Source organism: Hevea brasiliensis, chromosome 2, assembly GCF_030052815.1.
Source record: "Hevea brasiliensis isolate MT/VB/25A 57/8 chromosome 2, ASM3005281v1, whole genome shotgun sequence".
Taxonomy (NCBI): domain Eukaryota; kingdom Viridiplantae; phylum Streptophyta; class Magnoliopsida; order Malpighiales; family Euphorbiaceae; genus Hevea; species Hevea brasiliensis.
The window spans coordinates 115,432,910-115,493,857 of record NC_079494.1 but is presented as its reverse complement, the minus strand read 5'-3'; the positions used below and the strand labels follow the sequence as shown (position 1 = coordinate 115,493,857).

The window sequence follows — 60,948 nt, the reverse complement described above, 5'->3', positions numbered from 1 at the left end:
TTGGGCTTGGGAATCAGAATCCTGGTGGGGTGGTTTTAGCTTGAACGTCAGCCCTTCTCAGGACTTGCATGCATCTTATTATTTCCATAAATTTCTGAAAAGAATAATTCTAGTTTTATCCAAACCCTGAACTTGGATTGCGACAATGCATGTGACTTTACAAGGGGACCAATATGGGTTATCATGCCTTGATCTATCACTATATGATTTGATCTCCATCGGCATTTATATTGTCCTGGGATAAAATACCAAATCTTAAAATTATCAGAGCCAAAGCATTCTGTGTGACCTGACCTGGCCTAATTTGGTAATGAAGTCAACCAACCATCAAGAAAAGGTCCCATGAGCATTCAATCAAGAGGATCCCAGTCCCACATGAAACATTCCATGAGGGTGAAAAGTGTATCCATCTAATTAGTGGCAAAGAGCCACTGCCTAGGGAACCCCTTCACTTCCTTCTTTTCTTCTGATTTATTACCAGAAAGGACGAAACAGTCTTGGTAATTATGATTATCACCAAAGTTGAATGAGGTTAGACCCACAGCCTTGGAGCAAAAGGAATTTGGACCTTGACTAGATGCCTTAAAATGATGATACATTAGAAAGAAAAATGATCTAGGGATGTGATTAAATAAATTTTCCATCTAAATTTATATTTGTTTTATATAAAAATAAAAAAGAAAAAAAATTAAAAATTTAAATACTAAAAATACTAGACTGTTTGAAAAGATAATGTAGAAATCAAAGTTATTATTATTATTATTTTTGAATTATTAGAGTTACCCTTTTAGAAAAGGCACCCAAATTCTTAAAATTTTCACATCCATGGTTGAGGATCATAAAAAATAACTAAATAAATAAATAAGAATATTAAAAAAAAATACAACACAGGAGAAAAGGTGGATGATGATTGATGGAGTAAAAAATAAATATAGAGTTCAATATCCTCCGTTTGTTTTGAAAAATATATTTTTTTATTTTTTAATATTTAAAACACTCAAAAAATATTAACAGAAATTTTTTTAATTAAAAAAAAGTTATTTTTAAGGAAATCATTTTTAAATTTTGACAATCTTATTAAAATGTAAGAATATTTATAAATATATGCATATATGTAGTTAAATAATAGAAAATATTTTTATAAAAAAAAATATTTTTTTTAAAAAAATTTATAAAAATTATTTTTTATATATAAATTATTTTTCATAAAATAAATACAATATTAGTATCATTGTCAGATTATTGTAAGAAAAATAATTTTTTTTAAATATATCAATTAAAAATATGACGATGTAGTTAAATAATAGAAAATATTTTTATAAAAAAAATATTTTTTTAAAAAAAGTTTATAAAAATTATTTTTTATATATAAATTATTTTTCATAAAACAAATAAAATATTAACATCATTGTCAGATTATTGTAAGAAAAATATTTTTTTAAAATATATCAATTAAAAAATATGACGATGATGATGCTTTGTGAAAATTGAATATTGTATTTTAATCAGAAAATTTTAAAAATAACTACATAAAATCTTTCAATTTTTTAGATTCTTGTTTGTTTTCCAACTCTTACGATGGCAATATAATTAAGTTTCACTTGAAATAAATCAAATATTAAAAAAATAAATTGAATTAAACTCTCACACAATCTTATAACTTTTGTTTTTTTTTTAATTATTTTTTAAATTAAAAAAATGAAAGACTCATTTATTATGTTTTCAAATATAAGAATTAGTTAAAAAAATTAATTAAATTAAATTCTTATAAATTTTTAGTTTGCAGAGAAGTTATAAATTTTTATGGCCGCCGCATAGATTGTTGGCTGAAGAGTAATATTTGGGGAAATTCTCAATATTCTTAATTTATTTTTAACGAGAATCAAATTTCTAATGCTTTCTTCATAATAATAATAATAATAATAATAATAATAATAATAATAATTTATTATTATTATTATTCAGTGATACTAAAATTATTTTAAGATTGTTAAGTCTTCATTCAAATTACAGTTAAAATAAATTGTCTAAAAAAACTTTTTTTAAAGGGAGATAAGTAAAATGCCGAAATATTTTTTAAAAAAAAGGATAGCGTGATACAATTCACCCACGTAGCTCACTAATTTAATGGATTTTTAACCAAAATTAACTTTTATTATAATGCGCCTTCTCTTGATTATTTATCAGACTTTTTGCCTCTATCACCAAATCTCTTCTCGATTGCCAATAAGAATTAGTTTGATTGTTTTATTTATTTATTTATTTATTCACTTTTAAGAGTAACAAATGAAGAAATATTGAATTCGAATCTCTTCGTCTACTCAATTTAAAATGATTCACCTTGAGGCTAAAAAATTGACAGAGCTACCTCCTATTATATAATTCCATTAAATTCAAAAAAACTCCTCTTGACACTTATCCTTAATAACTCCCTTGAGCATCCTTTCTAGTTTGTATCCTGGTGATCTTTGCAACTTCTAGTTTGTATCCTAGTGACCTTAGGACCTGTTATGTTGAGTTGATTTTGTAGATCGTAATCTCATATGAAGCTCTTTTGATAAAATTTCAAATTTCTCTACCTTTCCACAAAAAGAAAAAAAAAACAAAACTTTGGGAATCAACGGATTCCAGAAAAGGACCTTAGAAACATTGGAATATCTTGAATTCCTCCGAAGCTTTAAAGCTGAAGTTTATGTATGATGCTAAAATATATTGACAGGTGCTTGAGTGCAGTAACTAACTGCCATCCAAAGCAGGTTGAATTTTATACGAATTTGGGAGCCTGAAATTTAAATCATTCTTAAGAGCAAGATTTTTACTGAATTTAAAGAAATTATTTCACATATATTCCTGCAAATGTAGACCTTGACAAACTGGGCTGACCCTATGCTTTATATTAAATCATGATCCACCTGAGCCTTTTGCACTAGATAATGGACATTTGCAGATCAAATATAATCTTCCTGGGACCTTCACACCAGATAGCAAACCGGAAAAATGGCTAATTTTCAAGGGGGGAAAACCCAGAGGCTAAAATGACTTGAATGTTTCTTCGATTCCATAAAAAAAGTGTCTTCAGAAGCAAGCAGAGAAGATGCAAAAGGTTGCCCAGACTGATGAATTATAAATACCTCTCATAGAAAAGGTAAACGGATCATTTTCTTTCTCAAAATAGAAATCCAGACAATATTTCTAATTCGTTAACCCAAAGGAAAATTCAAATAGAAACTAGTTAGCTTTCCAGCTTTTTCGTTCAAAATGAGGTAACGCTTTTACAAACCAAAGCAGTAAAGCAAAAGCCAATTTAAGTACTAAGATAATAGAGCACTCCCATGCGGCCAGCAGTTCAAGGCATACACAAAATCTTCACTTAAGAGGAATAAACCTGGAAGAGTGGGTCGCACCAATACCAGGTCTTCCGTGCTTCACAGGCTTGTAAGAGATTGAGAACTCAGCTAAATAATGGCCTATCATTTCAGGCTTGATTTCAACCTGATTAAAAGTCTTGCCATTGTAAACACCAATAATGCTACCAATCATTTCAGGTACTATGATCATGTTGCGGAGGTGAGTCCTAACAGGCTCGGGTTTCTCACCAGGTGGAGCCTCCCTTTTCTGCAACAAATTTTAAGAGCCTTTTACTTTGTCTTGGACACCAACATGAACTCAAGCCATCATAAAGAACAATATGGATATCCACTAATAAAAACATTTAAAGATCACATTAAGGACCACAAAGTATCAGTATTTTGCATATTGACTACAAAAATGAAGAGAAATTTTGTTTTGCTCGAAACAACCCTTTCAAGCTTCAATGAAATATAAGCAGAATTAATTAACAATAACAACTATTTTCAAATATGTATTGAAGAATTAACAAATTGACAACATAATCAGTGATGCAAAATAATTTTATTACCCGAGAGCTCTGGAAAACTTATGCAAAAAGTGCAAAGGCAACTCATGCCTACTCAACAAATCATAGTAAAGGGCAGCCTTGGCTGCACAACACCACCTTCCAGATGAGGTTACAAAGAAAACTACAGGGGCCATAATTCTGTAATGGGCTTACTCAGCTTTCAAGGAAAGACTTAAGAAAGACAGGCCATAATTCTACAACAGGCTCACTCAGCTTTCAAGGAAAGACTTTTAGAAAGACACCCATGGACACAATGCAGAACCACCTTCCAAATAATCCTATTATTCTAAACAGTCTGCTGCACCATTAAATTCCAAATAAAACTAAAAGAAGATATCCATCAAAATGAAAAAATTTAACACTTGAAAGTACATTTTTGAAATTGTAAGGGCGAATGGAAGCACTTATTGACAACTTGATAACAACATCAGAGAATTTTTTTATGGAAAATTTTTTAATGCAGGAAAAGAGAACTATGAAGATGCACTCTGTCATAGCAGTTTGAATCTTAAACCTATCTAACATCACATTTAGTTTACTACTTGAACCCGCCATTCTTGTTATCCTCCACTAAATTAAGATTATTCACCTCATTTTCCTCATCCCATCCATTGTGGGGGTGTTACTTTTTACCTGTAACCTTATGCACTAGCTGCCGGTCCAGTAAGAAATCATCTATCAAACCCGATAATGGAACACCAATTAGATGAAAGAAGCAACAACATCCTCACTGCATTATGCAAATATGCAATTGTTTTGGCCATGACCTAGGACCCACCATCAGAAGTCAATTGTTAGGTGCAAATTTGATATTGTTGTGAGCCAATAGTTGTCCATTTGAATATTTCAGCATGGAAAAGAGATGATGGGAATTTATCTTTTCTTTCATTTGGTTACAAATAAGCATATTATTTAACAGCTCCCCAGAGAGAACATGATGTAAAATGAGATGTGGCCAAAGTAAAATAATAATAATAATAATAATAATAATAATAATAATAATAATAATAATAATAATAATAATAATAATAATGTATGGGTTTTCTTTATGCTCCTAATGTTTAAAAGAAAATAAATAGTAAGTTTATCATAAAAATTTTAAGGGGACAAAAAAAATTTCAACTCAGAGTAATTTTACCAAACAAAAGGATGAAAGGGGTAATGCAGCATAGAGATAATACAAGAAGGAAATGAAAGGTACATACGAAAAGATCAATATTAGTATAAACCATAATCACTTGATAAATGCAATTCAATCACCAAAATCAATCACAAACAGAGAATGCGATGCAACCCATTCACAACCATCTAAACTCAGCCATCACAAGTCATAAACAAATTAACAAGAAGAAAGACAAGAAACAAAAACCCATAAGGCACATCCAACTATAACAAGTAAAATAAACGTTTATGATATTATTAATAATATTAAAACAAAATCATACCGCCTTGCGAAGTTTTTTTATTAGTGCCATTGGCTTCCTCTTCAAACCTCGCTGAAACCTATAATGAAATTAGCACACATCGGATGCATCACTATTTAACCAAAAATAAAAAATCAATTGAGCATTAGAACCCATAGAGATGCGCTTGGTTACTGCACGTCACCTTCTGCGAGCTCGAGCGTGAAACAGCTTGACTAGCTCATCAGTGGACATGTCCAAGAGAGCATCCAAATCTACTCCTCTGAAACTGAACTTCTTGAACGTTCTCTTCTTTGGCACGCCTGAAGCCGCAACATCGGTGTCCACATCCGCCTGATTATCAACAATACAACAGATGAGTAACCAAAAACAAATACGAAGCCTCAGTTTGATCCTTGAGAATATGATAAGGAAATGCTCACCATGGCTAAAGATCGAGAAGTAAAAGCTCTGGGTCGCGTCTTCTGTGAAGTCTAGGGTTTCGACGACGGTAATTGTGATATTTATATGGTATGCCCGGTTAGCCGATGGATTGAGGGGTTTTATTATTGGAAATAGAAGTCCAAATAAGCCCATCATCTTTTCATGAAGTTCCAATACATCCGATTTCAATTTTTGGGCTACATAAACCAAGAGCTTTGTTTAGTTTGAAGTTCAAATAAGCTTTCTTTTTTTAAAAAAATAAATAAAAATATTTTAAATTTTTATTAAAAGATATTAATTTTATATTTTAAATATTAAAATATATTTTTTAAAAAAATTAAAATTATTTATTATTTTTAATTAAAAACATAACAAAAACCAATCTAAATCCCAACTCTTCGATTCCATTCATTCTCAAACTTCAAAGTGATTCAAATTTGCATATTTCAATTTCTCTCATATTTATTGAAGCTTCAATTTAATTTATTTTTAATTTTTAATTTAATTTAATTAAAAAAATTATAGTTATATCTAATTTCTCTTATTTATGTTACATGGCCATTTATTAAATATATAATTATATTTATTTTTAAAATTAAAATGTTATTTTTATATTTTATAATTGATTATATTAAAATATAAAAATATTATTTTTATTATTAAATGTTATTAATTAAAGTGAAATATGAAAAATATTATTTTTATATTTTTATATAATTAATTAAAAATAAAAATTATAATGATTATACTTAATTAATTTGAAAAAAATCAAAAAATATATATCTTTTTTTATATAATTAATTAAAATTAAAAATATAAAATATTATTTTAATATTTTCATATTATTATTAAAAAAGTAAAATATAATAAAATTAACTAATTATAATTATTGAATTAACATTAAAAAATAATTAACTATGTTAAAAAATAAAAAATAATTAACTAAATAATTAACATTAAAATATTAAAAAATAATTAAAAAAAAATATCTCACACATCAAATGGTGAATAAGTTGCACAATCTTCAATTTTAGATTAAATTAAATATCAATTAAAACTTCAAAATTAATTAAATCAAAAGTTAAAATTGATTAAATTGGACTTCTCTAACAAATATAAGGGTAAATTGAGCTTTTTTTTCTATCCACAATGAATCCCACAATCAATTCCACTCGTCGGTTCTTCAATCCCATTCATCCTGTTCCGCTCAATGACCACCTTTGGTTTAGTTGCCCAACCACACTCTCCCTCCCGTTCATCCTTATGTTAACACTCATCAACAATTATGGAGAACCCGTTAGACCAAACGGCCGACCACTTTCAGTTTAGATACCCCTCTAGACCAGACAACAGCTAGTGAGCATGAAGAACTCCCATTGATGACGAGTAAAAGCAAATCCGGCAAGAATCAATGTTTTGGAAGGCGCGATGTTGGTCAGCAACTTCAATATGGCTTTTTGTTGATGGGTTTTCTTGCTGTTGGGTGGTGATGAGGGAACTGGGTGTTGGAACCGAGTGTGAAGAATGTGTTTTATTGTTGAATGTTCTTGATATTTTTCATTTTTTTCAAGATATAGATTGATGATTTGGGTTTGTTAATGTTCTTCGAATTTGGGTTTGTTGTATTGATATTTTTTGTATTTTCTGAATTTTATTTATGGGTTTCATTGTTTTGATTTGTTGTATTTTTAGATTTTTGTTATAAGTTGAATTTTCTGATTGGATTTGAGGAAATTTTGGATTGTCGTTCTTCATCTACAGATTTTCTTTTGAATTTGAAAAAAAAAATTATTTTTTTAATTTTAATTTTAATTTTAATTTTAACTTACATAAGTGTGATTTGATAAATTACACTTTTTTAATTAATTTTTATAAATTTATGAATTTATTATTTAATTTATTCAAGTTTATAAGTTAAAATTCTCATACCTCCTACTTTACTCTTGCAAAACTTAAGGTAAAATCCCTTCCATTATTTCTGATTCACCATTCTCACCATTCACACAGATCATGGCCTACGCTTCTTGGACCAACTCTAATTTTTTTTTTTTTTTTAATTTAATCTCCAACTTTCTTCACTTTGCCACTTTCCCGGGTCCACTAATTCAAGTATTGTGCAAAGACTTGTCCACGACAGGGGCTGCATTGAGAAAGCCATACGAGGCACGATACATGCTTAGTTAGTTCTCCCTTCTAATGCGGAGCGATCCATGATGCTCCGTTCTTGCCACTTATCAGCTTCCATCTGATGATGTTTAGGATTTTATTAGTTTAACATTAATTCTAAATACTAATTATGAATAGTATTATCTGTATTTTTATTGCTAAAAGTAAATAATTCTACTTATTACTATTAACTTAAAATAATGTTTTATTATATTACTTTATAAAAAGTATTATAATTACATAGTTTATTTTTAAAATTTTTTTAATCTAATATGTATTTTGGGAAATAATTACTTTGCAAAAAAAAAAAAAAAAATTATCCCGTATCAAGTTAGGGAATTATTATATGTTAATTATTATGTAAATTGAGAGTTTAGACAACATAAAATATGCTCTATTGAATTATCAAATTTTTTTCCAATATTTAGGGTTGAGGAGAATTCGGTTTAAACATAAAAATTGAATCGAACCGAGTTAATTGGGTTCAATCGATTTGATTTTAAAATTCAATCGGTTCCGTTTTGATTTTACATTATAAAAATTTCAATTATTTCGGTTCGGTTTTGAAGCTATAAAAATCGATTAAACCAAACCGAATAGTAATTTATATATTCAAATCGAACTAAATCAAACCGAATCAATTTTTGAATTGATTTATTTTTATGGGAAATTTATGAATTATATTTAATTATATATATTAATTATTTAATTTCAATAATTAATGGTTATTAGGTTCAAACTAAAATCAAAATTAGATCAAATAACTTGAAAATCAAGTATAAATTAAAAAATCAATCAAAAATCAAAACTGATCGATTTAAATCGAACCGAACTAAAATGAGCGGTTCAGTTCGATTCAATTTTTTACCCATTTCAATTCAGTTAGATTTCTAAAATTTAAAATTCGATTTTTATAATTTAATTCAATTCGATTTTAACCGAATGCTCGTCACTGTCAATATTATACCTATAAATAGAATAAGTATATTTATATCATTTTTATTATATTTTTTATTAACTTGCCAATCAAATATATTCAAACCTTATTTATTGGGAAATAACATTCCTGAAAATATACTTCCTGCTGAGTAAACATCTCAAAAAATAGGCCATTTTGAACCAGACAATGTCTAATTAGTCTTTATCTTTTTAAACTTAATTAAAATATCTTTCACTTTCATAAAACTCAACTGTTTGATCCTTTTGTTAGCCTTGGTTGACAAACGCGTTAGTCAACGTGCTATAGCCTTATTTAGAAGAAAAGGAGAATTTTTTTCTCTTCCAAAATTACCCTTACTTGAGTATATTTTGCTCTCTCTGACAGTCATTATCCATAGACGTAGCAATAACCTATCTCATGACCACCATGTAGCTCTTTCATTCCCTCTGCGATTTCGTTTTCTACTCCGCCCCCATTAGCCAGGACCCACTCCAAACCCTTACATCCACCCATATCGATATCACTGCCCTCTGCTCCACGAGTAACTCGGCAGCAATGCTATTTGTAGGTGGCTATAACTCGGAGACAATGATAGTAGTTGCATGGAGATGGGCGTGCTATGTAGATGGAGCTGTGGTGGGCATACGTGTTGGGTAACTGTAAAAAGGGAATGGCGAGGGAGGGAGGGAGGGATGATGGTGTCGACGATTGTGGGTCAATGTGGTGCTGGGAGCCTGAAAAAAATGAGAGTTAGCTTGTTGGGTATGTCATCTAGGCTTGGGCCTTAGGGCAGGTGTGCAATGGAGTGGATGGTTAAGAGCCTAAAGAAAACACTTATGGAAACAGCCCAAACCCAGTATATAGCTTAAATCAGTTGATTCGATTATTTCAATGTTTTTATTGAATTAACCAAACCAAAAAGTCGAAATTCTTTTTAAATGATAATTGAATCAAAACTGAAAACCAAATCAAAAAAACTTAATTAATTCAATTTAATTCTAGTTTTTAATTACAATGGAAAATTGCTCATTCCTATCAAAGCCACCTGATGAAGCAACAAATATTTTTTATTCAAATAACATAAAACCTCATTTCAACCTCACAATCATCTCATTTATGTCATTGTGACTTTGACAAAATAGACTATTATTAAAATAATAATAATTTTAATAGAGTTCGTTTTCTCGTATAAGCTACTCTCACATTCAATCCACAATCTATATGAGATCCCAAATGATTAGCCCATGATCCCAAATAATAATTTTAATATTTTTTTTTTTGTTATGTAGACTCCCTTGCTTTTTAATAGGACTTTGATGTTGTTATCACGTCGCCATTGAATAAATTCTAACTATAAAATTATAAACTGTGGTTATATTATATTAATTAATCTTATTGTTCAACCATAAATATAATGACTATTTACATTTCATCTCATTATATTTCTTATTCCATTTTAACCTAAGACCCTATTTGGTTTAATAATTAGATCTAACTGATAACTATTATTGTTAGTCGATACTTAATAGTAGCTGATTTATGTTAAGTATGTAATAAATATATATTTAATTAATACTGTTATATGTAAAATGATTAATAAAGTATATATCATGTAATTTATTTTATATTAAAATAAAATATAATTATTAATTTATTATATTACTAAAATAGATAAATAGAAATTAAATAATCTAAATTAATACAATAATTTTATATATATACACGATTGTAACAGTGTAATATCATCCAAAATAAAAATAGATGCAATTGGTGAATTTGGTACTCTCAAATTTCTCTATTCTCCGCTTGATTTGAATAATTATATAAATAATACATGAAATCATGATTCCCTCTTTCTGCACTAAAGATATTGAAAAGTTTGGTTTTATATTGAGATCACATATCTAGTACCTAAAACAGCGTAAAAACCAATAGATAAAGTAGGGTTATTATTATCAAAAGTTCAAAAAAAATATTCAACACTTATGAAACAACTCATATTTAAGAGCCGGTAAATTGCAGCTGATAGATATCTTATCAATTACCTATCAGCTATTAACTAAGTTTTTGAAGATTTACCAAACACTTTAGTTCAACCGTTTGGATGTCTATCAACTATTAATTGCCTCAAATAGCAGAACCAAACACCTCCCTAAATTTTCTAGATGATCATAGTGGTGTACCACATGATGACATGACATACGAGAGCCCATTGACTAGGTTCAAAAGCAAACTCATTACTTTGCTTACTTGTATTCAGAATTAAAGAAGTTGAGCTGTACTTGGCAAGTCCATGGGGCATGTGAGATGGGTGCATACTAAAATGTTTGGACTTAGTTTAAAATAAAGATAATGGGCTGATTATAAAGAAAACTAGCCTATATGTGTGTAAAAGGCCCCTATTTGTAATTTGGAATTGACCAAGTCAAAGAAATCAGAAGGAGATTGAAATATCTTTCAATTAAGGAAGGAAATAAGATTGAAAAGTCACAAAATCTCCTCAAATTTGTGCATCATTCTATGGGCAGATTTTCTGAAGTATTTTTTCTCAAAAATTCAATATTATTTCCTATTTAGAAGACTATTAAAACTTCCTATTTAGTAACCTTGTTATTTTCCTTTATAGTGCTTGTAAAGGCTAACTCTTGTAAGCTCAAAACATTTTGAATTTTAATCAATAGCAAGTGCTGCTTCTTTTTTCTTATCAAACATTATTTGTTTGTGGTGAAGTCTTGACTTATCGCAAAAGTTTCTTGTGTGGCATCTTCATTGGGATTGTAATCTTTATGGCGAGATTACTCTCATCAAAGTTTACGTTTCATAGTTATCTTTTTATTTTTGTCTTTTATTACTGTTGCATATTAAATCATAAAATACCAAAAAGAAATCATTTCTTTTTTTTTTTTTTAAGTAGATTTTGGTGTTATATTGCTTAATTTTTGCTTATTCTTGTTCCTCGATTCATTCCAGAAGAAATTCTTATCTTGCATAACTAATCAATTTTTATTTTCTCCTTTACAAGGCACATCAGTTTGATATCAGAGCCTTGGTTAGGCAGCACTTTAAAGCCTTTGAAGTGTAAACACGTGAGGGAGTGAACCAACCTATCCTTTAATTGAGTGAAACACTTAGTGAGATTGATTGTGGTAGCAACATGTCTGATAAAGGAGAGGTGCCTCCACCAGTTTCAAGAGGTCTCACATTGGATCAAGCACATATGCTGAGACTTGAAAGACAGTAAAATGCAATGCAAGAGCAAATTGCTCAAATCACACAAGCTTTGGCAAGACTAGTTGCACTCCAGTCACAAAGAGAGTGCAATGGTCCTAGGCAACAAGGCATGGTGATGATGATGATGATGAACCTGGAGTTGAAGAAGGTGCTTATGATCAACACCTGCCTAGGCATCCACATGGCCAAAGAGACAACATCAAGATGAAGATTCCAACTTTTTGAGGTACCAGCTCACCTGAAGAGTGCCTAGAATGGGTACAAAGAGTTAACAAAATATTTGAGTATCAGGAGTACAGTGAAGCAAATAAGTGCAAAATTGCTGCCATTGAGTTTGTTGATTATGCAAACTTATGGTGGGAGAACGTAAAGGCTCAAAGACGTAGGGATGGGCTTGATGATGTACAAACTTGGCATGAGATAAAAAGAATCACGGAGAAGCGATTTGTACCTGAATATTACAAATAGGAGATGTATATCAAACTCCAAAGTTTGTGTCAAGGTGGAATGTGTGTGGAAGACTATGTTAAAGAATTTGAGATGCTGATGTTGAGATTTGATGTGAGGAAACCACAAGAACAAACCATTACCCATTTTCTTGGTGGTTTGAATTATGAAATTGCTAATACTGTTGAATTGCAACCATATGTGTTTTTGTAGGATGTGATCAAACTTGCCATTAAGGTTGAAAGGCAAAGAATGAAAGGTGGATACAAGGGCACTACTACCAAAACATTCACAAAACCTTCTAACACTAGCACCCCACTTACTAGTGATAAAGGTGGCATAAAGAAGCATGACAAAGAGGAAAGCTCTACTAAAGCACCAGTTAGCGTGAGCAAGGGCAAGGAGAAGGAAGTAGATCCAGCCCCTCTTAAAAGAAGTAGAGACATAAAATGCTTCAAGTGCCTTGGCCATGGACACATTGCTTTAGAATGTCCCAACAAGAGAGTAATGGTGTTGAGGGAAGCCCAATGGGAGCTAGAAAGTGAAGATGAGGCTTGTGAAGAGGAAGAAGATCATGAAGCATATGGTGATGAAGAAGTAGAGTATGCTGATGTTGGGGAGATGTTAGTGGTCAGAAGAACCTTAAGTGCACATGCAACAAAAGAGGAAGAGCAAAGAGAGAACATCTTCCATACTAGATGCACTATTCTCAACAAGGTATGTAATGTCATTATTGATGGTGGTAGTTGTACTAATGTTACTTCTACTACTTTAGTTGAGAAACTTAATCTCCCCACCTTAGTGCATCCTCATACTTATAAATTGCAATGGCTGAATGATGATTGTGATGTTAAGGTGACTAAGCAAGTAGTTGTTCCTTTCTCTATAGGCAACTATAAAGATGAAGTTGTGTGTGACATTGTGCCTATGAATGCTAGTCATTTGTTGTTAGGAAGGCCATGGCAATTTGATAGAAGGGATGTGCATGACAATTTTAAAAATACTTATTCTTTTATGAAGGATGGGAAAAGAATTGTATTAGCCCCTTTTAGTCCCCAACAAATACATCAAGAGCAGCTAATTAGTAATAAAGAAAAGAATAAGAATCTATTCCTCAACAAGGGGGATGTTTGAAGGCTATCACTAACCACAATTTTGTTTTTGTGCTTATTGGTAAAGAATTACTGGAATCTAACCACATTACAGTTCCTCCCATGGTGGCCGAACTATTGGAATAATTTGGATATGTTTTTCCTGAAGAGATGCCAGAGGGACTACCTCCCTTTCATGGCATTGAGCATCAAATTAATTTAATTCCTGGAGCAGCATTACCAAATAGACTAGCCTATATAAGTAATCTAGAAGAGGCTAAGGAGTTGCATAAGTAAGTCATAGAGCTATTGAAAAAGGGCTATGTTCGTGAATCCATGAGCCCATGTTCTATTTCAGCTTTGTTGGTTCCCAAAAAAGGATGGTTCCATGCGCATGTGTGTTGATAGTAGGGCCATCAACAAAATCACTGTAAAGTATCGCTATCCCATTCGTAGACTTAATGATATGCTTAATGAATTACATGGTGCTGTTGCTTTTCAAAAGTTAATTTGAAAAGTAGTTACCATCAGATTCGAATGAAGGAGAGGGATGAATAGAAAACAGCCTTTAAAACAAAGTTTGGGTTATATGAGTGGATGGTCTTGCCTTTTGGCCTTTCTAATGCTCCTAGCACTTTTATGAGACTCATGAACTATGTACTTTTCCACTTCATTGGCAAATTTGTGGTTGTTTATTTTGATGATATTCTGATTTATAGCAGGAGTTTTGAATATCATCTCAAGCATCCATTTGAAATTCTATGCCAAGAAAAGTTGTATGCGAACATCAAGAAGTGCACTTTCTGGTACGATCAAGTCACATTCCTTGGCTTTGTGGTATCCAAACATGGCGTGGAGGTGAATAAAGAGAAGGTGCAAGCAATACAAGAATGGCCAATACCAACTACAATCTCGGAGGTGAGAAGCTTTCATAGCCTAGCCTCTTTCTACGGGAGGTTTGTAAAGAATTTCAGCACCATCATAGCTCCCTTAACAGAATGCTTAAAGAAGGAAGAGAAATTTAATTGGAGTGAAGCTGACCAAAACAACTTTAAACTCATCAAAGCAAAATTGACCTCTACTCCAATACTTGCATTATCAGATTTTTTGAAGATTTTTGAGGTAGAATGCGATGCTTCTGGAGTGGGAATCGGGGCTGTTCTAATGCAAGAACGACGTCCCATTGCTTATTTCAGTGAAAAGTTAAATGGAGCTAGTTTGAACTACTCAACCTATGATAAAGAGTTTTATGCTCTTGTTCATGCCTTAGAGACTTGACAACACTATCTCTTGCCATGAGAGTTTGTTATCCACACAGATCATGAGTCCTTGAAGCACCTAAAAGAATAAAGTAAGCTGAACAAGTGACATGCCAAATGGGTGAAGTTTCTTAAATCATTTCCATATGTGATCAAGTATAAGAAGGGACACTCCAATGTTGTGGCTGATGCATTATCTAGGAGGTATGCCTTAATCTCTTTGCTAAATACTAAGCTGTTGGGATTTGAATTGATGATTGAGCAATATAAGTCAAATAGGGACTTTTCTTCTATATATGATTCTTGCAAAGAGAAAGTCTTTCAAGGATTCTACCAACATAATGGCACCTCTTTAAAATGGGAAAGTTGTGTATTCCCAATAATTCTGTCAGAGAATTATTGGTAAGGGAGGCACATGGAGGTGGTCTTACTAGCCATTTTGGTGAAAAGAAGACTTTGGAAGCCTTAAAGGAGTATTTCTATTGGCCAAGTATGATGAAAGATGTGCACAAAGTAGTGGAGAAATGTGTGATGTGCAAAAAGGCTAAAAGCAAGGAGATGGCGCAAGGGCTGTACATGTCTCTTCCAGTTCCTAATCACCCATGGGAACATGTGAGCATGGATTTTGTGCTTGGCTTGCCTAGTTGTTGTAAGCTCAAAGATTCCATATTAGTTGTTGTTGACCGGTTTTCTAAAATGGCTCATTTTATTCTTTGCTATAAAATTGATGATGCTTCTCTTATTGCTAACCTTTTCTTTAAGGAATTCATCAGGTTGCATGACATTCTAAGGAGCACTGTTTCAGATTGTGATGCTAAATTCCTAAGTTATTTTTGGAAGACTTTGTAGAAGAAGTTTGGACCTCGCCTCCTGTTTAGCATAGCCTATCATCCTCAAACAAATAGGCAAACAGAGGTGGTGAATAGAACTCTCTCAACCTTGCTAAGAACTATCTTCAAGAAGAATTTGAAGAGTTGGGATGAATGCTCGGCCTATGTTGAATTTGCCTACAACCGAAGTGTGCACAGTTCAACTAAGCACTCTCCTTTCAAAGTAGTCTATGGCTTCAATCCAATCACACCAATGGATTTGATGCCAATTCCTATCCAAGAAAGAGCCAATGTTGATGGGGAGAAGAAGGTAAAGATGGTGAAGTCTATGCATGAGCAAGTTAAAAAGTTCATTGAGGCCAAAAATGAACAATAAAACCAAGCCGCTAATAAGAACCAGTGTGGCTTCACTTAAGGAAAGAGAGATTTCCAAATCAGAGGAAGTCCAAACTATTGCCAAGAGCTGATGGTCCATTCCGTGTGGTAGTGAGGATCAATGACAATGCTTACAAGGTAGATTTGCCCGGTGAGTACAATATTTCTACTACTTTCAATGTGAGAGATCTTTCTCCTTACTTGGAAGATGATTTTGAGGATGGGGAAGAATTAGATTTAAGGGCAAATTCTAATCAACAAGGGAGAGATGATGTGCCACTTGATGAAATGACATACGAGGGCCCATTGACTATGTCCAAAAGCAAGCTCATTACTTTGCTTGCTTGTATTTAGAATTAAAGAAGTTGGGTTGAACTTAGCAAGTTCATAGGGCATGTGAGATGAGTGCATAGTAAAATATTTGGGCTTAAGTTAAAATAAAGATAATGGGCTGATTATGAAGAAAATAAGCCCATATGTGTGTAAAAGGCCCCTATTTACAGTTTGGAATTGACTAAGTCAAAGAAATCAGAGGGAGATTGAAATATCTTTCAATTAAGGAAGGAAATAAGGTTGAAAAGTCACAAAATCTCCTCAAATTCGTACATCATTCTATGGGTAGATTTATGAAGTGTTTTTTCTCAAAAATTCAATATTATTTCCTATTTAGAAGACTATTCAAATTTTTTTATTTAGTAACCTTGCTATTTTCCTTTATAGTGCTTGTAATTAGCCTATTGTAACACCCCTAATTTTTTTTTAAATTATTATTTTTGGGTAATTATTGATATTTTATTTTATTGAATTTTAGGAAATTATTTGAAATTTTTCGGATTTTAGAAATCGGGTTCGATTTTCCAAAAATAAAAACTTTGATAATTTTTAAAATTTAATTTAAAGACCACGTGGCAAAACTAAAAATATATTTGGAGTCTACGAATTTTTCTGAGTTTTCTAAAATTTTTTTCAGAATTTTTTGGCCTCATTTTCGGTCCCAAGGTAGAGTAAAAATTCAAAATTTTGTATTCTGAATCGAACCTGCTGAATCAAACCAGATGGGATCTGACCGACCGAATCGGGTTAGCTCCTTTTTCTTCTTCTTCTTCTCCTCTTCCCGCGCGCGTTCTCCTCTCTCTCTCTCTCTCTCTCTCTCTCTCTCTCTCTCCCCCGTTTTCTCTCTTCTCTCACCTCCCCTCGCCGGCCAGCCTCCTCGCCACCTCGCCGGCGCGCCTCCCGACCACCCATTTCGCGCCCACCACTGAACGCCGAGAGCGTCGCGACGGCGACGCGACGATCTTGCGCCGTCTTCCCTACCGAAATCTTGCCGATCCGGCCACCATTTGGGCCGGGTCTTGTGTCAAACACCATCTACACCTCGAGAGCTTTCCACAGACACCAAGAACACCAAAATCCATCAAGCGGTTTGTCCAATTTTTGTCTGGGAAGTTTTAGCCCATTTTGACTTTTGGGCTAGATTTCTCGCAAACCGTAAATCCCACTAGAAAACCAAGAGTACTAGAGCGCTCCACTCGTCGAGAGTTTCGCGATAATATAAATTTCAAAATTTTTCGACACCGTTTTTCGTGGGTCCCATGGAACTCGTAGTGTTTTTCTAAGCATTAAATGAGCTTAGAAAATTTCGTAAAATTTATGTACTAACCCCCGTGTTGTGGGCTTTGTGTAGGTATATTCAATTCGCAGAAATTCGACAGTTGTCCGGGTTAGTGAATTTTCGGCCAGACAGACCGACTACCGAAAAAGTCTTCGAATTGGATCGAGATTTTGGCTACTCTATCATTTTCAAACGTCCCGAGCACGTCCCGAAGTCAGAATCGGCATAGGTAAACCCGAACCTTATTTTTTCGTAATTTTCTAGTACTTAAATAGGATTAAAAATCCATAAAATATTCGTGGTAGCTCAGAAAATTATAATTTTTTTTGCAATAGGCTAGTAATATTGCTAAGGACAGCGGGACAAAGTTTTAGAATTTTTAGAGCTTAATTGGGCAGTTTTTGTAAAAATGATCAATTATAAGGACTAAACTGTAAATTTACATATTGTGACTGAGGACTGTTTGGATGGACCCAGGAGGGGCTGTGTGATGTGATTGAGTTGTGAGTGTATGAATTGCGAATATAGAAATGCGTTTTGAGCCCTTTTGCAGGTTAGGTAGGTTCTAGATATGGGGGAGACTCTGCCGGATTTTCGGCACGACTTAGGATGTATTTGATCTTTTCTTAGTTTGTATTGAGTCAAATTTACTAAATAATTGTAATAAAATTGTCAGATGAGCCGGGACAACCTTCTTCCTCCGCCCAGCCTCCTCAGTGACCGCTGTCAAAGTCTGTAAGTAAAATATTAATTTTAATTGTAATTTCGATATTATTATATGTTCAAGCATGCCCATGCATCACTTATACGTATATATCTATGTAGTTAAACTCTAGGCACGTTTTATGTTGCATTCACAACTGTTAAAGTGCCATGTATGTTGTTGTGGTAATTTGGAGCAGTGTGCGTGCATTGGCGTGCGTGTGATGTGGTGTTGGCTATGGATAGGACTGATAGACACAGCTTGAGATCTTCGCTGGGACCCGGTCCTTCGGGAGTAGTCACGGCTTGAGTTCTTCGCTGAGACCCCGATTTAGTTTATTAAGTGAAAGTCCGGCTTGAGTTCTTCGCTGGCACAGGTTGGATTGAAGAGAGCTGTATAGAGGATCAGCTCCCATATATTATGATTGATATTACTGGGTGTGTGAGTGCTCCAAATTTACCTTTTTACTGTTATGATGTGAAAATGTTGCTGATGTTGCATTTCACTCTACAGGGTGCATTAGCTTTAGATAATTATAGAGATTATGGTTAAAATTGATATTTTACTCTCTGAGTCGAACGCTCACTCCTGTTCAATATTTTTTCAGGCCACAGGAGGATATTTTTTAGGTTAACCTACTTTTCTCTCTCGCAGGTCGTTTATTAATGTTTGTATAAACCTGTTAACTCTTAGAATTTCCATATATATTAGAAATATTTATTTGAATTGGGTCTATAATATAAAATGTCAATTTGGACCTGTAAACTTATTATTTTATGCATGTGTGTTGGGCTGGATGAGGGAACTGAGCTCCCATTTATTTTATGTTGTTATGAGTATGTGGAGGGTGAGTTGAGCTCCCCAATTGATATTATATATTGTGTTTACAGGTCGGTTGAGTCAAAAACTCCCCGTTGAAAGGTCCATTTTATGGCTGGACTTTGTCTGGTTGAATTCTTGAAATTGGGCCCAAATGGGCCTTAGAGTTGGGTTAAGGAATAGTTAAGTTTACTACGGGCCTCGGGGATTTTAGGCTGGCTCAGGTGCTAGTGCTGGTCCAGCCCATAGGTTGGGTCGTGACACCTATATAAAGGCCAACTCTTGTAAGCTCAAAGTATTCTGAATTTTAATCAATAGCAAGTATTGCTTCTTTTTTCTTATCAAACATTATTTGTTTGTAGCGAAGTCTTGACTTATCACAAGAGTTCCTTGTGTGGCGTCTTCATTGGGATTGTAATCTTTATGGTGAAATTACTCTTATCAAAGTTTACGTTCCATAGTTATCTTCTTATTTTTGTCTTTTATTATTGTTGCATCTTAAATCATAAAATACCAAAAAGAAATCATTTTTTTTCTGTTGAAGTTAATTTTGTTTTTATATTACTTAATTTTTACTTATTCTTGTTCCTCGATTCATTCCAGAAGAATTTCTTATCTTTTATAACTAATCAATTTTCATTCTTTCATTCACAAGTCACATCACATAGGTATACTCCATTTTAGATATGTGCCTCTTTTCATTTAAAAACAAAAGTGTTATTCATTGCCAAGTTGAAACGAATTAGCAATGGATACTTGTCTATTTCTAATTTTGAAATAGATTGACTTCATTTTTTATTCGTTTTTAATTTCGAAATGGAGCTCAATTTTTATTTTTGAGATGAATTTATAACGCGGGTGTAGAAAACAAATATCATTTGTTTTTACGTCAAATTAGAAAACAGATTAACTTTGATTAGAAATGGACTGATAAAATCTAATAGTGTGATTTATATGACTTCATAATTGCATTTTATTTGTTTCATAAATATATAAATTTAACTCATGCAAATATGAATACAAAATTTTGATTACAGGCTTTGTGCAATTCTTGGATATATGACTAAGTATATTCATCATGAACAAAGTAATGAGATGAGTTTCCAATATATTCAAATCACATAAACATTTATATGTCACCAAAATAAAATATTTATTATGTATATGTATATATGAACTATGGATTCAATTGCTAATGTATTGAGTGAAACAAAGCTAAAGATATTAGAACTTAAAGATAACCATTTGAGGACCATGCTAGATATTTGAGTAAAATAAACTCAATTGCTTATGGTTTCTCAACAATCATATATCAAATATTTACTATTCATTGTTTACATTTGTGTGTGATTGTAATTCATGATTTAGTAGACTTGTTTACACACTTTTTATGATGGATTTGGTAAAGCTACCACAACGTTGTAAATGCATGTTTATCATAAGCTGAAGTAATTTTTACTGCCTTTGCCTTTGCCCTCTCTCTCTCTATGTATATACATATGACAATGAGTTATGTAAAAAAGTAAGAAGGTATCATTATGTAATGCATCTGAACATAACAATTTTGCATAGGGCATTAGCTGTTCTTAAGGATCATGTTATATGCAAATTATAAGTTTATCATACAAGAAAAAAATTTTATTAGGCAGTCAAGTAGATTTATATTTATATTACCTGTTTGGAAACTAAATTTTTTAAGAATTCAATTTCATTAAGTTTTTAGATTAATTTTCATATTTGATATTAAAAAATTCAATTATTTTTAATTTAAAAAAAAGTTATTTTAATAAAAATAGAAATAAACATTCTTGTAAGAATTTAATTAAATTATTTTGTTAAAAATGATTTATTTTAAAAGAAGCCATTACATATAAGTGAGCATTGTTGGTGTACTTGTACTATGTGTTCAACTTCAATGATATTTAAATTCCTCAACCAACAATTAAATCTTATTGGATTTTAATGATTCTCGGATCAATAGCTTCCTTTACTAAGCTACTATCATACAAGATAAAAAAATCCAGAAGTGAATCAACACATTATTCTAAAATCTCCCAAAACCACATTAACATCAAAGTAAACCCTAGTTTTGAGCATTGTGGCTTCAAACTCCAATTTCTCCTAAATTACTAACGTCCACAGTACGTGAGAGTACTCATTAGAAAGCTTACATAATAAGCTACAAAATGCAAAAAACCTAACAAAAATCCATCAAGTGGAGCTCAAGTTATAGCCAATTAAATTGAGCTTAAAAGCACACCTAAACTAACAATTGTTCATCCATTCCCCCTCCAACCCTCATTGCCACGCCAACCCCTTATGCCTAGCGCTCTCAATGGTAGATAACGCCAACATCCAACGGCTATTATTTAAACTTCCATAAGGGAGCGATCCGCGTGCGAGGCCTGTCAGCCAATCGTAGATTAGCTTTTGGATACGCTTCACACACGCTTGATTATTTAAATCCCCACCATTTCATTATCTGCTCATTCGATCGATATCGATAATTTTCATAGATCCAATACTTTCCCTTTATTTCCATCAAATTTCTGTTCTTGAATCCTAAACATTAGATTTTGATTCTGATCCTTCGTTTTTTTCTCAAATGGCCACTGAAGATCCGGTTGCGGCTGTCGAGGTCAATACTGAACCGGCCACCACTGAAACTGTCGAGGAAGCACCGGCTACCAAGACCGGTAAGACCAAGAAGGCTAAGGAACCCAAAGCCAAAAAAGCCGCTGTACCTAGGAAACGTAGTCCACCATCCCATCCTCCATACGAAGAGGTGCGTTCTATGTTTTGTTATATCGTTTGCAGATTCGAATTCGATATCTTTTCCGGTGCCTTTTTCGTTTGTTTTTTAATCATGAAATGTTGAGTTTTTTCCTTCTGTGTAGATCCGATTTATTTATTTATTGTGTGGTTGCAGATGGTCAAGGATGCCATTGTGATTTTAAAGGAAAAGACCGGTTCAAGTCAGTATGCGATTACCAAGTTCATTGAAGAGAAGCAGAAGCAGCTGCCTCCTAACTTCAAAAAGCTGTTGCTATTCCATCTGAAAAAGCTTGTAGCTGCTGGTAAGCTTGTGAAGGTGAAAGGATCATTCAAGCTCCCACCAGCAAGGTCATCGGTGCCGAAACCTGCTTCTCCTGCTCCTGCTCCTGCTCCAGCCAAGGCCAAGAAGAAGCCAGCTGCTACCAAGCCTAAGGCTTCTGGCAAGCCAAAGAAAACCAAGTCGACGAAAGCGGCTGTCGCTACTCCAGCCAAGAAGAAGGCAGCTGCTAAGCCTAAGGTGAACCCAAAGCCAAAGGTGGCTGCCAAAGCTAAGGTTGCGCCTGCTAAGTCTAAGCCTGCTGCAAAGCCTAAGGCTGCTCCAGCTAGACCAAAGCCTAAGGAGAGGCCGGCTAAGGTGGCGAGGACATCGACTAGGACTAATCCAGGGAAGAAGCCAGCGGCTCCCAAGGCAGCACCGAAAAAGGCTCCTACTTCAAAGAAGACGCCGGCTAAATCCGTTAAGCCGAAGAGCGTAAAGTCACCGTCAAGGAGGACTTCAGCTAAGAGGACTTCAGCTAGGAAGGGAAGGAAGTGATCATAACATGGAGGCATACCATAGGCTTCAGCGCGTTTGTAGGGTTGTTTTGTAAATTCGGTGCTGATGAGGTGTATTTGAGTCCATGTGTTCTAGTTGGCCACAAAAAGAAGACATTGGATTTTTTTTTTATGAGTTTTTTAAGGGATTTCAAACAGTGTAAGTTGTAAGATTAGTTCAACGAATTTAGGAGATCAATTTTCCTTACAATCTCATCTCCATTTTAGTGGGTTTTTTATTCGTAGCGAAAATGGTTCAAAAGCGACAGATGTTACACACTTACACTGGTAGTTTTTGTAGGTTAGAGCACCGTAAATACACAACATATCACATGAGTTTCTATGGTGTGTGGCCCTAGGTTTGTGATTTTGGTAATCTAACACATGGCAACTGAATAATAACAAATATGGGTTGTTCTTCGAAGTAAGGTCGAATGGTGGGCTGGTTTTAGTGCATGCATTGAGTGTTGAGCATTGGGGTTATAAGTCTGAAGGAGGCAGCGTCCCTTACACGATATTGTTTTTATTTTATTTTGTGGAGGTGAAGCTTAGCAGCGTTTGCGTGATTGAAGTTTGAAGGGAGCTGAGGTTTCGATTTTTTTTTCTTCACTCGTCAAATTTCACATGGAGTTGTTTACATTCACTTTGTGGAGAACTCTGGGGTTATGACATTGCTTCTAGCGCCGGTACATTTTCTAACCTCGCTCTTTAAACTTTACATTGCAGAGGAGAGGTGGCTAATTTGTATTGACTCGAGTAATTTGTGTCGGTTGAAACAATAGACTTTTACAGGATCTGGAAGCATTCTGGTCTGGTGTATGCAAGTGGTTTAATTAAAATGAGTTTTATTTTTTGTTTAAATCTACACGAATTTGGTTTGTCACTAACAAGTCTAATATAATGCTGAACTTCTGTTTTTCTTTGTCTTGAAAAGGTTCTGTTGAAGTTCTATAGGGCATTGTTAATCTTGCTACTCAGTAGCTTTATCTAGCTTATATATTGGTCGAGAAAAAAAAGAACTGTTGGGACTTGGCATGACACTAGAGATGCAATCTTTGTTAATTTAATTGCTATGGCCATACTCGACTTTTACTGACACGAACACTCAATCATGATGAATTCTTCTTAAAACAGATAAAACATTGTCTGCTTTGGAAGATTGCTTGATTAATTTCCAGGAGAAAAATTATGCTAACCCCACTTAATTTTTAACATGCTAATGTTACTTTTCTATTTGTTGCTCATAAAATTAAGCCTATTATGATTACATTTGGGGGGCTTCTTCTGTTGAAGGAGCTATGAGGATAATGAGGAATGAAATTTGAAGCATAAAATAGAGATGGTTCTTTAAAACAGCCAATAAAATGATACAATTGATGACTGCAAAACAGAGCTTGGTGGCAGAATAGGGTTCTCTTAGTGGAAGGTAAGTTAACACTTAGTGAGCTCTTGTTTGCATGCTTTTTATGGTTTCTATAATTGGACAGAAGTACAACTGACAAAGCGTTTGTTTCGGCTAGTGGCTAGTTCAGTTGGAGAAAGGAGGAAGTAGTTAGCAGTTCGAGAAAGTAGGAAGTAGTTAGCAGTTGGAGAAGAGTTGTTTGAGTAGTTACTAGAAATTGTTTGAGTAGTTGCTAGAAGCTGTAAGTATTTAAGAAATGGGGGGAAAAAAGTTACTAGAGCTGCAACAATCGTAGTTGTCGAGAAGGAGTTGTAGATGTATACAGGTGCTGGAAGCTCTATTGTGGATTCATTCCAGAATCATTAATGAAATTTCTGTCTTCTTCTCTTTAATTTCTCTCAATCTAATTCTCTCCTCCTTCTCTTTACTCTCTTTCTGTTCTTTCCTTTCTTTTTTCTTCTCTAATTTCTTTCTATCTATGCTACTTTCTTGGTGATTGTTTTTGAAATTCTTCTTCCTTAATTGTTCTTTCTCTGTTCGTCTGGTTATGGAGGAGCAATCTTGGGAGCAAAAGATTGTTGCTTTAGAATAGAGCATAACAGAAATTATTGAGAGAGCATTTAAAAGATACGAGGAGAGGCTGGATAAAAAATGGGAGAAGTTGGAGATATCATTTCAAGAGAAAAAGGGGAAATTGGAAGAATCAATTCAAAGGGAAATGAAAAATGTTATAATAAATGCTGTTTCAACCCGTCAAATAGAGAAGCAAGCACCCGATAATGATGTGGACATAGCAGAAGAGCATCACATGACAATATATAAATGTCTGATGTTCATGCTTCACTTGCTACTGAGGAAGAGAATACAGAGCTGAAACTTCCAATAAGAAAGACAAGGGCACTGAGGTGGAGCAGGATTTAGCGCTGAGATGGAGCAGGATTTTATTACTGCTATGTCTAGTGCAGGGCCATGAGGAGGAGAAGGATGAAGGTGGTGATGGTGGGGAACTAGGATCTGCAATGGGGAAAGGCTAAACCTGAAGTGATTGCACAACTCACTCTCAAAACTGATTTTTTTGCTGCAGAAATTCTTGGGGATGTTCTTGAAAACAAGAAAAAATAAAGGTGTTAATGTTACAGAAAGTGTGGGTGTTGGAAGCAAGTTGCTGTATTGTGGGAGCCAAGATGGTGAATTCAGCTGTTGTAATCCTATAATTCTCATGGAAGATGAAAAGGTAATATCAAGAAAGAAAAGGAAGAAAGTTAAGATGCTAAATGGTATTGTGATCTTGAAGGAACAAGCATCGGGAATTTGGAGACTAAAAAGAAAGAATGTTAACTCTTTGCAGCTAAAGAGGAGGAACCATCTGAAACATGGGAGGACAGAAGCTTTATGCAGGTCTAATTTCCTGAGTTCTCACATTCCTGAGGACAGGAATGTGCTAAGGCGGAGGTATTGTCGCATATAGGGGAAACATAAGGATAAATAGACAAAGGAGGAAGTAGTAGTTGGAGAAGACTTGTTCAATTAGTTGCTAGAAATTGTTTGAGTAGTTAATGGAAACTAGAAGTAGTTAAGAAAAGGTGGGAAAACTTTCACTAGAGCTGCAGCAGTTGTAGTTGTCAAGAAGAAGTTGTAGCTGTGTAAAGGAGCTAGATGCTCTATTGTGGATTCATTCCAGAATCATTAACGAAATTTCAGTCTTATTCTCTCTAATTTCTCTCAATCTATTTCTCTCATTCTCTTCTTTTCTTTACTCTCTCCGTTCATTCCTGTTCTTCACTTTCTTATTTTGCAATATCAGATCCCTTAGGGTTCTAACAAAACATAATGATAACTAACATTTTGCTTTTTGTCTGGCAATGTATATACCACATACCAGACAACTAAATTGGGCTCAGCTGATTCTTGAACTTGAATTTATTAAACTAAGATGTACTTGTCCTGTCTTTGAAGTTTAAATCAGTGTTATTAAATATCCTTGGTATTGTGTTCTGTTGAATATTTTAAAAACTTTTACATGCTTAGTTTGCATATAAATGGCTGCACCTTCATGGTGTTGTCTATTCTGAGCGTGGCGGCGACAAGAGGAATCCGACAAAATGTAAGTGGAAGTGGTGACAACAGAAAATGTAAGTGGAATTGGTGACAACAGATGGTTAATAATTCCTATGAAAAATTTGAAGCCAAAGAGATGAAGTAAGATTCTTTACTGGACTCCTCTTTGCTGAATTACATAGGAATTGATTGAATGCAACTAGAAGCAATAAATTTCCTTGCTATCTTTAGAGATTTGTAACGCTGATGTGTGAGCTTGTCAATCATTGTAAAAAATCTTACAGGTATTAGAACAGTGTATGGTTGAGCTTGTTGATTTTCTTCTTGGTTATGGGTGTGCTAATTTTTGTTGAAATGGACAGGTTACCAATGACAGTTTTTCTATTTAGGTAGGGTCTTGATGAATACGAGGTTTTCTTGTACATGATGCCATGATGTTTAAGACGAATTAAAGCAAAACAACATAATTAGAATCTCGCGAGTTTTACTGGAAGCTGGCATGAATCATACATGCTCATGTACATTAGCTCAATTATCATGACTTTCTGTCCTGTTTGCAGCAGGGGAGGTGAAACTTTATTGGGGAAGTGATATGCTGGTACATCAGTTTGTTTAAGAGGCAATTGCTTGATACTTGGTAGTTTAGAAATATAACATGAGAGATGTGCTTCATTGCTGATGATTTGTGAGTAGCCAATTTTGATATTAGAAGTTTTATGGACATGTATACATGTAGAAGATGGAGCTATAAATGAGTTATATATCATCTGCTGAATGGGGATACAGGAAGTATGCCATCTTCTTTGAGAGGATTTAAAAAAAAAAAAACTCTCACTTGTCTAATGTGCTGCCTAGAATATCATGCAAGTTTCGGTTTCGGTAATCAAATGGGATTATTTTTCTTTGGTAAATGGTATGTGTTTTGAAACTCAAACAAAGTCGATTCGCTTAACAGTCTTCGTTTTCTCGTCATTCCCTTGCTTCAAAATGTTCCTTCACTGCCTTCCTATCTGCGGAAGGATAATCTCTTTTTTTCTTTTCTAATGGAGATATTTGAGCCCTTTGTATAACGAATTTTAAAATCCTTTTGATATGAACCAGCAGATTTAGTGAAATGGTGTGCAAAGAAGGAAGCTGCTAGAGATGTTATAAGGTTGTTCCAGGTGGTTAGTTGTTCTTGGTGAAGAAGTCTATTGCATTACTCAACAAAGAAATATAAAGTAGTATATATGCATGTGTACATGATAAGGATAAACCCAACATAGATAATACTAATATGAATATCAGTTACAACAAGATCAACCTTATCACACCTCCTCAATCCGAACTAGGAGCTGGTCGGATTGTTAGTAAATCTTGAAGCTGCTCATGTTGATCATGGAAGAGCTTTAGTTAATAGATTTGCAACTTCATCCTTCGAAGAAATGTACTTGATCTGAAGTTGCTTTTTGGCTATAATATCACGAATAAAATGAAAATAAGCTTCAATGTGTTTGGTTCATGGGTGAAAAACTGGATTAGTGGATAAGTATTTGGCACCCACATTGTCACACCACAAGTTCGGGCAAGTAGAGGACTCGTAGCCAATGTCTCGAAGAAGAGATATGAGCCAAATAACTTTTGTTGTGGCAAAACCCACGGCTCGATATTCAGCTTTGGTAGAACTCTTTACAATAGTTCATTGTTTCCTCGTGCACCAAGATACAAGATCGTCACCTAAGTACATAGTGTAACCATTGATTAACTTGCAGTCATCTGGATTGGTTGCCCAATCTGCATTGGCATAAGCATTGATATGGGTTGTTTTAGAGCGAGAAATGAGAACGCCATAAGTTTTTGTAGCCCAAATATATTGTAGATGGCATTTCACAGCCATCCAATGTTGCGTGGTTGGTTCATGCATGAACTGAGATACACGGTGGACTGCATAGGAGACATCTGCCCATGTTAAAGAGAGATATTGAAGGCCACCTATTATGCAATGGTGCAAAGTAGGATTTGGTGCAGGTGCATTGTCTCGAAGTGTCAGTTTCACTTTGGTGCACACCGATGTTGAAATCCCATTGCAGTCTGAAATATTAGCTTTGCTTATCAAATCTCCTATGTACTTACTTTAAGTAGCATTCCATTAGGCAGATGTTGGACTTCGACACCAAGAAAATAGCCAAGTTTGCCCAACTCCTTGACCATAAAACATTGTTGGAGATAGTGAATCACTTGTTGAACAACAAAAGGATTGTTACCTGTAACAATAATGTCATCTACATAGACAAGACAAATAACATGATCGGCACCTTGTTTACAATGAAACAATGTAGTGTCAGCATGAGATTGAGTAAACCGAAGGTGAAGAAGAGCATCTCTAAGCTTTTTGAACAACTGTCGAGGTGCTTGCTGTAGACCATATAGGGATCTATTCAATTTGCAGACATGTGTAGGCTTGTTAGACCATATAGGGATCTATTCAATTTGCAGACATGTGTAGGCTTGTTAGGATCAACAAACCCTTGTGGTTGTTCCATGTACACTACATCATTTAGATCTTCGTGAAGAAAAGCATTAGAAAGTCAATCTGTTTAGTAGTCCAATTGTTAGTCGACACTTGAAAGAATAGTGCGTAGTGTACTTGTTTTCAACATAGGAGAAAAGGTTTCATGGAAGTCCACTCCTAGACGCTGATGGAATCCTTTCGCCACCAAATGTGCTTTGTACCGATCGATTGAACCATCCAACTTTTGCTTGATTCTATATACCCAACAATAACCAATAATGTTTTAAGCATCACTTCGTGGTACCAAAGTCCAAGTTTTGAGTTTGCAGTAAAGCATTTATCTCATCATTCATATCTTTATGCCATTCAGAACTTGGTGCAGCTTTTGAAAAACAAATGGGAACCAAAGGGAGTGGGATAGTAGTGGAGAACACCCAAGGTTTAAAATTACCAGTCTTACTATGGGTAGTCATAGGGGGAAGATTTGTTACTGGTGGTTGAGTAGTGGTTTGTAAATGAGAGTTGTTTTTAGAAGAGTTGGGATAGGAGGATGAGTCTACCACTAATGCTAATCCAGAATTAACATATGTAGATGGTGGAGATAAGGAGGGACTGCGGGTGAGAATAGTGATAGTGATAGGATTCTTATGTGATGAGGATAAGTATTGGTAAGCTTTAGGCGTGGATGGGGAAGGATAAGAGTTAGAAGTTATTGGTGGTGTAGTGTTAGGTTGTTGGGAATTAGGTGGCGGTATTTGAGAATGGGTGGAATTATGATTTGTCAAATTGGGGTAGGGACCAAGAATTCTAGCGTTAGTTGGTATGTGGGTGGAAAAGGAAGGTGCATATTAGCAGAAATAATACAAGTGATGATGGAAAAGGTTGTGTATATGTATGATGTTTTATTTACAGAGATACATCTATTTATACATGAGAATATGAGCTAATTTTGACAAGAATAATAATTGCTGTAATTATACTAAACTAATATCCTATAATCATGCTAATTGTTGTAATTATGCTAAACAAATATCCTATGATCATGCTAATTACTATAATTATGCTAAACAAATCTCTTGTAATCATGTAAAGACAAATTTTCCTATAATCATGCTAACACCTCCCACTCAAGGTGGTAGCACGGGTGCTGTAACACCCTTACTGTAGCAATTCCGTACATTCTACTGCTCCGGTGACCGGTGTCGGTCTGAACAGCTAGAACGTCTGGAAAAATATTTAGACTAGAGTGAGAAGTCATAAATAATTCAAAATAATGGTAAGAAAAATTTAGAAAAAATTTTAGAAATAAAATACAACCAAGTTAAATGAGCTGGTGTCCTAGTGATGGGTAACTCAGTGGGAAGTTGCGGTTTTTGCAGCTAGGAGCCCTAAACCGGGGAGAAACTTCATGAAATAATTTTTGGGACTCCAGATAAGAGTCATTGAGGTTTCAATGGCATTAGAATGCCATTAAATGCTTAGAAAAATTTTTAGATCGGTACAAACAATTTTGGTTCAATAAGCCAAACGGAGGGCATTTTGGTCATTTTGTATTCAGAGATGATTTTTAGCCAACTTGTCCAGTTAAATAAATAATTTGTACGACATAAAATATGAATAAATATTGCTAAAAATTTAATTGAAAATGAGTAGAAAAAAAAAGAAAAGAAAATGGAAGAGAATTTGAATTTTGACATTATGCTTATGCAATTAAAATATTTCCTCCAACTAAATTTTGACACACCATCGTATGCTATTTAACAATGAATAAAAGAAAATAAAAATTGAAAAATCAAACAGCCATCTTCAACCTTGGCTGTCGATTTCATAGAGAAAAAAAAAAAAAGAACCTTAATGAAAGCTTCATTGTGAGTTTGATTCTACCCACAAAATCACCTCAAAATCCCATCCTCGCTTCACAAAAAATTGTCCCTATCACTAGAGCAATACTTAGGCAGCAAAAAGAAGTGAAAACAAAGGAGTTTGTTAAGCTTGGGTAGGCACACAACAGGGTTAGTGTTAATTAAACCCTTTAAATTGTGTGTATGCATCATTGGAAGTATGAATTGAGTGTAAATTTGAGAAAAATTAAACAAATCTTGCATGATTGTGCCCTTTCAATTTTCGACAGCCTTAGGGTATATTAGGATTTCAATGATTAAATTGAATTATAGTTGTAGATGGATGCCAATGAACATGAATTTGACAAATTAAACTCTTGATTGTATGTGTTTGAAGAATTGAAATTGTTGGAGTTGGGATTTGGGCACAAATTGAGATTTTGCTTATATATTGGTGAAAGGAAGTTCTAATGGTAAAGTAGCGACCATTTGGCTGTGTGATTAGGAAGTGAAGTGATTTGTGCCATGAGAATTGAAGTTAGGTATGCTGCCTAGTGTGATCTGCTGGACTGGGTCTGAGTCCAGCAGATTTGGGCAACTATAACTGGAGTTATGTAAGTTTAATTGGTGCAAGGCTAATTGGACATGAAATTAGATACATAATAACACAACTTTGATGAAGGAACCCTGCCTAGAAAACCACAATAGACTGACCTAAAAATTGACCAAATCCGGGTAACACACAATCTGCCTGGGTAAAATGATCAAATGAACAGTGTTCATTCATTTGGTCATAACTCAGTGTAGAAAGGTTCAATTTACCTGAAATTTATATCAATGAAAAGTTTAGACAATTTGGAATAACTTTCATGTAGAATACAAACTCCAATTCTGAACTTAACCAAATGAAATTGCTAACCAAAGTTGAGCAACCGAATCTGACAGAATCAGAATTGCCTAGAAATTCTGGGTGAAAGTCCATCCGATCAGTTATGGTAAAATAGTCATAACTTGATCTAGAAAACTCCAAATGAAGTGATTCAAAAAGGAAATTAAAGAAGACACATAAAGGAACAACGTTCATTAAGAGAATTTTATCAAATTTCTACTGTATAAATAACCAATGGAACAGTAAACTTAAGCTTGAAATCTGAAAATTTTAAAATAACTAACACGAAGCTTTATAATGGTATTAGCAACCAATGACAACAATTTTAGAATGCAAAATGTGGTATGTTGGAAATATTAGAACTAATATACCTATTGTCTATGAAAAAGTCAACATTTTAGTTGACTAATGGAATAAATAGTAACAATTAAATTTCAATTTCACAAAAAAAAATTTGTATAATTAAAAGTGTTAAATGCCCTAGTAGGCCTAGTGTGATTGGTTTGGATAGGTTGGCATGCTAATAGGATTCTGATAGTAGTACTGCGTATGGCTTCACGCCATTCTGTGTTTTATGGTCAATTGTGTCATTCTGTGATACGATAGCCTATGGCTATACGGATTATGATGTTATATTTGGCTTTATGCCTTATTGCTTTTATGGCTTATTAGCCATTCTATCTGCACACCGGGAGACACATTATAACTGATGGTATGACGGCCCGAGGTACCTGGTACCCTGTGCTAGTTCACCCGTTTATCCAGTCCGGTTAATTTGTATAGGTTGCTTGGGCATGGAAAAGTATAAATGTAATTGAATTAATTATTAAAGGAAGGAAGGAAATTAAATATCAAAATAAAGAATATGAATGATTTTAATAAAAAGATGCTCAAAATCATCAAAAGAACGATTAATAAAATGCTAGGAAGAGTTAATATCATAAGAGGTAATTAGCTTTCGACTAAACAATAAGTTAATAATTATTTATTTCTTATAAGCATAATAATTATGAATTTTTTTTTATTTTTATATGTATATTATATTTTCTTGTATTATTGGCACCATTAAGTTTTATGCTTAGCGCGTCGCTATTTGCAACGCGTAGGTACTGAAGATTTGACCAGAGAACCCAATAGATCATAGACTGAGAGATTAGAAGTTTTGATCTGCGTTTGGGTCCCGAGTGTCACCTCCTTAGCAGTGCATATTTTGGTAGTGTCCACTAGCTTGTATTTTATTTTTTTATCATTGTAATTAAATTTTGGATATGTAATATAAATTATGTATTTTTGTACATTAAATATGCACATGATGTAAATTAATGCAGTTTCAAATTTAATATTTGAATTGTGTATGTAAGAAAATAATTTAAATTTCTTATGTATTTATATGAGTGAAACTTATTGATGTTTTAAATGGGAAAACAAATTTGAGAATACATATAAATATAATTGTAATTGTTTTACACAAGTGGGAAAGCGTCAAATTATTAAGAAATGAGGGAAAATTTTGTCAATTTCTCCGATAAAATAATTAGATATGAATTTAAATAAAATTTTATGTGATAACCAAGAATATAATGGGATAAGTTAAGACGCTTTAACGCACTATGTGACGTGCCTTGTTCGGCTACACTGTAGATGGGTGAGGGGTGTCACAGGTGTCAACTTGAGTTTGCTTAAAAGATCCTGAAAACAAGTGGGAAGATGCGTTTTGGTGTATATATCAACGTTTTGGCTGACAGAGGAGACAGAAATCAAGCATATGGTGCCATGAGCAACATGATGATGTACAAAATGATAATCAATTTTGATGTGTTTGGTACGCTCATGAAATGCATCATTATGAGAAATCTGTATGATACTTCTATTATCGCAATGAAGCATCGTGGCAGAAGAATGAATGACACCCAATCAGTTAATAACTATCGTAATCAAAGTAATTCAGATGTAGCATCAGCAAGAGCATGATATTCAGATTCTGTGCAAGAATGTGCAATAACAGTTTGCTTTTTGTTACGCCAAGAGATAAGAGAATCACCCAAGAAGAAACAATAACCAGTTGTAGAGCAATGGTCTGTCAGATTAACAACCCAATCAGTATCAGAGTAGCCAGATAATACTAGGGAGGAGATAGAAGAAAAGTGCAAACCATGAAAAAGAGTGCCTTTGATATAACGAAGAATTCGAAGTACTGCAGAGAAATGAGTTGAGTGAGGAGCAGACATAAACTGGCTGACCAGATGAACAGCATATGAAATATCAGGTTGAGTAACTGTGAGATAAACAAGACTCCCGACAAGCTGTCGATATAAAGTAGGATCATCAAGAGGAGTGCCATCAAGAGGTGTAAGTTTGTAATTGAGCTCCATCGGTGTTGATACTATTTTGCTATCAGTGATGCCTGCTCGAGAAAGTAAGTCGGATGCATACTTGGCTTGAGAGAGATAATAGCTATGAAAATTTTGAGAAACTTCAAGACTCAAAAAATAGTTGAGAGAACCCAAGTCTTTTATTTCAAATTGCTAATTGAGATAATGTTGTAACTTTGAAATACTAGATGAATCATCTCCTCTTATTGTCATATCATCAACATAAAGCAAAAGAAGAACAATACCACTGTTAGTTCGGCGAGTGAATAATGCAGAATCATGTGGGCTAGAGAGAAAATCAAGTTGAGCAAGAGTGGAACTAAATTTGACAAATCAGGCCCTAGGAGCTTGCTTTAATCCATATAAGGCTCGCCGAAGTTTGCAAACCTTATGAGGAGAATGATAACCAAGAGGAGGATGCATATAAACCTCTTCTGTTAAATTACCATGAAGAAAAGCATTTTTGATATATATCTGGAAAAGTTTCCATTTACGAACTGCATCAATAGCTAAGAGACTGCGAACATATGTTATTTGGGCCACTGGAGCAAAAGTTTCTTCATAGTCGATACCATACTCTTGAGTGTACCCTTTGGCTACTAAGCGAGCTTTGTAGCGTTCAATAGTTTCATCAGAACGGGTCTTGATTTTGTAAATCCATTTGCAACCAATAGGGGTCTTGTTTGGTGGAAGATCAACTAGATCCCAAGTATGAGTTTTCTCTAAAGCCTGAAGTTCTCTAAAGCCTGAAGTTCTTCAGTCATAGCTTGCTGCCGAAGAGGGTCAGTACTTGCCTTATGATAAGAATGAGGCTCATGAAGGGTTGCAATAGTAGAGTAACAGTGAAAATCAGAAAGATAATGAGAAGTTTCTCTTACACGGGTAGAACGACGAAGAGTACTGTTAGGGGGAAATGCAAGCGCAGGTACTGAATCAATAACTGGTGTAGGTTCAACAAGGACAGGTGGAGTTGGGCTTATTAAGCACATCAAAATCACCTAAATCAGGATTTGGAAACAGCTCTTTAGAGGAGTCAGTGAAAAATAGAGAGTCAGTATTGACAGAGTGATGAAATTTGAAAAGAGAAGAGAACATAGTATTGTCCCAAAAGATAACATGAAGAGAGATGCGTAACTTATTAGAAATAGGATCCCAACAACGATACCCTTTGTGTTCAATGCCATAACCAAGAAAACAACATAGACTAGCACGGGGCTCTAATTTGATATGTTCATGAGGTTTTAAAAGAACAAAAGAAAAACATCGAAAAGGTTTAACGATGGAATAGTCAGGAAGTTGTCCAAACAACTTTTCAAAAGGAGATAAATTATGAAGAATCAAGGTAGGAAGACGGTTAATAATATAAACAGCATGAAGAGCTGCTTCTCTCCAAAATTTTTTTGGACATGAGGCAGAAAGAAGAAGAGTATAGACAGAATCAAGAATATGGCGATGCTTGCATTCAGCTCGCCCATTCTGTTGAGAGGTGTGATGGCTGTTGATTCCACCAAAAATTAAATTAACTGGAATTACCAGTAATAAAATATCTTCTGCAGTAAGTGGTAATCTAGGTTGAACTGTAGAGACTGTGTTACTAAATTTCGTGCACTTGTGTAACAGGAAAAGAAAAGGTGGAGGTGGGGGGGGTGTTGTAACACAAAATCAGAAGAAAGAAATCACGTTCAGAAATTAAATAACTAAATTTAAATATGAAACTCTCAAATTAAACAAATTTCAGTCCAAGGTAATTCGCATTCCAATGCATGACTCGATTATAGACAAAAGAAATACAATTATTTCTTATTGAATACTTAACGTAGATTTACCAAACAACGAGGTAAAACTCTTAACTTCCCTATACTCATCAATTCGATTACAACACTCTTGTAGACTCTAATTATTAACTGAATTGATATTAAACAATTCTCATCAAATTAATAATTGCTTTAAGAACATGAAGTAGTTAAGCTGAACAACGATTTATAAAGCATAAATCATTTAATTCACCCTATTGTTTCCTTAAGTTATTATCAAAAACATGAATTATAATCAATAAAACCTAATTGCTACTCACATTCAATTTTACACAACAATTACAGATTATGAAGATGAATTAGCAATTGATCAAATCAACACAATTAACTAATAGGCCTTTTTAGCAAATCATTCAATAAATCAAAAACAATGAAATCGGAAAATAAATAGATATTCAAAAAGACATAATTTAAATTAAAAACCTGGTCTCACAAATCATGTAATAGAACTAGAATCCCTTGAACTGAATTTAGAACTTAGCCATTCATGTTCATGGCTTACAGAAAAATAAAGAAGAAATCTAAAAAGAGAATGAAGAATGAAGGTCTTTTATGGTGTTCGAAGGTCTGAATGGATTTTATACTCGAAAACCTAATCCAAAAATAAATGCCAAACTTGGAAAAGTTTTGAAATTCAAAAGACAGATTTTCTGCTCTGCAATCACGACAGTTTTTTAGCCACTTTTCTTTTGAATCTGTCTCTGCCTTCTTCAGGAAAGTTGTAGCCTTATTTCTTAGCTTTCCAACGAGTACTCATTTGCCCAAATCCGAGGTCTACAGCCCAAGTTATGGGCTAAAAATCAAAACTGATTCTGACAGACGGTCCAACCCATAATTTTGGCTTCATTTCAGTTTTTGACAATTAAAATAGTCTTATCTCACTTCTAGCCCTTCACAACAATTGTAGAGGTGGCTCTTAAGGTTCAATTGGGCCTGAGTTTGCTTCATTTGGACCTTCGGAGCTCCAGATATAGAATACATCCCAAGACTGGTCGTGACAAATCAAGTATGGGCTTTTGCAATAGATCCATAGCTCATTTTGTTAACCTTGAAGACTGATTTGGGCTTTGGTCTCTCTTTGTCATTTGTAGTGCTCTGACATAGCTTTTCAATGAATTAAACAACACTTAATTTGGAGACCCACAACTTTAGAGACACCTGAAAAATACAACAAAGGTCAAGTTAATGCAAATGCTGAAAATTTCTCCATTTAACACAATTATTCCAACAACTATATAAAAATATGCCTAATTGATAATTATACTTTAATCAACTGAATTAGGCATAAAAACACATTAGAAACACTAAATGTGATGGGAGTAAAATTAATAAATTATGCACTTATCAAATTCCCTCACACTTATTCCATGCTTGTCCTCAAGCATAACTTAAACTCTCAATCAACTCCACTTAGAAGTTCACTTAACTTCACTCTATCACAACATTTTCTAACCAAAGATTAAAAGCTTGAAAGAGGAGGCAAGTAAGGTAATAACCATCACAACAAATTCCATCAACACCATACCAATATATCAACAATTCTCCAACACAAAATAAAAGGCTTGAAATCAATTAAATTTACACAATTTAAGTTTTATAAAATTTTAAATCAATACATACCAAAACACAAGGCTAATTTATCAAGGCACAACAATTATAGCTCTTTGCAACTCTTAGGGGAGATAGAAATGGTTTTTTTTTTATTTGAAATTGGTACTTCTCTCTCGCTGCAGTTACTCTTTTTTTTTTTTTCAACTATCACCTTAAGAAAAGCACCTTGCTCATATTCTAGCTAGCTTTTGATCTGAGAATCGACATGGGGTTCATGAAGACCCTTGGTTACTTTGCTTAACTAAAAGAGTGAATTAATTTTCAAGTTCAGCCTTTTATTTCCCTCAATTTATGCATCTACATATTATAAAGTGTCTGATAGATTAAATAAAGTTCTGAAATATGCATGACATTAGTTTAAAGTACACGTAACTAATCATTTCACCATTAAATCAAGCCTAAATTACTTATGCAAAAAAAAAATTACTCTATGGTATGGAGAAGAGGGAAAATCCATCATTAAAATTATTATTACCTTGCCTAAAATCTCAAAAATTCAATCTAAAATAGAAAAGTCATTTCAAGAATAAAGCACTTTTCTTCGAAAGTTAATATAGAATCATGAATCAAACTTATGAGAACGATTTTTTTTTTAAATTTTTTTATTTCTCCTCCCCTACACTTAAAACTTACATTGTCTCCAATATAAAGCCCAAATGCAAAAGAAAAGAAAAAAATACTAGAAAATAAAATAAGATAAGGGAAAGAAAACAAATCTGATTGTGGCTAACAAGCTACGCATGGGTTGCCTCCTAAGAAGCGCTTTTGTTTATCGTTGTTGTCTCGATATGGCAAAACTCCTTCATCCACATAAATTGGATTACTCAATTTGAGCTCTTCCACTGAATGCTCCTGAAATCCCTCATAAAATGGCTTGAGTCTATGACCGTTGACCTTGAACACTTTGTTAGTTCCTAAATTTTGAATTTCAACTTCACCATAAGGAAACACATCAGTAACAACAAAGGGTCCAATCCAACGAGAACACAACTTACCAGGCATCAGCTTCAATATGGAATTACATAATGAAACTTTTTGCCCAACTACAAACTGCTTCCTTAGTTTGTCATGGAATGCTTTTGTCTTTTCTTTATAGATCCTAGAGTTCTCATAAGCCTTAAGTCGAATTTTCTCTAATTCATGCAATTGTAATTTTCTTTCCAACTCATCCTCCATGCTTAACTCAAAAACATCCTACACAAATGTATCAACAACATCAATAGAAAAGACAGAATGATCATCAGTAGGATACTTCATGGCATCAAAGATATTAAATTTGACAGTCTCTCCATTAAACTCCATAGTTAAGGTACCCTCATCTACATCAATTTTTATCTTGACAGTTTTTAGGAAAGGTTTTCCAAACAAAATCAAAGCTGACTTTGATGTTGGGACACTATCCTCCATATCCAGAATGTAATATCAATTCTCCAACCTGCACCAACACATCCTCAACTACTCCCAATGGATAAGCATTAAAACGATCGGCTAACTGAATAATGACACTGGTTTCTTTCAAAGGAACCAAATTCAAAGTTTGGAAAACTGAATATGACATGACATTAATAGATGCTCCTAAATCTATCATTGCATCTTCAAATCTAGAATCACCTATTTTGCAAGGAATAGAAAACGAACCTGGATCCTTACACTTACGGGGTAATTTTCACTGAATTAATGCTGACATATTTTCCCCCACACTGATCTTCTCATTATTCCTCAACTTGCGCCTTGTAGTGCATAATTCCTTAAGGAATTTAGCATACCTAGGAACTTGTTTGATCGCATCAAGTAAAGGTATATTAACCTCCACCTTCTTGAAAGTCTCCAAAATTTCTTTCTCTTGTTCTTCTTTCTTAGTCTTGGCCAACCTGCAGGGGAATAGAGGAAGAACATAATTATTAACCTTATTCAGTTTAGGTTCAGTATTTACCTCAACTTTAGGAACTTCAGACTCTTTTGCTCCTTGTTTCTTCCTTTTCATTGACTCATGTGGAGTCTGGTTATCAACTTCTTTCCCACTCCGCAACACTATAGCACTCGCATTTTCTCTGGGATTCATTACTGTTTGTGATGGAAGATTTCCAGAACCTTAAGCTTCCAACTTACTCACAGTTGAAGCTAACTGACCAATCTTCCTGTCTATGTTTTGAATGCTATTTCTGATCTCCTGTTGAAACTATTGTGTATTGTTAGCCAAAGCCTTAATAATTTCATCGAGTGACATACCTTGCTTTGAGGGAGGTGGAGGTGGTTGATTCACTTGTGGTCTCTACTGCTGGTATCGGTTTTGTACCGGTTGATTCCCATTACTTAGATTGGGATGATCTCGCCATCCTGGATTACAAGTATTAGAAAAGGGATCATACCTGCGTTGTGATTGTCTATAATTTCCTACTGCATTAACATGTTGCATTGATTCATCCTCTTGTAACGCAGGACACATGTCAGTGGCATGACCCGAACCCGAACAAATTCTACGTACTTTAACAGCCAATTGCCTCACCAAAGAAGTTAAATCAGAAATCTGTTTCTCAATGTTAGATGTACTTACCTCATTAACCTTCTTAGGTGTGTGATCCATTCTTATTCCAAACTGTTGAGAGTTTGTTGTCATGTTAGCAATTAGCCTCCTTGCCTCTTCTGGTGTCTTGTCAACCAAAGCTCCTCCACTAGCAGCATCTATCATATTGCGGTCCATTGGTAGAAGTCCCTCATAAAAATATTGAATCAGAAGCTGCTCACTTATTTGATGATGAGGACATCTTGCACACAGCTTCTTAAATCTCTCCCAATACTCATACAAACTCTCTCTATTATACTGCCGGATGCCACAAATTTCTTTTCTTATGTTGGCAGCATAGGAAGCAGGAAAATACTTCTCCAAAAATATCCGCTTCATCTCATTCTATGAGTTGACGGATCCAAAAGGAAGGTAATATAATCAATCCTTAGCTATGCCTTCCAGTGAGAAAGGGAAAGCTCAAAGCTTGATTTGATCCTCTGAAACTCCTCGAGGTTTCATGCTGGAACACACAATATGAAATTCCTTTAAATGTTTATGTGGATCCTCACCTGAAAGGCCATGAAACTTAGGCAACAAATGGATTAGTCCAGATTTTAACTCAAAAGTAACATTTAAAGCAGGGTATTGAATACACAAAGGCTGTTGGTTTAGATCAGGAGCGGCCAACTCTTTCAAAGTTCTAGTAGCCATGGTTTTGTTTTCGAAATCTGAATCCGAATCCGAACTTAATTCCCTTGTAGATTGGACTCCTTCAGATGTACTTGGAATCTGCCTAGCTTGCTAAGCCAATTTTCTCGACTGTTTAGCTGTTTTTTCTACTTCTGGATCAAAGATCAACTCACCAGATTGAGAAGTTATTGTCATAAATAAAAAGAAATCAAAGTAAAAATAGAAAAATGCCTTAAAACCCTATAAAAAGATGGAATTTGGCCTCAAGAGGGTGGGGCCAATGAATCTTACTTGATCAGAACGTCGTTTCCTTCAAAAAAAGTATGGAGCGCCCTCCTAATTCAACTAAAAATATGTCGATGAATAGTAACATCGTAATTTTTACCGAAAACCTGAAAACAGCAACACTTCACAAACAAGGTTAATAACAGAATATTCTAACACTAAAAATATGAAATCTAATAACTTCAGTCCTCGGCAACGGTGCCAAAATTTCTTGATGGTTGTTGATTCTACCAAAAATTAAATTAACTGGAATTACCAGTAATGAAATATTTTCTGCAGTAAGTGGTAATCTAGGTCAAACCCTAGAGACTGTGTTACTAAATTTCGTGCACTTGTGTAACAGGAAAAGAAAAGGTGGGAGGGAGGGGGGGTTGTAACACTAAATCAGAAGAAAGAAATCACGTTCAGAAATTAAAGAACTAAATTTAAATATGAAACTCTCAAATTAAACAAACTTCAGTCCAAGGTAATTCGCATTCCAATGCATGACTCGATCATAGACAAAAGAAATATAATTATCTCTTATTGAATACTTAACGTAGATTTACCAAATAGCGAGGTAAAACCCCTAACTTTCCTATATTCATCAATTCGAGCCCAGCACTCTTGTTGACTCTAATTATTAACTGAATTGGTATTAAGCAATCCTCATCAAATTAATAACTGCTTTAAGAACAGGAAGTAGTTAAGTTGAACAACAATTTATAAAGCATAAATCATTTACCCTATTATTTCCTAAGGTTATTATCGAAAAATTGGATCATAATCAATAAAACCTAATTGCTACTCACATTCAATCTTACACAACAATTACGGATTATGAAGATGAATTAGCAATTGATCAAATTAAATAATTAGCTAATAGGCCTTTTTAGCAAATCATTCAATAGATAAAAAACAATAAAATCGGAAAACAAATAGATATTCAAAAAGACATAATTTAAATTAAGAACCTGGTCTCACAAATCATGCAATAGAACTAGAATCCTTTGAACTGAATTTAGAACTTAGCCACTCATGTTCATGGCTTACAGAAAAATTAAAGAAAAATAAAGAAGAAATCTAAAAAGAGAATGGAGAATGAAGGTCTTTTATGGTGTTCGAAGGTCTGAATGGATTTTATACTGAAAAACCTAATCCAAAAAATAAGAGCCAAACTTGGAAAAGTTTTAAAATTCAAAAGATAGATTTTCTACTCGACAATTACGGTAGTTTTTCAGTCACTTTCCTTTCGAATCTGTCTCTTCCTTCTTCAGAAAAGTTGTAGCCCTATTTCTTAGCTTTCCAACGGGTACTCATTTGCTCAAATCCGAGGTCTTCAGTCCAAGTTATGGGCTAAAAACCGAAACTAGTTCTGACATACGGTCCAGCCCATAATTTTGACTTCATTGCGATTTTTGACAATTAAAATGACCTTATCTCGTTCCAGCCCTTCACAACAATTGTAGAGGTGGCTCTTAAGGTTCAGTTGAGCCTGGGTTTGCTTCATTTGGACCTCCGGAGCTCCAGATATAAAATAAATCCCAAGACTGGTCGTGACAAATCAAGTATGAGCTTTTACAATAGATCCATAGCTCATTTTGTCAACCTTGGAGACTGATTTGGGCTTTGGTCTCTCTTTGTCATTTGTAGTGCTCTGACTTAGCTTTTCAATGAATTAAATAGCACTCAATTTGGAGACCCACAACTTTAGAAACATCTGAAAAATATAGCAAAGTCAAGTTAATGCAAATGTTAAAAATTTATCCATTTTACACAATTATTTCAACAACTATATAAAAATATGCCTAATTGATAATTATACTTTAATTAACTGAATTAGGCATAAAAAAACACTAGAAACACTAAATATGATGGGAGTAAAATTAATAAATTATGCACTTATCAAGGTGTGAGGACAAGAACGTTAAACAATGGTGCCTTGTTGACTAAGAAATTGAAGCAAAGAAGAATCCCGATATTCCATGGCATCATCTGTTCAGAGAATTTTAATGTCACAAGAGAACTGAGTTTTAATCATTTTTGCAAATGTGATGTAAATTTGTGATAACTGAGAATAATCGTCAATAAATATCACAAAATAACGAAAACCATTTATTGAAGAAATAGGAGAAGGACCCCAAATGTCAGAATGAATTAAGCCAAAAGGAGTGTCTGAAGTAGCATTAGTATGAGAAAAAGATAATGCAAGTTGAATGCAGGTTGTTTTGCAAGCTGACAATTTAAACAATTAAATGACTTAAACTTCGTAGATCCTAATAATCCACGGGAAATTAAAGGTTGGATTTTACTAGCAGAGGCATGACCAAGACGAAGATGCCATTGGTGAATGGAGGAGTTGGGGATTGTAGCTGTAGACACAAGTCTCTGAGGAAGATGTAAAGATGAAAGCTCAAATAATCTACCCACTCTGCGACCCATCCCAAGAACCTGTCCCATTTGTGGATCCTGTACCTGGGCACCATGGGGAGAAAAAAATAACAATTAATCCTTTTTCATATAACTGACCAACAGAAATAAGATTGAGTGCTAAATTAGGGATATAATAGGTGTCAAGGAGATGAAGATTTGAGGTAGACGCATGACCAGTATGTGCGATGTTCATTTTAGTACCATTTGCAGTATGAATTGGTGGTAAGGAAGATACAGGTTTTGCAGAAGACAAGAATTTAAGATTAGTGGTCATATAATTACAACATGTAGAGTCAAAAAGCCAATAAAAATTATCCGGAGTGGCAGACATGGTAGCAGGGGAATTAGAAGAGATAACCTGTTTGAATAGTGCCTTAAGATCACTCATGGTGATGGCAGTAGAACCCTCAGTAGCAGCAACAGTAGTGATAGAAGAAGATCCAGGCTTTGAGACATTCTTGAATTTAGAATGCCCTCCTTTTGGTATTGGAGGGCATGTGAGACAATGTTCAAGAATATGACTGTAACCATGACAATATTTGCATTCTATAGTAGGACAATAAGCAAAAGCATGACCAATTTGATTACAATTCTTACAGAGTTGATTGCCAGATTTCTAATGTTAGGATCGAGTAGTTGCAAGAGCTGTTTCAAATTGAGGAGTTTTATCCAAACTGAGATGAGTCTCTTCAAAAATAATCTTTTGAATAGCAATATCCAATGATGGGAGTGGATTTTGATGTAGCAGGGACGTTCAAGCGGCCTCATATTTTGGTCGAAGAGCCATTAGAACTTGAATGACATGAAGATGATCTTCACTGATTTTGGCCTGAGATATTTGATTCCAAATGGGTTGGACCTGGGCAAGAAAATCATTCACAGATTGACCTGCTTCTTGTTTCAGATTATGAAGAGTAGTCCACAACTGATAATAGTGGGCAAGTCTAGTGGTCTAATATCGATTAGCAAAAAAATCTCAGATTTCTTTTGCAGAGTCATAATCAGCAAATTAAATGTGAATGGACGGGACAGAGGTATTGCGAAACCATGTGATGATCTGATGATTTTTATTATCCCAATCCTCAAGATGGTCAGCAAATTTTGCATCAGTTTCATCGTTCTCTTTTGTCAACATAGTGATATCTCCGGTAACAATACACTAAAGCTTGCGACCTATAAAAAAACTTTTCATTCATTGAACTCAAAGATTATAGTTGGAACCAGTCAGAACCGTTGCAATAGGTTTTGAAATATCAGATTTCTCCATTGATTTTCTGGTCTGTAGCAGAGTGTAGATTAATAACAAGATGAGGAGAAAAAGTAATATAATAACAGGAATAAAAGAATGAACCAGAACAGGTTGTAGAGAGAGAAGAGAGACCCCAGAAACTAGGAATAAAAGACTTAAGGCTCTGATACCATATTAGCAGAAAGAATACAAGTGATGATGGAAAATGTTGTGTATATGTATGCTATCTTATTTACAGAGATACTATATCTATTTATACATGAGAACATGAGCTAATTTTGATAAGAATAATTATGCTAAATTAATCTCCTATAATCATGCTAATTGCTGTAATTATGCTAAACAAATCTCCTATAATCATGTAAAGACAGATTTTCCTATAATCATGCTAACAGTGCATGAGGCTGCATGGACGTGTTTGGGTACGTAGGTAAGGTAAAAGGAGAATGCTCAACTTTTTGTTGTGGCATTGTGAACCCATAGACACTAGGAGCAATTCCATGTTTAGCTTTGAAAGGAAATTCCTACTGCGTGAGACATAAATTCTTTTGGAAATTAAGTCTAAACAAAAATAGCTCTTATGCAATTTGCATACCCAAGGAATACACATGGACTAGATCGAGGATCCAATTTATTTTTAGCTAACGGTTTCAACCATGGATAGCATAAACACCCAAAGACCCATAATTCATTATAATTAGGTTGGTGATTAAACAATTTTTCAAAAGGAGAGGCTGGAGTGGTACAAAGTAAGGGCAATCTATTGATGGTATAGACAATTGTTTCAAATGCATAATGTCAATAAGTATAAGGAACAGAGGAATGATTTAAAAGGGCACTACCTGTTTCTACAATATGCCTATGTTTTCTCTCAGCATGCCCATTTTGTTCAGGTGTATAAAGGCATGACATTCTTTGAGTAATTTCATTATCTTGAAGATATTTGGAAAGAGCTTGAAACTCCCCTCCCCAATCAACTTGAAAATTTTTAATTTGACAACCAAAATACCTCAACAAGATGTTGGAATTTAATAAAGACGATCAATACTTCAGATTTAGCTTTCAAGAAATATATCCACAGTAACGACTGTAATGGTCATAAAAAATAACATAATATCTATGACCATCGATTAATGGGACAAGAGATGGTCTCCATACATCAAAGCAGATAAGTTCAAAAGGATTTTTAGCAGAAGTTTGTGACTCAAAAAAAGGTAATTTATGGCTTTTACTGACATTACAAGAATTACAAGGGAAAGTAGAATCTGCCAAATTATTATGAGAAAAAACATTATTCAAGGTCCTATGATTAGCATGAGCTAATCGGGCATGCCAAGTACATAAGTTTGCAGAATTTGCAGTTGGAGAAATGCTAGAAAGAACTTAGAGAGGCATGGTGTAAAGCCCATCTTTACTTTGGCCTTGGTAGAGAAGTTGCTTGGTGTGGATATCCTTGACAAGGAACATATCAGAAAAGAATTCAATTGAAATGTTATTAGCGTTAGTGAAAGCAAAGACAGAAAGTAAGTTGCGAGATATAGAAGGAGAGTGAAGAATATTGTCTAAGGAAAAACCATGATTATTAAGAATGGCAGAAGAAGACCCATGATTAGAGATTGAAAGAGTAATACCATTTCCAAGAGTAATTTCGTCACTGCTATGATGTGGTGATGAAATTGAGATATTTCCTTGATCAGCTATTAAATGGAAATTGGCACCAGAGTCCACGGTCCATGATTGCTGTGGTGGAGATGTGTTAGAGGCAAAATGAGACTGGGGCTTTGGTGGAGTAGGCGGTGTAGGAAAAGAACTGGACTTGGGAGTAGGACATTGGAGTGCATAATGACCATGCCTCTGGCAGTTGTAACAAATAGTGTTTGGTGGTGTAGGACTTGACTGCAAAGTTGTGGATCACCCACAACTCCTTCCACGTCCACCTCGGTTCCCTCTTATAATGGACTGCATAGTGGCAAAATGAGTAGTAGGTGGAATTGAAGATTCGAGTGTGAGTTTTTCCATCTGCAACTGAGTCTCTTCACTTCATAAAATTGCTTAGAGATCATCATAAGAAAGAGGTGCATTTCGAGCCTCAATTGCTCATTTGAAAGGTTTGTAATCCCCTCCAAGACCTTTGAGGATGTCACTAATAAAAACATCTTCTGGAATGGGACATTGCAAAGCCGAAAGCTGATAAAAAATGGCCTTTGCATGTCGCATATATTTATCAACAGAATCTATTACTTTTGATTGATGACGCAATTGTTTGCACAATTGTTGAATTTGCATACGAGATCAAGACGCAAATATGGCATGCAATTTCTGCCATGCCTTTCGTACAATAGTAATTCCAATGAGTTGTGATAAAATGCTTCTTCACCAAAAAAAAACTTCTTCCCCTCTCTCCTCTCTCTGATGCACACCCAAGCTCCAAAAAAAAGCCAATTACCCATAAAAAAACCCTATATGCCTTCATAAAACTTGGTCCTCACACCTAGAGCAAGTTTTCTCTTAGAAGTGGCTCCATTCAAGGTTAGTTGCATATGTATATAAAACACATTTATTCCATGTTTAGAGATGTGTAATAGGTAAGAAATTGTGGAATAAAAAAAAAAAAACCATGTGTATGAATGCCATGAATTTCGGCAGCCAAAATTGCTAACTAACTTAAGGCATGAAAAAATAATAAGGAAGTGAAGCTTTTTGGGGGGTGAAAATGATTTTTGGCTTATGAAATTGTTAGAGCACATTTTAATGTTGAGCAGCAATGTTTGGGGGGACTATACTCTCTCTAGAAACTCGGATTTAGGCGATTCTTTGTCAATTTATGACCAAAGTTGGACCAAAATTTTTCAAAATTCAACAAATAAAATCAAACCAATGAAAAAGTGCAAACTTGCACCAAAAAAAAAAAAAAAAAATTTGCCAAAATGACCTAAGCTTTGAGAAAGTGACCAAAACCAACAGAGTGCCAAAGTCAATGTACATATTTTCTATGCAAAAGTTAAGCTTGAAAATGATTTGGTAATTGATTCCACATTTTTTTTAAAAAAAAAATGGTACACGAGAGTGTTAAAACTAATGTACCTATTTGTCTATGCAAAGTCAATATTTTTGTTGAACTAAAATCTAAGCTTAAATGCTTAGAATTGTATGACAATATATGACTATGCATCCTAGTCAAAATTGTTAAAAAGAAATTTAGGCCATAAATTGCCTAGTATACCTACAAGATTGGTTTTGGATAGTTTGGCATGCCAATAGGGTAGTCATATTATTCATGGCTTTTTTTTTTTTATTATATGTATGCATGGCTTTTTATTATATATCTATATTTTTTGGCTTTTTTTTATCGATACACGACATGGTTTTGGCTTGACGCTCCATGGTATGATATGACCCCGCCGGCAAGGTCCCCACCCAACCCCCCATTATCCATTATCAATGCCTATAGTAGGGTTACTGGGCGCCAATTAAAGTATTATTCAATTTATCATTTATTTCTTCTTACTTGTATATATTATTTTTAGTTATATTATAAAATGCTTTCAGAACTAGAGTTGAACAGCCAGCTTAAAACAAGCTGATCATTCTTGAACCAAAGAAGATACTGCGGATTAGGAGAGCCATCATCAAGTGTTTGAGTGGGTGGAGTTGTTGTTGAGGATATGTGATCTGCAAGACACTGGCTATGAAGCAAAAAAAGCAATTGTGTTTGCCAAAGAAGAAAATGGAAAGAAAAGGTATGGCATGAGGTAGCGAAGTGGGGTAGTTATTGAAGTGGTGGTGGATGATGAAGGAACAAGGGATTGTTCATTAAACATAATGCCAGACGCTGTTAGGAAGAGGGCTCTGATACCATGAAGAAGTCTATTGCATTACTTAACAAAGAGATATACAACATTATATATTACATGTGTACATGATAAGGATAAACCCAACATAGATAATACTAATCTGAATATTAGTTACAACAAAATCAACCTTATCACTTGGTAGGCGGGAATCTTGTTTAGGTTTCACTGATTTTCTCATGTACTTATATAAATTGGGAACTTGTAAAGGGAGATATTATGGAATGATAAACTCATAAGTTGTGTTTTCTCTTTTAATGATATTATCTCTTTGGTTTTCTTTTGTCGTTTTGCGTTTTTTCTTCATTTTGTTTACTTGATGATCAGAGCAGTTGATTCTCGGTTATGAGTAGAGAAAGCTTGTTCTCAAAAATGGAATTACATTCTGTTTCTCTCGCTTCTTGGGTTTCTCTAGAATTGAGTTTCTTTGTTCTTTTTTGTCAAGACCCAATCCCATGGGCCGAACTGGTACTAGGACCTGGACCGGCATAAAGCCCCCGAGACCCGTAGTAAACCTTACTGTTCTCAAATCCATAACCAGGCTCATAATTTAGCCCCAACATATATATATAAATAATTTAAATTAAAATATTATAATTTTATTTCGGGCCAACTTAACCCAATAATTATCAGAAACTCAAATTAGGAGAGCCCAGCTCAACCCGGTTACATCATTTATAAATTGCTTAAGTATCATACAAATATTTATTTATTAACCTTAAGAATTTAAATTAACACAATTCCTAATAGGGTCTATACTATTACTAATACATGCGGAGTTCTAAATTACAAATTTAGAGAATAATAATAAAATTAAGTAATTATTGATAACCTGCGAGAAAAGAAGCAGGTTATTCAAAAAAAAAGTTTCCTCCTGTAGCCTGGAAAAATAGGGTGAACAGGAGTGAGCATTCAACTCAGAGAGTAAAATACCAATTTTAACTATAATTTCTATAGTTATCTAAAGCTAATGCATCCTAAGGAGTGGAATGCAACACTATCAAAATTTTCATATACATCACATCATAACAGCAAAAAGGTAATTTAGAGCACTCACACACCCAGTAATGTTAAGACAGTACAAATATGGGAGCTGATTCCCTATACAGCCCTTTTTTAATCCAACCTCTGCCAGCGAGTGTCTCTCAAGCCGTGTCTATCCAGGCTTATCCATAAAGAACTGGGTCCCAGCGAATGTCTCTCAAGCCGTGTTTACCCGTCCTGTCCATATCCAATACCATACCACACGTACACCAACGCACACACACTGCTCTAAATTACTACAAACAACATCATGGCACTTCATCAATTATGAATGCAATATAGAACGTGTCTAGTATTTAACTACATAGATACATATTTATAAGTGATGCATGGGTATGCTTAAACATATAATAATATCGAAATTATAATTGAAATTAATATTTTACTCACAGTGCACCAGAGGCTATTGGGTGGAAGGAAATAGCTGACCTCACCTAGATAATTATATTATAGATTTATTAGTACTAATTCAAAATAAGACTCCAAAGAAACAACAGACAACCTAATTCATGTCTGAAATCTGGCAAAGTCTCCCCTATACCTAGGACCTACCCAACCTGCAAAAAGATTCAAATAACACTTCTAAATTCGCAAATCACACAATCACAACTCAATCACATCACAAGGCCCCTCCTGGGCCCACCAAAATAGTCAATAATCATAATTTAGAAAATTATTATTTAGTCCCTACAACTAACCCTTTTGCAAAAACTACCCAAATGAGCTCTAAAAATTATAAAATTTTGCCTCGCAGTCCTTAATAGGGTTATAAGACTATTGCAAAAAGAATTATAATTTTATAATCACCCATAAATATTTTATGAATTTTTGTTCTAAATCGATATTAGCCGAAAATGAGCAACTTGGAGTTCGGGTTTACCTATACCAAATCTGACACCTGGAACGCGTCTGAAACATATGAAAATGCTAGGTTTGACTATAATGTCGACTACATTCTAAGACGGGCTGCCGGGCAGCCGGATCTGGCTGAAAATGCGATTTCGGCGCCAGTGAGCTATCTTCGATCCGATTGCACCTAAATTAATTCCAAATTTTGTTAATAATTATCATAAAATTATTTTTAATTTTTTAGGAATCGAAAAAGTATGAAAATTTCACCAAGCGATCTGGACCGTCTGATTATCGCTTTTTTCAAACGGTGTCCGATCGGAGCGGGACTGGTCCTATCTCAAAGATTTCGCCATCCTGAGTCCATCGGTGGTTTTGAATTTTTGATCCGACGGTCGGATCGCCGGTAAAATGGCCGAAAAGTTCACTGCCTCAACTTTCTCTCTCCTCTTTTTCTCTCTTCAACTCATAGGAAAACTTCATTAAAACTGGCGAGTCTTGGTCGAACGAGGAACCCAGTGTTGCCAGAAGCTCGCTGCCGGCGTCCCCTATCTTCCCATTGCCGGAGGTGGCTGAAAACGGCCTTGGATGGTCCTCTCCCCTTCGCACGAGTTTCTCTCCTTTCTCTCTTCATTCTGAAGGCTAGAGGAGCTTTGGCCGGTGTCCGTGGTTGCTGGAGGTGGACTAGTCGACGCTGGAGCTGCTAGGGTGGTCACCGGTAGGGGATCTCTCACTAGCAAGAAGAAAAACGAGAGGGAGGAGAGAGAGTTGAGGAGAAAGGAGAGTTGGGGCGCCAGGTAATCGCTTTGGGTTTCTCTTTTTTTTTTTTTTAACTTGTAATTTTATTAAAATTCCTAAAATTTTCTTGTTTGTTCACATAGGTCCCTAATCTTTTTTTAATACATTTAAATTAATAATAATAATAATAATGATAATAATAATTAAATTAATGACCACTAAATCAATTGTTAATAATATAAAATAATATTTTATTAAACATCTAATATGGATGTTTAAAACTAGTCATATAAATAAATAATAGGGAAAAGTACAAAAAAGATACATGTGATTTCGCGTTTTGACACATAAGGGACCGTGATTTTATTTTTGTCAAATTAGTACTGTGTGGTATACTCTGTTAGCGCTAATGGTCCAAAACGTCAATACCCGTTAAATTAGTGCTGATGTAGCTTTAATAAGCCCCACCAAACTCTATGTAACCAATCAAAATTAAGTTAATTTTAAACTTAAATATAATTACATCAATTAAAATACAAAGTAAAATAATGAGAATAAAAAAATAATATGTCCCAACCATCTGGATGTTCTTCGTTTGGCTCTTAACCCATTTGGTGAATACAGAGAGCTGAAGGATGACATCCCACTCAAAATCTGAGCAAAGTGGAGGAGAAATTTCAAGCTCCAGAGTTCAACAATGTCATTGCTGGGTGGTTTCACCCATTGGAATTGCAACCACAGATGGAAATGAAGGGAGGAAATTTTGTGGTTGTGGAAGATTTGGTACGGATGGGAAGGGATGTTCTTTCTTTCTATGGGTAGATGAGATACCTTGTAGAAGGTGCGAAGGAATTGTTGCTCAAATGAATGAGAAGATTGCAGATTGTGAGGATGAGATTAGTGACTGTCGAGCTTGGGAGATTGAATTGTTGGCTGTCACACCTTACCCCTTTGTAAGGCATAACATGATCCCGTAGTATACCTAATGAATTATCAAACTTCGTCTACTGATAACCCATTAAATACACTACAAGGGATTTTAAACCTTTTCTTATTTCTTTTTACAGTGGTGAGCACTTTTGACAGGTGTTAAAATTTTTTTAACTGAAGTGAAACCAAATAACACATCTGAAGTATCAATAGTTTCTGTAAAAATTTCGACAGAGTGCCGTCTGTATTTAGAGCAAAACAGTTCTTCAAAAACCTGTAAAAAGCACTTCCAATATATTTGTTCAATCCTAAACTCCAATATGGCTCAACTCAAATCAGTGTCCTCAACACAGTTCAAACTCAATTCAATATTATTTTTAGCAATTCCAAAGATAAAGTGCAAAATAAATGAGTATTTCAAAAGCTGAGATGAGAGAAGTATAATATAACATTTTTACAAGCCAAAATAATTTACAATTTTAGTTTACAACTGCTCAAGACCAAGTACAATATATACATACAGTTCACATACATTACAACAAAAATTACAAGGAGGTGGTATACTCGATATACCCGGCAAAATCCCAAAAATGTAGCACAAGCAGCCTACTCTGCTACTTTGTCTGTTTGTCTACCTGCGACAGCAATGAAAAAGCTATCGCTGAGCCAATGTCTCAGTGGTGCACAACATTAAGAAAATACAATTTAAAACCATAAATCATAATTCATATAAACTGTGGATACTTAAAATCATAGTTAAATTCAAAAGACAGAGAATGTCATAAAGAATTAAACTCCATTTCACAATATCTCAATAAATATCAATAAATTACACACAGCTTAATCATATTTTCAAAGTCCAATTCGTCCCAAAAGTCAATGGCTAATGAGGAATAACATAGCTAGCTAGCAATTATATGAGTACTCATCCTATTCGTCCTCAAATGGTACACACCTCAACACTTCAGCCAGAGAGGGAATTCAAAGCCAATTCGTCCCACTAGATAAGCTAGCGAGGAATTCAATCAAATATACATGATAGCTGTGGTTTTAAACCATTTGCAATATTTTCCAAGTAATAAGTATCCATCAAATTTCATTCAAATAAATTTTCCATAATTTAAGCAATAATATACAAATTGTCATAATTTATTTCAAGTGAAAATTCAAAAAAAATAACTGTTATGCACAAACCTCTGATAAGTAGCCTCTTGGCCTTGATTCAGTGGTTCTTTCCCCTTCTTTGAGTCTTTGCTAACTGAAACATATAATTTAAAGTGTATCAGTACTCATTTAAATTGTTTCTAATAATAAGGTTCAATAACTAAATTTTATTAATACTATTACTTTCATTCGTCAACCCATAATGTTGACCTTTGATGCATTCTAAGTGAGTCAATTTTAATGTTCCCAACTTGTCACATTTTATAGTCTTTAAGTATTAGTATAAGTTACCAATTTTATTTTCAAATGTATTGCATTTTATTACAATTTATTGAATTTTGGTATGCTGTTTTCACCTAGCCGGATGACCTAGTTCTCTCAGTTTCTGGGTTCTGGTCAGAATTACAAACTTGTAGGTCTATGTCTTATTAAAATTTTGCCACAAATTTTAGGTCATTTGGAGTTTACTAAACCAAGTTATGGTCATTTTACTAATGCTGGACAGGTTGCACTAAAATGGTAAACTTAGGTTATTTTTAGGTCACTTCTAATTCCGGCAGGTTTCATACCCGAACTTGTACAAACATTTTAACTTGCTTATGATCAGTTTTGGGTTTTGTGATCTCTACAAAAGATGTAGCCCTATGTCTAAGCTTTCCAACGGTATAAATTTCAGGTCATTTGGACCTATTTTGAGTGAGTTATAGCCAAAAGACTGACTGCTATTCAAATAGTCAATTTATGGGTTACCAAGTTTGCAATTTCGGATTAGGTCAGTTTTAGTGTCACTTTTCGGACAAAATTTTGGTAGGCTTTCAACATGAAAGTTGGCATATTTTGTGCTGATGTAGCCCAACCGCAAGTGCACGGGTCGTACAAGTAATACAGTAAAGATATCGTTCCCACGAGGAGTTGTGTTAATGATTGAATTTTTGATATAAAAAGTTGACTAAATTGAACTATTCTTGAAATTAAGATAACAAATTGATGGGTATTTGAGTATGAAATCTATATGATCAAAATTAATAATCTATCCAACAATGTGTTAATTAAACTAAAATTGCATCAAATTGAAAGAAGCAAGTTGAAATATGGCAAGATTTTAAAATGGCAAGCAATTAAATTCAATTGAAAATTAGCAATGGTAAAAAGGTGATTCCGGAGTTCGGGATTTCATATTCGAGCTATTTTGGGATTTTAAATTGGTTATCCAATCTTATGAAACTTATGGGTTTTAAGGAGATTAATTCTTAAATCCTTTGAATTCCCTTTCGAGTGAGACAAAGAGTGCCTTAATCAATCTAATCCTACTTTCATGGACTTAGAGTTAATTAAGACCCATTAAGTTCTTTAATTAATCTGTGAATCCTCTTAATCCTTAGCCTATTTCTAGGTCTAAGTTAATTAAGTCCAATTTCTTGATTATCTATCATAGGGCCTTCTCCTTTCGGTGCTTCAACCATGGATTAAGAACATCACTTAATGGGATCCTACACTAAGCATGTCATTAAGCACACAAGAAATGAATAAAACTCATTAAGACCACAAAATATGGATTACCCAATCAAAATCCACAAAATATCTCAAATATTACAACCCTTACTCCAGAATCAAAAGTAAAACTACTCACTATCCATAATGCTTACAAGATATAATGAGTTCAAATGGAAATAAAGCTTTAATCTAAGCTAAGGAATAAGAAATTAAACACTAGAAATGTAGAAAAATGTAAGGAAAGAAAGAAATCTGCAAATCTTGGTTGAAAATGGTGTGAAGGTGAAAGTGACTCTTCAAATTCTGCCTCTCTTCTCCTTTCCTTTTCTGCTCCTTTTTTTCTCCTCTAAAATGGGAAAAATGAGACTATTTATAGCATTTTTCTGACATGGAGCCCTAAAATGGTATGTTCTAGGAGGAATTATCTGAGGGAATCTTCTGCCAGCTCATTAATGAACTCTTTATGGGACTGCATAAGTGGACTGCATAAGTTATGCAGTCCCTTATGCGCTACCGATTCTGGTTCACTTATGCGAAACTGCATGACTTGGTGCATAGGCTATGCACAATTTCGTGAAGGTGCATAAGAGAGGCGAGAATGTGCATAAGCTATGCAGTCTCCTTATGCACATTTCGGTTGGTTAATGATGATTTTTCTCCTTATGCAGATCTGCATAGCTTATGCGGCAAGTTATGCACAATTTGGTCAATGCATATTTCAGCTTGAAAACTTGTTTTTGACATCTTTGGCTGTAGAAGTCACTCCTCAGTGGCCAAATTTCTCTTCAGTCCTTCAAAAACACCATTTTTCCTACAAAACAAAGTAAAAGATACAAATTAATCCAAAATCGACAATTATGGAAAACTAACTATATAACTAATGAAATTAGCTAAAAGTGACTAATAATCAAATAAAATGGCTATGAAATTAAACCTAAATAATTATGCAAAATGTATGCATCAAATACCCCCAAACTCAAGCTTTTGCTTGTCCTCAAGCAAACTTTAAAATGTGATGCAAATTTTTTTAGGGGTGCCTTATCCAAAGAGCTATGAAAATCACCTATTAAAGTAACTTAACACCCTTTTAGCCATACCAGCAATCCATATACCCATCCTTCAAAATGCAAAGAATTTAATGCTTATCCAAGCTTTCACCGCTTAGCCATCAAGTCAATTATCATTCAAAATCCCCAAACCAACCAATCAAGAGAGAGAGTCATGCTCAAAAGGAATTCTAGAACAATCAATAGTCAAAGTGTCTCTATATGGAATGATGGAATTGAATGAGTGAATGAATAGTTTTCCAATCCCATAGGCAAATTCCCTACTCCCATCTCCACTAATGTAGCAAATACTATTAAGAGATCAAAGGTCTTTTTAAGGATGTAATGGGGCCATGGGGTTCAAAATGAGGCTAAGAAGAAAAAGGGGTAAAAAGGCTTCAAAGCATGAGAATATTTTCAATTTTGAAACATAAGGTACACTTTATTATATATATTTTTTCTTTTTCTCTCTTTTTTTTATATATAGGAGAGAGAAATACACAATGAGGATTGTCAAGTGCTAGCATATTTTACAAAACACATAAAATGGAGGGACATTTTAATACTTTAAACTTGTATTTTGCATTTTCTTTTGATGCTTGTCCCTAAAATTTGCCACCCCCAAACTCATTTCTTTTAATACTTTGGGTGGATTTCTTTCATTTTGAATGGCAATAGTGAAAAGCACATATACTAGCACTTTTACAAGATGACAAGCACTTCTTTTCCCTTTTATTGTATATTTTTTTATTTTTATTATTATTTTTTTTAGAAAGTGTACCTAATATTCAATATTATTCTCATGAAAAGGGTTGGAGTGTTTGGTTCATTGGCTAGATAGCAATAAGGATTTCAAGAAAAATTAGGGATAAAAAGGCTCAAAGGGGTTTTCAAAGGTCAATTTTAATTAGGAAAAAGGGCCAAAGGTTTAAAATGAGAAGGTTTAAATCAAAGAATGCCTAATCATCTCTCTTTTCAAGTACAAGCTGGTATTTCGCCTTGAAAGGTTTAGAAAATTTGTTCTAGGATTGGTGAGACATCATTTGACTACCTTATATCCAATAACTCCCTCTAAACACTCCAATCTCTAAAGGACTAGTTGGGTGGCTTTTTGGCTAAGAAGATATAGGCAAGGGATAGACATTTCAAAACCTTGCACCTCTTAGGAAACTTTCAATCCACAAACCCAACTAAAAGGTGAGTCAAATCACTCTCATAGGCAACTTTTCAATACTCAAGGGATTTGGCAAAAGATTTTAATGCATGATGCATGATTCCTAAAATAAGTAATGCATTAACTAAATGGAGGAAGTCTATTTGTATGCAATGTGTACAATTTCTAAGTGATGTATAATGTGTGTGTAAATGTGTTATGTATATGTAAAATATTTACAATATATGTAGATGGAATGGGATGAGATGCTCTATACTCAAAATGTGAAAAATTAAAGCCAAAAATCAAAATGTGCACCCCCAAACTCAAAATTGGACATTGTCCTCAATGTCTCAAGTAGTGGATAACCAAAACTCAAAGCAAATAATATTGACCAGGAATTGTAAAAATTAAGAGCAAAAAGAAAGAGTTACCTGGTATGGAGCAGAGGAGAATTCAAGATATAAAGGGATGCATAAGAAGCTGCATAGGTTATGCAGAGTAAAGTACTGTCCATATCAAGTGCATAAGTAGGGTGCATAAGCCGTGCGGTTCTGCATGAGTGACAATATGGGTTGCATAGGCTATGCAGGACAGTTGCATAAGGGGAATACAACCTGTGCAGTTCTGCATAAGTAGCAGAAAGGGTTGCACAGGCTATGCAAAACAGTTGCATAAGGAAATTCATAGCCTGTGCAGTGTATACAAAAGTTGCTGCATGAGGATTGGCAAGGGGAAATGTACAACCAGCAGTAGAAGCATTAAAATATATACAGAGTATGGGCAAATATGTACAAAAGGGTAATAAGTGCAATGAAAATCAAAGAAGACTAATGTAATAGCTATCCAATAAAACTTCAAGAAAAACAGAATTTAAAACAAACTAATTCAAAAGAAACATAATTCAAAGCAAACTATAAATGTATGAACATATTTACAAAGAAAAGGTCCTACAAGATTGAACAAAAGTAAAACAGAAGCTAATCTAGTTCTATTGTTTTGCCCTTGTCCAAAGATGTTGCTATAATGGTGGTCGCTACTTGTCGAAATGATGGTGCCGAGGAGGTGATGGAGGTGGGGTGGCATGCCCGTAAAGATCATGAGTTGCTTCACCATCTCCTTCAATTCTTTCTGCTTGTCCCTGGTTTCCATGACAAGGTCAAATAGGAGATCATGACGATCATTGATAGTAACAATACCAGTGATGAGCTTCCTATCAACAAATTATAAATCATCACTAAGCTCACAAGATAGGTGAATAAGGCTTTAGTGTTGAATGTAGGAGGGTGTGGATGAGGAAGGTTCACTGTAGGAGGTATGGGCCGAGCAGAGGTCGGGGTCTCTGCGTGTGGAGGGTGGGGTAGGTGTAGTAGGGTGCTGTGGGACTGTTGGGAAAGGTGGGGGTTCTGGTTTTTCAATGGGCTCAGTTTTTGATTCAGGTTGGGCATTATAAAAATATGACAAATTGAACCCTGCTTTGGTTAAGTGTGCAGATCAAAATATAAAGTGTCCACAAGTCTTTGGTATTGAGTGCTCTGCAGATTAAAACCAAAATGCTTGGCTATGACAGTTATGAGCCCACCCAAAACAATGTCACCTATGGATTTGGTGGCAATATGCAGCACATGCTCACAAAAGAAATAACCAGGAGAAACCTTAACTTTGTGAAATGCACACCATAACATAAATAGTTCAGATTTGCCCACAAAGACTAACTAGTCCCTCCGCCCAATATGGTGCTAGCAATCACCCTATGAATAAACCTAAGTGTGGTCAAGTATTTGGGAGGTTTTGATCTTCCACAGAGAAAGTTTGAGGTTGGTTTGTGATGATTCTCCAAAATTGGGCAGCATTCCAAATACCCTTGTTGGCTACCTCTACTCCAGTATGTGGCACTCGAAACAACCCATCAATTGCAAAACCAAAAATGCTATGAAATTGGTCCAATGACAGCTCTCTATTTTGCCCCAAGCATCTAAATTGGCTTATGGTCTACATCATGCAATTTGAGGGTAGCAGAGAAGGAAGAAATAAACTCCAAAACTAGAGTTGGATAAACTATCTCCTGCTTATGCACAAATTCCATCCAACCCATACTATCAAGATATGTAACTACATTGTCATATAAACCAAGAGATTGTAGAGAATCAGCAGATATATACCTAGTGGGTTGTACCCTCCTATCCTTGAGTCTCTTAAAAGCTGCCTTTTGAATTGTATCAGGAAGAGGCCAAGGTAGCTTTGATACATGTGAAGCTACCGAAATTGTCTTTTTGCTGGAAGAGGGTGTAGAGGCTGGAGCTTTTGGCTTTTTGGGTGGTGGTTTCGACAATGGGGTGGGTGGTTCTTTGCGTTTGGATAGAGGAGGGGCAGAGGACATGGGTCGCACAGATTTTGACCGAATTTTTCGTTTGTACGTGGTTGGGGGAGGTGGTGGGGGTGTCGCTTGTGGAGGAGAATCGGGAGTGGGGGGTATCGTTGACAATGGCGAGACTTCGAGAGGAGAAGCTGGACGGGAATGGGGAGGCGACTCCATTGCCGATGGTGAGGATGGAGAGATAAGGGTGGAAATGAAAATGCAGGGTGAAGTTTAGGGTTTATGCGGTGGAAATGCTAGTGGAGAAGAAGGGGAGAGGAAGGGATATGCGGGAATGAGTATCGTGAGAGAAGAAGGACAGTGAACAGGGTTTATCGGGGTGAAGGTGGGAAAGAAAAAATTTTTTTGCCGAAAGGAAAAAATTTGATTTAAACGGGTTTTGCAAAAGACTGCATAAGGGGAAAGTGCATGTGCATAGCTTATGCACCAGCTTATGCAAGTGTTGCCCTGTTTTGAAGTTCAGAAAAATATGTCATGCAGAAGTGCATAGGTCTTGCACGATGCTTATGCAGGTCTCGGCAACTTTTGAAATTTGGGGAGTGAAGTCATGCGGGAGTGCTTAAGTTATGCACTTCCTTTATGCACCTCTCGGCGGATTTGGCTTTTCAGAGAATCGGGTCATGCAGAAGTGCATGGGTCATGCACTCTGCCCATGCAGATTTCGGCAACTTTTGAAATTTGGGTTGGTGGTCATGCAGATGTGCATAAGCTATGCACTCTGCTTATGCACTCTTCGGTGGGTTTTGAGATTCAGAGTGTGAGGTTATGCAGAAGTGCATAAGCTATGCACATTGCTTATGCATGTCTCGGCAGCTTTTGGAATTTTCGGATTTCTGGTCATGCAAAAGTGCATAAGTCATGCACTCTGCTTATGCACCCCTCGGCAGGTTTGGAATTTTTGGGTTTTTGGTTATGAGAAGTGCATAAGTCATGCACTCTGCTTATGCACCCCTCGGCAGGTTTGGAGATTCAGAGTTTTTGGTCATGCGGGAGTGCATAAGTTATGCACTCCCCTTATGCAAACTTCGGCAGAGAGAGAAAATGAAGAATTTGAAGTTATGCAAATGTTCATAGGTCATGCACTCTGCTTATGCAAGTTTCTAAAGATGTGAAATTTGACAAAATTAGGCTATGCAGAGTTGCATAAGCTATGCACTCTCCTTATGCACTTGCAATAAAGGTGAAAAATGGCAAGAATTGTGGTTATGCAGGATTGCATAAGCTATGCAGTTGCTTATGCACAATTCAACAAGATTAAGATTGCAATGGAACATGAATTGCAACTGTGAAAAATACTCTAAAATGAGGAAATATAATTCTATGAAGCATAAACCATGAGAATTTTCACCAAAAACACATCAATATATACAAAGTTCATCAAAAATGCATCACACAAGCATGTAGATATGGATCCTACATAAAAGAGCTTTGAGAACTATGCCATTTTGACTCAAATTGAGCAAATCAACATTTAGCACATTAAAACTCAATAAAATCTGCATAAAGTTGCATCTATTCACAAATGATGAAATGAAGTCTCCAAGTTTTGCCAAGAAAATGCACCATACCTACCTTGAATCCTACAACCCAAAGAAGCTCAAAACTGCAAAAATGATTCACTTACCACCATATTAACATTATAAGCATGTATACTTAAAAGTCACACACCCAACCTCACCAAAAACATAAGCCATCTACTGCAGACACCCTCTTTGCTGCAGATTTCATTTTTCCTCTGCATGAACCAGATTGCAGCCTCCCGACAGATATGCAAAGAAAAACTTATCAGTTTTTGGGAGAGTTTGAAGGACAAAATTTTCAAGTTAAGGGTCACTCCCCCAACAGTTCACCAGCC

General features: G+C 34.7%; 3 protein-coding genes and 1 non-coding gene across 4 annotated transcripts; 3 read left to right on the top strand and 1 right to left on the bottom strand.

Annotated features, from left to right (window-relative positions):
- Positions 1-3,119: 3,119 nt before the first annotated feature.
- LOC110659643 (40S ribosomal protein S15-4) lies at positions 3,120-5,910 on the bottom strand. The gene is made up of 4 exons (XM_058140282.1): positions 5,766-5,910; positions 5,528-5,676; positions 5,365-5,422; positions 3,120-3,615 (listed from the first exon to the last, which is right to left on the bottom strand). Exons 1-4 carry the CDS (start codon positions 5,766-5,768, stop codon positions 3,367-3,369), a joined length of 459 nt encoding a protein of 152 aa, XP_057996265.1. The 5' UTR covers positions 5,769-5,910; the 3' UTR covers positions 3,120-3,366.
- Positions 5,911-12,119: 6,209 nt separating this feature from the next.
- On the top strand, positions 12,120-14,919 carry LOC131177985 (uncharacterized). Its single transcript, XM_058143177.1, has 5 exons — positions 12,120-12,251; positions 12,395-12,505; positions 12,764-13,678; positions 14,000-14,145; positions 14,364-14,919. The coding sequence occupies exons 1-5, from the start codon at positions 12,120-12,122 to the stop codon at positions 14,917-14,919; spliced, it is 1,860 nt and encodes a 619-aa protein (XP_057999160.1).
- Positions 14,920-21,712: 6,793 nt separating this feature from the next.
- On the top strand, positions 21,713-23,038 carry LOC110659642 (histone H1). The gene is made up of 2 exons (XM_021817624.2): positions 21,713-22,024; positions 22,169-23,038. The coding sequence occupies exons 1-2, from the start codon at positions 21,845-21,847 to the stop codon at positions 22,826-22,828; spliced, it is 840 nt and encodes a 279-aa protein (XP_021673316.1). The 5' UTR covers positions 21,713-21,844; the 3' UTR covers positions 22,829-23,038.
- Positions 23,039-40,052: 17,014 nt separating this feature from the next.
- Positions 40,053-40,159, top strand: LOC131178045 (small nucleolar RNA R71). Its single transcript, XR_009147176.1, has one exon. It is a non-coding gene; the product is annotated as a small nucleolar RNA R71 (small nucleolar RNA).
- Positions 40,160-60,948: the final 20,789 nt, after the last annotated feature.

What these genes read in the sequence shown, in the direction of transcription:
- LOC110659642 (XM_021817624.2), top strand. Translation starts at nt 21,845, where the DNA reads ATGGCCACTGAAGATCCGGTTGCGGCTGTCGAGGTCAATACTGAACCG. An exon ending in CCCATCCTCCATACGAAGAG is followed by an intron (nt 22,025 to 22,168) that starts GTGCGTTCTATG and finishes GTGTGGTTGCAG; the next exon opens with ATGGTCAAGGATGCCATTGT.
- LOC131177985 (XM_058143177.1), top strand. Translation starts at nt 12,120, where the DNA reads ATGCAAGAGCAAATTGCTCAAATCACACAAGCTTTGGCAAGACTAGTT. An exon ending in TATTCCTCAACAAGGGGGAT is followed by an intron (nt 13,679 to 13,999) that starts GTTTGAAGGCTA and finishes GTTCTATTTCAG; the next exon opens with CTTTGTTGGTTCCCAAAAAA. An exon ending in GGTGCTGTTGCTTTTCAAAA is followed by an intron (nt 14,146 to 14,363) that starts GTTAATTTGAAA and finishes GATTTATAGCAG; the next exon opens with GAGTTTTGAATATCATCTCA.
- LOC110659643 (XM_058140282.1), bottom strand. An exon ending in CACGCTCGAGCTCGCAGAAG is followed by an intron (nt 5,423 to 5,527) that starts GTGACGTGCAGT and finishes ATTTCATTATAG; the next exon opens with GTTTCAGCGAGGTTTGAAGA. An exon ending in TAAAAAAACTTCGCAAGGCG is followed by an intron (nt 3,616 to 5,364) that starts GTATGATTTTGT and finishes AATTTGTTGCAG; the next exon opens with AAAAGGGAGGCTCCACCTGG.